At 43.3% G+C, this 65,159-nt stretch overlaps 2 protein-coding genes across 2 annotated transcripts; both read right to left on the bottom strand.

Moving 5' to 3' along the window:
* Positions 1 to 24,210: 24,210 nt before the first annotated feature.
* LOC132536457 (endogenous retrovirus group S71 member 1 Env polyprotein-like) lies at positions 24,211 to 25,799 on the bottom strand (the record flags this gene model as incomplete). The annotated part of the gene is made up of 1 exon (XM_060184358.1): positions 24,211 to 25,799. A coding segment is annotated over exon 1 (1,589 nt), but the record flags the coding sequence as incomplete, so codon positions are not given.
* A 481-nt stretch (positions 25,800 to 26,280) lies between these two features.
* Positions 26,281 to 29,280, bottom strand: LOC132536456 (uncharacterized). The gene has a single exon (XM_060184357.1). It carries the CDS (start codon positions 29,164 to 29,166, stop codon positions 26,728 to 26,730), a length of 2,439 nt encoding a protein of 812 aa, XP_060040340.1. The 5' UTR covers positions 29,167 to 29,280; the 3' UTR covers positions 26,281 to 26,727.
* Between the last annotated feature and the right edge of the window lie 35,879 nt (positions 29,281 to 65,159).

The raw sequence follows: 65,159 nt of genomic DNA on the forward strand, positions 1-65,159 counted from the left end.
GGGGTCTCTCTCTCTCTTGAAAAAAAAACAAAAAAACAAGCAAACAAAAACACTCTAGTGTATTGACCTATCCACCCCACAGAAATCTCTTTAGAACTTTGTCAAACAATAAGAAGGTGTCATCAAAAATAAAGAGGGGAGTGCCTCTGAAATTATCATTTCAGTTTGTGAACTCTCAATGATTAAAATAACTTATGAGAAGCGCATATACACTGTTCCTGGAGACCTCTTTCTTTCTTTCTTTCTTTCTTTCTTTCTTTCTTTCTTTCCTTCCTTCCCTCCTTCCTTCCTTCCTTTCTTCTTTCCTTTCCTTTTTTCTTTCCTTCCTCCCTTCCTCCCTTCCATTCTTCCTTCCTTCTTTCTTTTTTTTCTTTCTATTTTATGTGATAGGATGAGAGAAACTGAGAGAAGAGGGGAAGACAGAGAGGGAGAGAGAAAGATAGACACCTACAGACCTGCTTCACTGCTGGTGAAGCCTCCCCCTTGCAAGTGGGGAGCGGAGCTCAAACCTGGGTCCTTGCACTTAACCAGGTGTGCCACCACTGGCAGGGGGGTATTAATTCATTCTCAGAACACTGCTCAATGCTGGCTTAAAGTTGTGGGGAGTGGGGAGTGGGGAGAAGAGATTTAAGCTAGAAATCTCTCGGAGCCTCAGGCTTGAAAGTCTTTTGCATTACCACTGTCCTATCTCCCAGGCCCCATAACTAAATGAAGCCTTACCTAACTTAAGCCACCGATCTTCCCTGAATTGTGTTCCCCTAGATTCAAATGTGAAATCCTAAGCTGCAATGGAACTATATTTGGAGATGGCAGAGTCTATAAAAATTACTTTGGGTTAAATAACATGATAAGGGTGGTATCCTGATTTAATGGGATTGGTATCCTTGGCAGAAGAAACACCATAGTTACTTTCTCTCCCTTCTCTTCCTCCTCCTCAGTTTCTCCCCAGCTCCCTCTCATCCCTGCCCCCATGTCAGAGAACAAAAGTCACTTGAGAATAGTTGTTTGCAAGCAAAAAAGAGAGTTCTCGCCAGAGACTGACCACAGGGGCATTCTGATCTTGGCCATCTCAGGCTTCAGATCTGTGAGGAAGTTACTTGTCATTGCTTATGTCACTTAGTCTGTGGTATTTTGTTATAGCAGCTCAAACAGGCTTTTAGCTGCCAAGCTCATATCTAATAGCTGCCCTTAAAAGAAAGGGCCTTTCTTTTACTAGTTTCTCAATAAACGAGATCACAGCACTGAAGCTTCCTTCAATACAGTGGGGGTTGGGCTCAAACCTGGGTTGCACACATGGCAAAGCAGCACATTATCTAAGTGAGCTACTTTGCCAGCCAACAATAACAACAACAACAAAAAAACCCCAAGTTTTTGCTGGCTCCATAAGTATAATTTTCTTAAAGATAGAGACAGAGGGAGCCAGGCAGTGGTGTACCTGGTTAAGTGCACACACAAAGACCTGGGTTCAAGCCCCTGGTCCTGCATATAGGGGGAAAGCTTCACATGAGTGAAGCAGTGCTGCAGGTGTCTCCCTCTCTAAACCCTTCCTTCTAAATTTCTCTATGTCCTATCAAATAAAATAATTAAAGTTAATAATTAAAATAAAGTTAATAATTAAAGTTTTTTATATATATAACAGAGGTAGAGAGAGAGTGAAAGAAACCATATTACTGAAGCTTCCTTCAATTCTGGGTTGGGGGGGCAGGGTAGGGCTCAAACCTGGGTAGCACACAAGGCAAAGCAGCACATTATCCAAGTGAGCTACTTCACGGACCTCAGGAGTGTGATTTTAAAGAAAGGAGTAGGGAGTCAGGCAGTAGCACAGTGGGTTAAGCGCACATCGTACAAAGCGCCAAGATGGAGTAGGAAACTGGTTCGAGCCCCTGGCTCCCCACCTGCAGGGGAGTCGTTTCACAGGTGGTGAAGCAGGTCTGCACCCGCTTTCTCTCCCCCTCTCTGTCTTCCCCTTCTCTCTCCATTTCTCTCTGTCCTATCCAACAACGACGACAATAACAACAAGAATAAAACAACAAGGGCAACAAAAGGGAATAAATAAATATTTTTTAGAAACCTAAAAATTAAAGAAAGGAGTGTATTCGTCAACATTCCTCTACCCTATCTGCCTAGAATGCAGATAGGCTGGTGGGAACTAGAACAGCCACCCTAGACTGCAAGGTGAAAGTCACACGTTGGTCATGAAAAGCAGTAACATCAAACAAGCCATTTCCCTATTCCAATAGGGCTCTCCTAACTGCCCTGAAGTGTTTGTGCTCAAACCACTGGAATCACTGCTATTCTAGTCTTTGTTTTGCAAACAGCCTGTCTCTAACATACTCTACCAGAAATCTAACCAGAGCCAAAGGCAACACCCAGGGATGTGTGCTTATCAGAATGTAATCTAAACTGCCATAATAAAGAGTGATTTAAATAAAGCAGAAGTTCACTTGTCTCTCAGATTAAACCTAGAGAGCTGGGTGGTGGTTTATCCCACCACTTTAGTGTACATGTTACCATGTGCAAGGATCTGAGTTCAAGGTCCTGATCTACACCTGCAGGGAGGAAGCTTCATGACTAGTGAAGCAGTGCTGCAGGTGTCTCTACTTTGCTGTGTCACTCTTTCTCTCTGTATCTTACCCTCTATAAAAAATTAAATTATCAACAAGACAACAAATAACCCCATCCAAAAGTGGGGGGAGGACATGGACAGAATATTCACCACAGACAGAGATCCAAAAGGCCAAGAAACACATGAAAAAATGCTCCAGGTCTCTGATTGTCAGAGAAATGCAAATCAAGACAACAATGAGATATCACTTCACTCCTGTGAGAATGTCATACATCAGAAAAGGTAACAGCAGCAAATGCTGGAGAGGGTGTGGGATGAAAGGAACCCTCCTACACTGCTGGTGGGAATGTAAATTGGTCCAACTTCTGTGGAGAACAGTCTGGAGAACTCTCAGAAGGCTAGAAATGGACCTACCCTATGACCCTGCAATTCCTCTCCTGGGGATATATCCTAAGGAACCCAACACATCCATCCAAAAAGATCTGTGTACACATATGTTCTTGGCAGCACAATTTGTAATAGCCAAAACCTGGAAGCAACCCAGGTGTCCAACAACAGATGAGTGGCTGAGCAAGTTGTGGTATATATACACAATGGAATACTACTCAGCTGTAAAAAATGGTGACTTCACCATTTTCAGCCCATCTTGGATGGACCTTGAAAAATTCATGTTAAGTGAAATAAGTCAGAAACAGACAGATGAATATGGGATGATCTCACTCTCAGGCAGAAGTTGAAAAACAAGATCAGAAAAGAAAACACAAGTAGAACCTGAAATGTCATTGGCATATCACACCAAAGTAAAAGACTCTGAGGTGGGTGGGTGGGGAGAATACAGGTCCATGAAGAATGATAAATGACATAGTGGGGGTTGTATTGTTAAATGGGAAACTGGGGAATGTTATGCATGTACAAACTATTGTATTTACTGTTGAATGTAAAACATTAATTTTCCACTAAAGAAATCAATTAAAAAATAAATTAAAATAAAAAATTAAACCTAGGGGTTGACCACTTGCACACCAGCTGTGTTACCATGTCCAAGGACCTGGGTTCAAACCCCCAACTCTACCTGCAAGGTGGAAGCTTCACAAGTGGTGTAGCAGTGCTACTGGTGTCTCTCTCCTTTTCTCTCCCCCCTTCTATCTCAGTTCTCTCTGTCTCTATCCAATATATAAACACCTAAAAAAAATTTAGCATGCTTCTATTTTTTAAAAAAATTGATGGGAGGGTTGGTGGGCGGTAGTACATCAGGATAAGCGCACGTAATGTAACCATCTCAAGGATCCCAGGCTTGAGCCTCTGGCTCCCTACCTACAGGGTGGGGGGCGAGCTTCACAGGCGGTGAAGCAGGTCTGCAGGTGTCTATCTTTCTCTTGTCCTCCCTATCTTCCCTTCCTATCTGAATTTCTCTATCCTATCCAACAACAGCAGCAACAGCAACAACAACAATAATAACAGCAACAACACCAATAAGAATGGGGGGAACGGGGAGTCAGGTGGTAGAGCAGTGGGTTAAGCCGAGCGGGTTAAGCGCAGGTAGCGCCAAGCGCAAAGACGGGCACAAGGATCCCAGTTCGAGTCCCCGGCTCCCCACCTGCAGAGGCGTCGCTCCAGAAGCGGTGAAGCAGGTCTGCAGGTGTCTTTCTCTCCCCCTCTCTGTCTTCCCCTCCTCTCTCCATTTCTCTTTGTCCTGTCCAACAACAATGACATCGGTAACAACTACAACAATAAAACAAGGGCAACAAAAGGAAATATATATATTTTTTTAAATCTTAAAAAAAAAAAAAAGATGGCTGCCAAGAGCAGTGGATTCACAGTGCAGGCACTGAGCCCTAGCAATAACCCTGGAGACCAAAAAACAAACAAAAAAACAATAGGAGGTGCAGGTGATGCCGCATTATGTTGAGCACATATGTTATCATGTGCAAGGCTCTATGTTCAAATCCCTGATCCCCACCTGCAAGGGGAAGCTCCAAGAGTGGTAAAGCAGGCTTGCAAGAGTCTTTCTCTCTTCCTTTCTATCTTCCCCTCCCCTCTCAATTTCTCTCCTACTTAATAAAAGGAGAGATGAAGAAAGGAAGAAAGAAAGAAAAAAAGAGAGAGAGAGAGAAAGAAAGGAAAAAATTAAAAGAAGAAAAAAAGAGCAGCCAGAAATGGTACATCTGTCATGTAGGCACCAAGCCCCAGTGATGACCCTGGTGGGAAAAACATACATAAATCAACCTAGGTACTTAGATGTGGAGTAAAGAAGGTTGATGTAGCAAAGGGACCATGGCTGGTGGGGCAGAGTAGCACAGCAGCATGACCAGTTTTTGTTTTTTCTGGACTGAGGGGGGGCCTGTTTAATGGTTTATAGTCAACAGTAAAATACAGTCATTTATATACGTGTAACATTTCTCGGTTTTCCACATAACAATTTTTAGATGTTTTTATTATCTTTATTTATTGATTGATTAGAGACAGCCAGCAATGGAGAGGGAAGAGGGAGATAGAGAGGGGAAAAAGACAGAGAAACACCTGCAACACTGCTTCACCACTTGCAAAGCTTTCCTTCTGCAGGAGGGGAGCAGGGGCTTGAACCCAAGTCCCTGAGCACTGTAACATATGTGCTCAACCAGGTGCACCACCACCTGCCCCCTCCACATAGCAATTCAACCCCGTCTAGGTCCTCCTCTGCCATCATGTTCCAAGACCTGAACCACCCACCCCCACCACCACCCCAAAGTCTTTTACTTTGGTGCAATACACTAAACCCAGTCCAAGTTATGCTTTGTGTTTTCTTATTTTTCAACTTCTTTTTTTTATTATTAGTGATTTAATAATGATCAACAAGATTATGGGATAAGAGGGGTACAATTCACATAATTACTACCACCACAGTGCCATATTCCCTCCCCTCCATTGGAATATTCTTTATTCTTTATCCCTCTGGGAGTTTGGACCAACGATCTCTCTGGGGCACAGAAAGTCGGATATCTGACTTCCATAATTACTTCTATGCTGGACATAAGCATTGACAGGTCAATCCATACTCCCAGCCTGTCTCTGCCTTTCTCTAGTGGGGAAGGGCTCTGAGAAGGTGGAGTTCCAGGACACATGGTAAGGTAGTCTGCCCTGGGAAGGCAGGTTGGCATTATGGTAGTATTTTTCAACTTCTATGAGTGAGATCATCCCATATTCACCCTTCTCTTTCTGACTTATCTCACTTAACATGATTCCTTCATGCTCCATCCAAGATGAGATGAAGAAAGTGAAATCACCGTTTTTAATAGCTGAGTAATATATATATATATATATATATCACAACTTACTCAGCCACTAATTTTTTGTTGGACATCTGGGTTGCTTCCAGGTTTTGGCTATTACAAATTGTGCTGCTATGAACATAGGTATACACAAATCTTTTTGGTTGGTTGTTTTTGGTTCCTTAGGATATATCCCAGAAGAGGAATTGCAAGGTCATAGGGAAGGTTCAGGACCTCCATTTTATTTCATCCTGTGTTTCTGTCAAGTCATGAGAATTGTTTTGGGGCCGGGTGGTGCTGCACCTCTTTAAGCACTCACATTACAGTGTGCAAGGGTGCAGGTTCAAGCCCCTGGTCCCCACCTGTAGAGTAAAGCTTCTGGAGTGGTGAAGCAGGGATGCAGGTGTTTCTCTGTCTCTTTCCCTCTCTATCTTCTCTCTCCCTACTCAATTTCTCTCTGTCTCTATCCAATAATAAATAAATAAATAATATTTTTAAAATAATTGTCAGAAGTTGAGTGGTAGCACAGCGGATTAAGTGCACGTGGCACAAAGTGCAAGGACTGGAGTAAGGATCCTGGTTCGAGCCCCGGACTCCCCACCTACAGGGGAGTCGCTTCACAGGCAGTGAAGCAGGTCTGCAGGTGTCTGTCTTTCTCTCCCTCTCTCTGTCTTCCCCTCCTCTCTCCATTTCTCTCTGTCCTATCCAACAACAACAATAAAACAAGGGCAACAAAAATAAATAAATAAATAAATATTTTTTTAAAAAAGAATTGTCTTTATCTGCATGCATGAAAAAGGTCTCCGTTGAGTTGGCATTATAGTCCCAGGGGAGCAGAATTGAAGAATAAATAGGAGGTGCATAAGGAAGTGGAAATTCAGTGAACTCTTGACTCATATTCTGTCTACAAAAACCTGATTGGAGACTAGGAAATGTGGTCTGTACTCTGTCTACCATGTGCACAGCTAGAACTCTGATACTATACAAGAACAGGTGGACCTTGTGGTCCAGGAGGTGGTGCAGTGGTAAAGCTTTGGACTCTCAAGCATGAGGTTGTGAGTTCAATCCCCGGCAGCACATGTGCCAGAGTGATGTCTGGTTCTTTCTCACCTATCTTTCTCATAAATAAATAAAATCTTAAAAGAAAATAAGAAGAACAGGTGGACCTAGGGAAACAGCAAGCAGTGAGCAAAAGGTCAGCTTTGATGGGAAGCTGCCCACTAGTTTTCCACATTTGCTGCAAACCAAGGTGCACAGAGAAAGGGGTGGGTCAACAGAGTCAGTCCACTGTCACAGTTCTCATGAGGGCTAGCCTAGTGTGAAAAGACCATGACCTTAGAGGCTGGGGCTGAAGACCCTAGATCTATATCCTCCTCCACAGCACCCAGGTAGGATTTTTGGTAGACCCAGGTGACCCTGGCTTGTCTATCTTTTTGTATTATTAAAAAGTCTGGGGAAGGGGGCAGTAGTGCAGCAGGTTAAGCGCACATAGTACAAAGCACAAGGACACTTATTTGAGCCCCTGGCTCCCCACCTGCATGGAGATTCGCTTCACAGGTGGTGAAGTAGGTCTGCAGGTATCTTTCTCTCCACCTCTCTGTCTTCTCCTCAATTTCTCTCTGTCCTCTCAAACAATAACAATAGCAATAACAACAACAAGGGCAATAACAATGGGAAAAATGGCCTCCAGGAGCAGTGGATTCATAGTGCAGACACTGAGCCTCAATGATAACCCTGGAGGGAAAAAAAAGTCTGGGCTGGGTAGCATGGGATGTAGAGCAACGGGTACAGCATCAGGCGCAATACCCATCATCATGTGTGTCATTATGTTCTGGTTGTCTCTCCTCCACTTGTTAAGTAATAAAGTTTCTGGAAAAAGAACGTCAGGGGGTAGGTGGTAGCACACTGGGTTAAGTGCACATAGTATGAAGTGCAAGGACAGGCAAAGGGATCCCAGCTTGAGGCCCCAGCTCCCCACCTGCATGGGGATCACTTCACAAGCGGTGAAGCAGATCTGCAGGTGTCTTTCTCTCCCGCTCTCTATCGTCCCCTCCCCTCTCAATTTCTCTATGTCCTATTCAACAACAACAAAAAAGGGAAAAAATGTCCTGCAGGAGCAGTAGATTCAAAGTGCAAGCACCGAGCACCATCAATAATAACCATGGAGGCAAAAAAAAAAGTCTGGGTCAGCCACCAATGTGTCCTGGAGCCCTGATTCCCCAGACCCCCACCCCACCAGGGAAAGAGAGAGACAGGCTGTGAGTATGGATCGACCTGCCAATGCCCATGTTCAGTGGAGAAGCAATTACAGAAGCCAGACCTTCCACCTTCTGCAACCCACAATGACCCTGGCTCTATACTCCCAGAGAGATAAAGAATAGGAAAGCTATTAGGGGATGGCATGGGATATGGGGATATGGAGTTCTGGTGGTGGGAATTGTGTGGAGTTATACCCCTCTTATCCTATGTTTTTCATCAATGTTTCCTTTTTATAAATAAAAAAAAAGTCTGGGTCAGGAAGATAGCATAATAGTCATGCCTGAGGTTCCAAAACTAAAGAAATAGTCTGGAGGCCGGGTGGTGGCACACCTGGTTGAGCGCATGTGTTACAATGCCCAAGGAGCTGGCTGGGTTCAAGCCCCTGGCCCTCACTTGCAGGGACACAACCAAAGTTTCACAAGTGGTGAAGTACTGCAGGTCTCTTTCTCTCTCTCTCTCTCTCTCTCTCTCTCTCTCCTTCCTCTTCAATTTTTGGCTGTCTCTATCCAATAAATAAATAAATAAATATAATTTAAAAAATTAAAATAAAAAGAAAAAATAGTCTGACAGAATCAACAAAATAGCTCACTTGGATAGTATGTTTCTTTGCCATGTGTGCAATCCAAGTTCAGGCTGTGGTCTCCTTCACTTTTTCTACCTCTCTACCTTCTGTTAGTTTTTTTTAAAAAAATGTTGGGGAGTTCAAATTTTGTTTGTGCTCCAGGTGAAAGGAAGGTGATACACAATACCTAACAATACTCTGCTTCCTTTTGTCCAGATTTCTTCTCAATTAAGAGCTTTTTTAAATTTTAAATATTTATTTATTTGCCTTTGTTGTAGTAATTATTGTTGTCGTAGTTATTGATGTTGTCGTTGCTGGACAGGACAGAGAGAAATGGAGAGAGGAGGGGAAGACAGAGGGGGGAGAGAAAGAAAAACACCTGCAGACCTGCTTCACCACCTGTGAAGCGACTCCCCTGCAGGTGGGGAGCCGGGGGCTGGAACCGGCATCCTTAAGCGTGTCCTTGCGCTTTAAGAGCTTCTTTTAAAAATTTTTTTTGATATTTATTTATTTATTCATTCCCTTTTGTTGCCCTTGTTGTTTTATTGTTGTAGTTATTATTGTTGTTGTTATTGATGTAGTCATTGTTGGATAGGACAGAGAGAAATGGAGAGAGGAGGGGAAGACAGGGGGTGAGAGAAAGAGAGACACCTGCAGACCTGCTTCACCGCCTGTGAAATGACTCCCCTGTAGGTGGGGATCCGGGGGCTCAAACCGGAATCCTTACACCAGTCCTTGTGCTTTGCCCCACCTGTGCTTAACCCGCTGCGCTACCACCCAACTTCCAATTAAGAGCTTCTAATACCTATTTCCAGTAGCTTCCAACTCCAAAAAGAATAAATAAGTGACCTGAAAGGTTATGTAGTAGCTAGAGCACCAGACTTATAAGCATGGTGCCCCAAGTTCCATCCTCAGCATTGCATATGCCAGAGTGATTATTGTTATTATTATTATTACTATTTACTAGAGCACTGCTCAGCTCTGAATTATGATGGTGCTGGGGACTAAACTTAGGACCTCTGGTGCCTCAGGCAGGAAAACCTTTTTGCATAACCATTATACTGTCTCTCCAGCCCTCTCATTGTCATTTTTTTTTAAAGAATAAACCAGTATCCCACATTCCATAGCTCACTCTCTATTTACAGTCTTTTTTTAAAAAAATTTTTTTAATGTTTTTATTATATTTATTTTCCCTCTTGTTGCCCTTGTTTTTATTGTTGCTGTTGTTATTGATGTTGTCATTGTTGGATGGGACAGAGAGAAATGGAGAGAAGAGGGGAAGACAGAGAGGGGGAGAGAAAGACAGACACCTCCAGACCTGCTTCACCGCCTGTGAAGCAACAGCCCTGCAGGTGGGGAGCCAGGGGCTCGAACCAGGATCCTTTCACCCGGTAATTGCACTTTGCTGTTCTACCGCCTGACTCCCTACAGTAGAGAGAGATAATGCTCACAGTCAAGTTCAGAATCTCACAGCTAAAAGTGACTGGTAGGAGAGTGATGTGCAGAGAAGACAGGCAAGGCACAGCAGTGTACCCTCCATTTGACTCCTTGCCCTGCGTGGACACTTACACATGTATTTCATTAATATCTTGAGACTTGCCACACTCGACCCTCTATAGCAACTGTCAGGCTAAGTACAATTTTCAGCTCCCAGCTTTGGAAACTTGTGTGACCTGTCCTGGTTTACTGCCTACAGTGTGGTTTTAAATGAGGATTCAGTACTTACTATTCAACAAGATGGTGCCTATTTGGGCCTTATCATTGAGATCTATCACTGACTTCCACTAACAGCATCTTCATTTCTTTCTCTGAGGTTTGCTCTGATATCCTGCTTCACCTGTGCACAGACTCAGGCAATGCCAGGGAATTATAGTCCTGTGGGCTGGGGAGATAGCACAATGGTTATTTAAAGACTTGCATGCCTGAAACATCAAATGTACCAGGTTCAGTTCCCGGAACCACCATAAACCAGAGCTGAGCAGTGAAATAAAGTCCCTATAAATTACCCGCAACAGGTGACTGTGTGGAATGCATGTATAAATACCCTAGGTCCTTTCTCCACCCAGATGATAGCAGTACTGATCCTGGGCTCCTCAGTGAGGCAGATATCCAAAACATGGTTATGACACAGGTTCTACCTTACAGGTGATGAAGCTGGAAATATTTCTAATATCTCTGTTAGAGTAGTTCTCCAAACTTCAAACCAACCGCCCCCAAGTCCCAGGCCCACCCCTTTGCATTGTGCCTTCCCAAATCCTTTGTCCTCTGGTCACTTGCCTCTTGCTGGTCCCTCTCCTTCATCACCTTCCTCTCCATTCTTTTCAAAGTTCTTATCTTCCAGCAAGCTCTCTCAGCCCTTCAGGTACCTCCACGAATTTTCTACCTTCCCATAGAAAATTTCTTCTTTTTTCTCTTTCCTCTCTCTCTCTCTCTTTCTTTCCTAAGATTTATTTTTGGAAGGGGCCAGGTGGTGGCACACCGGGATAAGCGCAGCAGGTTAAGTGCACATAGTGCAAAGTGAAAGGACCCACACAAGGATCCCAGTTCAAGCCCCCAGCTCCCCACCTGCAGGGGGAGTCATTTCACAAGTGATGAAGCAGGTCTGCAGGTGTCTGTCTCTCTCTCTCTATCTCTCCCTCCTCTCTCAATTTCTCTCTGTCCTATCCAATAAAAAAAAAATGGTCACCAGGAGCAGTGTGGGAACCCTGGAGGCAAAAAACGATTTCTGGGGCCGGATAATGGATTATGGTTGAGTGCACACCTTAGAGTGCACAGGAACCCAGGTTTGAGCACCCAGTTCCCACCTACAGGGAGAAAGCTTTGCGAGTGGTAAAGAGTGCTGCAGGTGTCCCTCTGTCTCTCTTCCTCTCTATCTCTCCCCTTCCCTCTAGATTTCTACATTTCTGGCTGTCTCTATCCAATAAATAAATAAAGATTAAAAGAACTAAAAAAGAGGTATTTAAAAAAATAATTTTGTTAGTGATTATAAACTGATTCAACTGGTAGACTACTGGGTTTGGAAGCCTGAGGATTCCAGTTCAGTCTCCAGCACTATATGTACTACTAACAGAATGTGCTCTGGCTCCTCTTCTCTCTCTCTCTCTCTCTCTCTCTCTCTCTCTCTCGCTCTCTTTTCCACTCTCTCTCTCTCTCATACAATAAATAAAATAAATCGGTTTTTTAAAAAAAGATCACAACCTAACCAACGCAATGATTGCCACCTCAACATGCTTCACTTCAGACTGTGTCCAGAGACTTCACGTGTGGAATGACAACCCTTCAGCTTCATTACTCGGGTGAGACCTTTCCTTTTATAGTATACTCTAATTTCATCTCAGGTGGTTCACTTTCTAACAAAGTCCCAAAACCTAGATATACACCAGTTTTGTGAGAGAGAGCATATCTTCACACATATCTATAAACTACTGCAAAATATATACCTGAAAGCAGAAGTACACTAGAGTTTGCAGTGAGCACCTCCCTAACACTTCCTCTCCACTATTCCGAGCTTTGGGTCCATGATTGCTCAACAATTTGTTTGGCTTCATATGTTAACTCTCTTTTCAGTCACAAGGTTCCAGATGCCATCAGGATGCTGGCCAGGCTTCCCTGGATTGAAGACCCCACCAATGTGTCCTGGAGCTCAGCTTCCCCAGAGACACACCCTACTAGGGAAAGAGAGAGGAAGACTGGGAGTATGGACCGACCAGTCAACGCCCATGTTCAGCGGGGAAGCAATTACAGAAGCCAGACCTTCTACCTTCTGCAACCCACAATGACCCTGGGTCCATGCTCCCAGAGGGATGGAGAATGGGAAAGCTATCAGGGAAGGGGGTGGGATATGGAGATTGGGTGGTGGGAATTGTGTGGAGTTGTACCCCTCCTACCCTATGGTTTTGTTAATTAATCCTTTCTTAAATTAAAAAAAAAAAAAGATTTTAGGTGGTCAGGGAGGTGGCACAGTGGATAAAGCATCGAACTCTAAAGCATGAGGTCCTGAGTTCAATCCCCGGCAGCACATGTACCAGAGTCATGTCTGGCTCTTTCTCTCTCCTCCCATGTTTCTCATTAATAAATAAATAAAATCTTTTTTTAAAACAATGAACCCACCTTCTCTGACCCATCTTGGACAGAGCTAGAAGGAATTATGTTAAGTGAACTAAGTCAGAAAGATAAAGATGAGTATGGGATGATCCCACTCATCAACAGAAGCTGACTAAGAAGATCTGAAAGGGAAACTAAAAGCAGGACCTGATCAAATTGTAAGTAGGGCACCAAAGTAAAAACCCAGTGGTGAGGGGTAGGCATGTAGCTTCCTGGGCCAGTGGGGGGTGGGAATGGGCGGGAGGGATGGGTCACAGTCCTTTGGTGGTGGGAATGGTGTTTATGTACACTCCTAGCAAAATGTAGATATATAAATCAGTAGCTAATTAATATGAGAGGGGGAAATCAATTGTATGTCTCAAAGTTTCTCAAAAGACAAACTGAATCGTTTTAATATATAGGCTATGTATTTGATATGTGGACTCTCTCAAAAGCCTAGACCAAGTAGATTAGAAGCTTCCAATAGCACAGCTATATACAAGATACTGGGTACTGTCCAGCAAACCATAACAAAGGGACTTTTCAAAGTTAACACAATTAACAAATAATGTGATGATAATATTAACTATTGATTGTCTTTTTGAACCCTAAGACAGCAGGAACCTCACATCTTCACTATAGAGCCCCTACTTCCCCCAGTCCTGGAACCGTTGGATAGGGCCCACTTTCCCGTATGCATCTCCCAATCCAAACCAAATAACATTGCATCTGCCGATCACAACCTTACCAAAGCAACGATTGCTACCTCAACATGCTTCACCTCAGAATGTATCTAGAGACTTCACGTGTGGAATGACAACCCTTCAGCTTCATTACTCGGGTGAGACCTTTCCTTTAATAGTACACTCTAATTTCATCTCAGGTAGTTCACTTTCCAACAAAGTCCCATAACCTAGATATACACCAGTTTCTGTGAGAGAGAGCTTATGTGCACACGTATCCATAAACTACTGCAAAATATATACCTGAAAGCAGGACTACACTAGAGTTTGCAGTGAGTACCTCCCTAACACTTCCTCTCCACTATTCCAAGCTTGGGATCCATGATTGCTCAACAAATTGTTTGGCTTCATATGTTAACTCTCTTTTCAATCACCAGGTTCCAGATGCCACCAGGATGCTGGCTAGGCTTCCCTGGATTGAAGACCCCACCAATGTGTCCTGGAACTCAGCTTCCCCAAAGTCACACCCTACTAGGGAAAGAGAGAGGCAGACTGGGGGTATGGACCGACCAGTCAACGCCCATGTTCAGCGGGGAAGCAATTACAGAAGCCAGACCTTCTACCTTCTGCAACCCTCAACGACCCTGGGTCCATGCTCCCAGAGGGATAGAGAATGGGAAAGCTACCATGGGAGGGGGTGGGTTATGGGGATTGGGTGTTGAGAATTGTGTGGAGTTGTACCCCTCCTACCTTATGCTTTTGTTCACTAATCCTTTCTTAAATAAAAAATTAAAAAAAAAAAAAGATTTTAGGGGGGCCGGGTGGTGGCACACCTGGTTGAGTGCACATGTTATAACGTGCAAGGACTGGGTTTCAAGCCCCTAGTCCCCACCTGCAGGGGGAAAGCTTTGCGAGTGGTGAAGCTGTGCTGCAGATGTCCCTCTGTCTCTCTCCCTTTTTTATCACCCCCCTTCCCTCTTGATTTCCTGCTGTCTCTATCCAATAAATATAGATAATAATAAAAAAGTTTTTAAAAGATGACTTAAAAAAAAGAAGTACAAATTTTTAAAAATTAGGTACCAAACATCATTCTAGTACATGTACTGCCAAGGGTTGAACTCTGTATCTCACATACTTGAGAGTTCAATGCTTTATCCACTGCGCCACCTTCTGGATCACAATAAAATAAATCTTTAAACACACACACACACACACACACACACACACACACACACACGAGTGAACAAAATCGACAAACCTTTAGCCAGACTCACAAAACAAAAAAGGGAGAAGACCCAAATAAATCAATACTAAATGAAAGAGGCGATATCACAACAGACACTGAAGAAATTCAACATATCATGCAAGGCTTCTATGAAAAACTATATGCCACCAAGCTAGAGAACCTGGAAGAAATGAACAATTTCTTAGATACTTACAAACTTCCAAAATTAAATAAAGAGGAACTAGATAATATGATCAGGCCCATCATAGCTAATGAAATTGAAACAGTTATCAAAAACCTTCCCAAGAATAAAAGTCCTGAACCAGATGGTTTTACAAATGAATTCTATAAAACCTTCAAAAAAGAACTAATACCTGTAATTTTAAGTCTTCCAGAAGATTGAAGACACTGGAATACTCCCTTCCAGCTTCTATGAAGCCAACAACACCCTGATACCAAAAGCAGACAGGGTCACAACCAAAAAAGAAAACTAAAGGCCAATATCTCTGATGAACACAGATGATAAAATACTAAACAAAATTCTAGCCAACTGGTTACGGCAGTAAATTAAAAAGATTGTTCATAATGACCAAGTGGGGTTTATTCCGGGGATGTAAGGTTGGTTTAATATACATAAATCAATCAACGTGATCCACCACATCAATAAAAGCAAGACCAAAAACCACATGGTCATATCAATAGATGCAGAGAAAGCCTTTGACAAAATACAACATCCCTTTAGGATCAAAACACTACAAAAAATGGGAATAGATGGAAAATTCCTCAAGATAGTGGAGTCTATATATACCAAAACTACCGCCAACATCATACTCAATGGTGAAAATCTGGAAGCATTTCCACTCAGACCAGGTACTAGTCAGGGCTGCCCACTATCACCATTACTATTCAACATAGTGTTGGAAGTTCTTGCCATAGCAATCAGGCAGGAACAAGGAATTAAAGGGATACAGATTGGAAGAGAAGAAGTCAAACTCTCCCTATTTGCAGATGACATGATAGTATACATAGAAAAACCTAAGGAATCCAGCAAGAAGCTTTTAGAAATCATCAGGCAATACAGTAAGGTGTCAGGCTACAAAATTAACATTCAAAAGTCAGTAGCATTCCTCTATGCAAACACTAAGTTAGAAGGAGATGAAAACCAGAAATCAATTCCTTTTACTATAGCAACAAAACTAATAAAATATCTAGGAGTAAACATAACCAAAGAAGTGAAAGACTTGTATACTGAAAATTATGAGTCACCACTCAAGGAAATTGAAAAAGACACAAAGAAGTGGAAAGATATTCCATGTTCATGGGTTGGAAGAATTAACATCATCAAAATGAATATACTACCCAGAGCCATATACAATTTTAATGCTATCCCCATCAAGATTCCAACCACATTTTTAGGAGAATAGAGCAAATGCTACAAATGTTTCTCTGGAACCAGAAAAGACCTAGAATTGCCAAAACAATGTTGAGAAGAAATAACGAAACTGGAGGCATCACACTCCCAGATCTCAAATTGTATGATAGGGCCATTGTCATCAAAACTGCTTGGTACTGGAACATGAATAGACATACTGGCCAGTGGAATAGAATTGAGAGTCCAGAAGTGAACCCCCACACCTATGGACATCTAATATTTGACAAAGGTGCCCAGACTATTAAATGGGGAAAGCAGAGTCTCTTCAACAAATGATGTTGGAAACAATGGGTTAAAACATGCAGAATAGGGAGTTGGGCGGTGGGGCAGTGGGTTAAGCGCAAGTGGCGCAAAGCGCAGGGACCGGCGTAAGGATCCCGGTTGGAGCCCCCGGCTCCCCACCTGCAGGGGAGTCGCTTCACGGGTGGTGAAGCAGGTCTGCAGGTGTCTACCTTTCTCTCCCCTCTCTCTCTGTCTTCCCCTCCTCTCTCCATTTCTCTCTGTCCTATCCAACAACAAAGCAACGTCAACAATGGCAATAATAACCGCAACGAGGCTGCAACAACTAGGGCAACAAAAAGGGGGAAAAATGGCCTCCAGGAGCGGTGGATTCCTGGTGCAGGCACTGAGCCCAGCAATAACCCTGGAGGAAAAAAAAACAAAAACATGCAGAATAATGAAACTGAACCACTGTATTTCACCAAATACAAAAGTAAATTCCAAGTGGCTCAGGGACTTGAATGTTAGACCAGAAACTATCAGATACTTAGAGGAAAATATTGGCAGAACTCTTTTCCACATAAATTTTAAAGACATCTTCAATGAAATTAATCCAATTATAAAGAAGACTAAGGCAAGCATAAACCTATGGGACTACATCAAATTAAAAAGCTTCTGCACAGCAAAAGATACTACTACCCAAACCAAGAGACGCCTCACAGAATGGGAGATCTTTACATGCCATACATCAAGCAAGAGTTTAATAACCAAAATATATAAAGAGCTTGCCAAACTCAACAACAAGGAAACAAATAGCCCCATTCAAAAATGGGGAGAGGACATGGACAGAATATTCACCACAGAAGAGATCCAAAAGGCCAAGAAACACATGGAAAAATGCTCCAAGTCTTTGATTGGCAGAGAAATGCAAATAAAGACAACAATGAGATACCACTTCACTCCTGTGAGAATGTCATACATCAGAAAAGGTAACAGCAGCAAATGCTGGAGAGGGTGTGGGGTGAAAGGAACCCTCCTACACTCTGGTGGGAATGTCAATTGGTTCAACCTCTATGGAGAGCAGTCTGGAGAACTCTCAGAAGGCTAGAAATGAACCTACCCTATGATCCTGCAATTCCTCTCTTGGGGATATATCCTAAGGAACCCAACACACTCATCCAAAAAGATCTGTGTACACATATGTTCTTGGCAGCACAATTTGTAATAGCCAAAACCTGGAAGCAACCCAAGTGTCCAACAACAGATGAGTGGCTGAGCAAGTTGTGGTCTATATACACAATGGAATACTACTCAACTATTAAAAACGGTGACTTCAGGAGTCCAGTGATAACGCAGCAGGTTAAGTACACGTGTCCCAAAGCGCAAGGACCCGCTGAAGGATCCTAGTTGAGCCCCCGGCTCCCCATCTGCAGGGAAGTGTCTTCACAGGCTGTGAAGCAGGTCAGCAGGTGTCTATCTTTCTCTCTCCCTCTCTGTCTTCCCCTCCTCTCTCCATTTCTCTCTGTCCTATCTAACAATGAAGACATCAATAACAACAACAATAATAACTACAACAATAAAACAATAAGGGCAACAAAAGGGAAAATAAATAAATAAAATATTTTTTTAAATTTGAAAAAAAATGGTGACTTCACCATTTTCAGCCAATCTTGAATGGAGCTTGAAATCATCATGTTAAGTGAAATAAGTCAGAAACAGAAGGATGAATATGGGATGATCTCACTCTCAGGCAGAAGTTTAAAAACAAGATCGGAAGAGAAAACACAAGTAGAACCTGAAATGGAATTGGCATATTGCACCAAAGTAAAAGACTCTGGGGTGGGTGGGGGTGAGGAGAATACCAGTCTAAAAGGGATGACAGAGGACCTAGTGGGGGATGTATTGTTATATGGAAAACTGGGAAATGTTATGTATGTAGAAAACATTGTATTTACTGTCAAATGTAAAACAAATTCCCCAATAAAGAAATTAAACACATATACACGCGCGCGCACACACACACACATTTATTTATTTTTTTATTTCTTTATTGGGGAATTAATGATCTACATTCAACAGTAAATACAATAGTTTGTACATGCATAACATTCCCCAGTTTCCCATATAACAATACAGCCCCCACTATGTCATTTATCGTCCTTCATGGACCTGTAGTCTCCCCACCCACCCACTCCCACCCCAGAGTCTTTTACTTTGGTGCAATATGCCAATTACATTTCAGGTTCTACTTGACACACACACATTTATTTAGAAAGCAAGAGAGGGGAGAGAGTTAGAGCACCACTCTGGCATATGTTGTACCAAGGATTGAACTTGGAAACTTATTCATGGAAGTCCTGTGCTCTATCCACTATGCTGCCTATTTCTTTGCTTTGCTTTTCTTTCTTTCTATTCTTTTCTTTCTTCTTCTTCTTTTTTTTTTAAATAAAATAATCTTATCTACTCCCTCTGACACAGGTTACTGTTAGGGCACAAGTACATACACCACCCCCATCCTATCAGGTACTGACTTAATTACTTTGAATTGATTGCCCAATACTGACCTTAAAAGACCAGCCCTGGGAATTGGGTGGTGGCACAGCGGGTTAAGCGCAGGTGGCGCACCTGCAGGGGAGTCGCTTCACAAGCGGTGAAGCATGTCTGCAGGTGTCTGTCTTTCTCTCCCCCTCTCTGTATTACCCTCCTCTCTCCATTTCTTTCTGCCCTATCCAACAACGACATCAATAACCACAACAATGTTAAACAACAAGGGAAACAAAAGGGAAAATTAATTTTTAAAAAAATTAAAAAAGAAAACAGCCCTCTGCATTAATCACTCTTAGGAGACTCAGAAAAGGGTTATAAACACCCAGCTCCTGCCCTCCCTCTGCAGGCTCCTTCAGACCCCTGGTACCCAGAGGCCACTCCTCAGGTCAGACTCTGAGTCAGCATTGAGCCTCCTCTCCTCGCCCGTTCACTGCACAGTTTACAAGAATTTAGGAAAACATAAAGGCTAGAGATGTGGGTGGCCTGTCAAGAAGCAAACCACCTGGCAGTGACCTCTATAAGGGAGGGCCACATCTCCTGCAGATAGAAATTCAGCCCCTAGGCGCAGCCAGGCCAGGGGTATGCCGGTGTATCCATTGGCCCATGCGCGTCCCAGTGCCTGCCTCACTCCCTTCCATTCCTCTTTTTCTTTTTCTTTTTCTCCCTTTTTTGTTCTTCTCTCTTTTCCTTTCTTTTACCAGAGCAGTGTTCAGCTCCTGCTTATGCTGGTGCTGGGGATTGAATGTGGGAGCTCAGAGCCTTGAGCATAAAAGTCATTTTGCATAACCATTATACTGTTTCCTTATAGTCCATCCCCTTCCCCCTTTATCTTGCCTCCAGGGTTATTGCTGGGGCTCAGTGCCTGCACCACAAATCCACTCCTCCTGGAGGCTCCCCCCCAATTTTTGTTGCCCTTATTGTTTCATCATTGTTGTGGTTATTGTTGTTCTTATTAATATTGTTGTTGTTGGATAGGACAGAGAGAAATAGAGAGAGGAGGGAAAGACAAAGAGGGGAAAAGAAAGATGGACACCTGCAGACCTGCTTCACTGCCTGTGAAGCGACTCTCCTGCAGGAGGGGAGCTGGGGCTCGAACCAAGATCCTTATGCTGGTCCTTGCACTTTGAGCCATGTGCCCTTAACTCGCTGCGCTACCGCCTGACCCCCCCCCCCCGTTTTGTTAATTGTGGAGAAAAAGAGAGAGAGAGAGAGAGAGAGAGGAGCTGGCCACAACATGAAAGCTTCATTCAGTTCAGTGGGGGACAGGCTCTAACCTGCGTTGCTCACACAGCAAAGCAGCACACTGTCCAAGTGAGCTATTTTTGTCAGCTCTTCTATTCCAGTCTTCAGGTGTCTCTATAGTCTGGGGGTGGAGAGTGAGGGTTGGGGGGGGTTCATGCCAACCCCCCATTCTTGGCACCTATGGAGAGGTGGCCCTGTGTAACCCAAGCAAGTCAGTGAGGACCATGGTTCATGTGCTCAGGAGTCAGCTGGAAAAGGCAAAAGGAAGAGAGATGATCTCTGGCTGTAACCTCTCTGGTTCCCTCCCTTACCAGCTCCACTTCTGCAGCAGGACTTTAGTTTTGGTGGGAAGGAAACCCAACTACCATTCCCCTCTCCAGTCATTCATAATGCCTCCATTATAAAACCCTCCTTCCACAATTCTTTTTTTTTTCCAAAGCATTGCTCAGCTCTAATTTATAGAGGTGCTGAGGAGTGAACCTGGGTCCTGGGTGTCTCCGGCACCAGAGTCTTTTTCTTTTTCCTTTTGTTGCCCTTGTTGTTTCATTGTTGTTGTAGTTACTGTTGTTATTGATGATGTCGTTGTTGTTAAATAGGACAGAGAGAAATGGAGAGGGGGAAAGATAGACAGCATCAGACCTGCTTCATTGCCTGTGAAATGATTCTCCTGAGGTGGGGAGCCACGGGCTTGAACCTGGATCCTTAAGCTGGTCTTTGCACTTCGTGCCACATGTGCTTAACCTGCTGCACTACCTCCCAACCCCCACATAAGAGTCTTTTTACATAACCCTTATGTTATCTCACCAGCCCCCCTCCACAATTATCTCCTTACCCCCAGGAAATCTGAAAATGATCAGATTCCTTCCCTGTTCTGAGCACCATCTCCCTTCCAATCAGAGAACAGCCCTAGACTTTAATGAGGGGATAAACTCCTGCCTCCTCTCCCTTGCCCTGTACTGCTAAGGAGCAAATAGAAAGCCATATAATCATGTCTTGCTTTCCTGTCAGACTCAAACAAAAGATCATAATTCAACAGAATTCCGCCTGCACCAGTTTGATGCCAACCCTAGTGAGGTGGAAAGAATTCAAGCCTTGAGGGGAGACAGCCTGGAGACTCTGGCTCAACAAGGCAAATATTTTAGCTGTTTCATAACTTTACTCACCCTATTTCGTCACTTGTCACACATGGAGTCAACAGCAAAATATTCCCCTCAAAGTTGCCTTTGAGAGTTAGATTATCAGGATTGGGTGGTGGCAAGCCTGGCTAAGTGTGCATGTGACAACATGCAAGGACCTGGGTTCAATCTCTGAGTGGTCCCCACCTGCAGGAGGAAAGCTTTGCAAGTGCTGAAACAGTGCTGCTGGTGTCTCTCGGTCTCTCTCCCTCTCTACCTCCCCTTCCCTCTTGGTTTCTAGCTATGGCTATACAGTAAATAAATAGAGATAATAAACAAATTATTAAAAGAAAAAAAGAATTAAATGATTGTTGGGATCTGCCCATGTTATGGTAAACATAACAAAGTTTGCCATCTTTAGCCATGTTTCAGTGTATAAAGTCAAATTCACTTAATTAAATGAAAATTAAAGGATCTACTGCCTTATAGCTGTAAATGCGTTATGTACAAAGAGGTGCACTGCTGCATTCATTGCTACCAAGAGCAAATAAATATTAACTCATCTCTAAAAGCTTGAGACTTATCTGTAGGTATGAAGTGGAATGTTTCAAGATACTTCCACGATATTATGTATACTTTACATCAAGTAGACATTCAAAACTGTGTATGGGCTACCATAGTTTATGCAATAAATATTGAATACTATAATATATATATATATATATATATATATATTACCTGTCTGTGATTTCCCTTGATAGCAATACCAGAAACCAGACAAGAGAGTTGCCTCTGGGGAGACCTGGGGCTGGATAATGGGATGTAGGCAAGAAGAGAATTTTAAAAAATTTCTTTATTGGGGGATTAATGTTTTACAGTCAACAGTAAATACAACAGTCTGTACATTCATAACATTTCTCAGTTTTCCACACACAACAAAACAATCCCCACTAGGTCCTCTGTCATCCTTTTCCAGGACCTGTACTCTCCCCCCACGCACCCACCCACCCCAGAGTCTTTTACCTTGGTGCAATACACAAACTCCAGTCCAAGTTCTGCTTAGTGTTTTCTCTTCTGATCTTGTTTTTCAATTTCTGCCTGAGAGTGAGATCATCCCATAGCCATCCTTCTGTTTCTGACTTATTTCACTTAACATGCTTTCTTCAAGCTCCATCCAAGATGAGCTAAAAAATGATGAAATGACCATTTTAATAGCTGAGTAGTATTCCATTGTGTATATAGACCACAACCTGCTCAGCCACTCATCTGTTGTTGGACACCTGGGTTGCTTCCAGGTTTGGCTATTACACATTGTGCTGCCAAGAACATATGTGTACACAAATCTTTTTGGATGGGTGTGTTGGGTTCCTTAGGATATATTCCCAGGAGAGGAATTACAGGATCATAGGGTAGGTCCACTTCTAGCCTTCTGAGAGTTCTCCAGACTACTCTCCACAGAGGTTCAACCAATTTATGTTCCCACCAGAAGTGCAGGAGGGTTCCTTTGACTCCACAACCTCTCCAGCATTTGCTGCTGCTACCTTTTCTGATGTATGACATTCTTACAGGAGTGAGGTGGTATCTCATTGTTGTTTTTATTTGCATTTCTCTGCCAATCAAAGACTCGGAGCATTTTTCCATGTGTTTCTTGGCCTTTTGGATCTCTGTCTGTGGTGAATATTCTGTCCATGTCCTCTCCCCATTTTTGGATGGGGTTATTTGTTTCCTTGTTGTTGAGTTTGGCAAGCTCTTTATATATTTTGGTTATTAAACTCTTGCCTGATATATTGCCTGTAGAGATCTTCTCCCATTCTGTGAGGGGTCCAGAGAGTCTGGAGAACTCTCAGAAGGCTAGAAATGGACCTACCCTATGATCTTGCAATTCCTCTCCTGGGGATATATCCTAAGGAACCTAAGACACCCATTCAAATCATGTTAAGTGAAATAAGTCAGAAACAGAAGGATGAATATGGGATGATCTCACTCTCAGGCAGAAGTTGAAAAACAAGACCAGAAGAGAAAACACAAGTAGAACCTGAACTGGAGTTGGCGTTGCACCCAAGTAAAAGACTCTGGGGTGGGTGGTGGTGGGAGAGTACAGGTCCAAGAAGGATGACAGAGGATCTAGTGTGGGTTGTATTGTTATATGGAAAACTGGGGAATGTTATGTGTTAAAGAGCGAAATCAAACCACCATCCACTGCAAGGAAGCAAAATATGTTTATTCACGAATTGCAATCCGGGCCGAGATGGTGACTGGTGTCAGTCTACCAAGCTCGACCCTGAACAAAGCTCAAACCATACAATTTATAGGAATTCAGACTACACTCAGGGAGGGGGAACACATCACCTTATCTGCCTATATCCAATCATTTCAAACTTAGCAAAAGCCTGATCCATTCAGAGCAAAGCATGGGCTATTTCTAAACATCACACCAGACCAATAGGTCATTGCCAAAGTGGGGGTCACCACATTTTTTTGTTCTTTATTGGGACCACCGACCATCTGTTTGCAATCTATCAGGTCATCATTTGTCAGGCCATTTTTAACTGTCTGGTAACAGTATTCTGTTGCAGAGGTCATGATGAGTCCTGCTCGCTGCAGGGTCTGTCAAAATAATTGATGGCCTCTCAGGTTCTGTCGAGGGGAAAGGGGCAAGGAATTTTCCACCTCACTGGTCAGGAAGGCAAAAAGCAACTATATTTAAACTATTCTTAAAACTCAAACTTAAAAAGCAACTATAACTATTTTAGAGTTACTGCCTCTAACATTCCCCACTAGTCTTAGCTGGGAATCAAATCCTTGATTCATCTTCTTCTTCTTCTTCTTCTTCTTCTGAGCTATATTGCTCCTCGACATACTGAGACTCCAGGAGCATAACCTTCTCAGTTCTCCTTTTAATCAAGGAGATCAAAGACCTCCATAGACAAGGCCCCAGGGTAAGAAGTAGAAGTAGGGTGATCAGAGGCCCTGCCAGGGAACTAATTAGTGTTTTTAACCAAGAGGGCCAAGAAAATAGATTTGCGAACCAGCTGTCCTCGCTCAGGTCCCTTAGACGGTTATCTCTATCTTCTATTCTTTTCTTGACCTCACTTAAAGTTTTCTTCACCATTCCGGAGTGGTTGGCATAAAAGCAACAGGCCTCATTCAGGGCCACACATAACCCACCCTGTTTCATGAATAACAAATCAAGTCCCCTACGATTTTGCAGGACCACCTCGGCCAACGAAGATAGGGACCCTTCGAGAGATTCAATAGTGCCCTCTAGTGTGGCCATATCTTGATTGATCTGCTGATCTAACTGTACTAGAGTAGTCTCCTTAGCTAGGGCTGCAGCTCCCATTGCCGCTGTCCCTGCTATGGCTGTCCCCACGAGTATAGGAACTACTATCGGGACACGTTTCCGTCTTATTGGTCCGAGGTAGTCTGTTCCTTGCCGTTCAAGGTGAGCCCAACCTTCTTCGCCATGGGAATAGTATACATGGGGCAGGATATGGGCCAAAACACAGAGGTCCTCTTTGGTCATTCCGTAGGGGGTGATGCAGGGGGTCATGCCCGAAGTACAGGCCCACCAAGTCCCTTCAGGGGCTTTGAGGAGGGTCGCCCACTCTTGAGTCTTACTAACTTTAATGGTTAGGTTGCAATTTCCCCTGTACGGGGAGGATTCCAATTTATAGTTGGCTGTGATAATACAAGTTCCTGTTCCCTGGATATCTCCCAGTGTCATGTGGGGCTGTACTCCCCACTTACATTCTGGGCCCTTAGAGTTGCTAGAGGATGGAGCCAGCTTCCTTATGTCTCCCTTCTGGCTACCTATTCCTGCAGAGGCAGCCACACCTATGTAATAAGGAGGCTCAGGGTGTAAACACAGCCAGCAGTTTCTGGTTATGTTAGGGTCAGACTCATTCAAAAGGTAATACATTAATTCTACAGTTTTCACTAGTGGCTTCACCCTGGGATGCAAAGGTTCTGTGTCAGTCAGTTTAGTGCCACTTGGTGCCATGTCAGTCTGATCCCCATTAGTCTCATTCTCTTCACCCATCCGTAGAGAGGGGGAGAGAGTAGATCGGGGGTCTTCTCCTAAAATGATGGGTCTCAAGGGCCCAATAGGATTCTGAGTCCATGGCAGCATCCGCAGTTGAATAGTGAATAATGTCCCAAAGTCCTTTTCAGAAAAAGGAATCTTAATGCCCCACATTCTCCCTCTCATCCATGAATCAGTCTCATTCCAAGTTTTGACCGTCACCTCCACAGGGTTACAGTCTCCAATATAGCAAGTACCTGGTTCGGTCGGGCCACCTGGTCGAATCACTCTTGTGACTTTCAGGTGCTTATCACCATCCCTCCCTGGAGATGCTGTCAGACATTCCCCCCACAACCCACAGAAAAAATATGGTTCTCCTCTGCAGTTGGTGGGGCTGTCTTCTTTGGGACATACATAATAGGGTCTGTCCCAAAGGCGAGCCTCCAGGTCAATGGAGCCACACCCCCCATCTATAGTAGTCCCTCCGGTTGCAGTCTGGCCGGCATAGATTACCCTGGTCCAGTTGGCATCAAATAGATCACACAGATCAAGAGTGAATATAGGCTGCCCGGCAGTTAGTTGATTGGCGACCATCTTTCCCTCTTTGTTTTTCAGCTCCCATACATACAGAGAGGACACTCGGGGGTGGGAGGCATGTGAGCTTGGGCAGTGGCAGAGGTAAAACAGAAGTGCACCAGGCAAAACACACACACAAGTTAGCAGGAGACCAAGCGGACCTTCATTGGGTCTGGGGTGGCTACGGCACACCATTTCCTCAGATTCTCTATTTCCGGGGGGTCCGCCACAAATTTCTTCAGGCGAGTATGATGAATCCAGTGTCGTTTCCCGGCAACCTTAGCAGCAGTTGGCGTACTCAGAATCACGGTGTATGGTCCTTCCCACCGGGCTTCGAGATGGTCAGGATGCAGCTTCTTCACCAGTACGGAATCACCAGGCTCGAACAAGGGGACTTGGCCTCGGCTTTCCTCCCTCCGGGTCCCAGGCTTTTCGTCCCGGACGGCGGCTCTGGCTTTTCCTCGCACCACCTGCAATGCCTGTAGGGACTTAAGGAGTCTGCCCCGTGACACTTCGGCCAATTTTTCAGTCTCAACCCGGGGCACCAAGGTTGGCAGTTTACCATACACAATCTCAAATGGAGTAAATCCAGACACGTATGGGGTATTCCTGCTTTTAAGCAAAGCAAAGGGTAAAAGGGAAATCCAGTCCCCGCCAGTCTCTATTTTTAACTTGGTTAAGCTTTCCTTAATAGTCCTATTCATTCTTTCTACTTGCCCCGAACTCTGGGGGCGGTAAATGCAATGTAATTTCCATTTAATTTTTAAAATTTCTGCCAATTGTTGGGTGACCTTGGCAATGAATGCCGGGCCATTATCCGACCCCAGTGAATAAGGGAGCCCAAACCTGGGGATAATTTCAAAGACCAGTTGTTTCACTACTACCTGGGAAGTCTCTTTCTTAGTGGGGAAGGCTTCGGTCCACCCTGAAAAGGTATCTACCATGACTAAGAGATACTTATATCCTCCTTGAGCCACAGGCATCTCAGTGAAGTCCAATTCCCAGTGTTCTCCAGGTTCCCCCCCCGCCACCTGGTTCCTGGTCCTTTCACTTGTACTGGGTTAGCGTTGACTCTGGCACACGTTGCACAGCGACCTGCCACACTCTGGGAGATCCTGTGCAAACCAATTATCAAATAAAATTTACTGATCAGTTCAGCTAATTTGTTTCCCCCAAAATGGGTACCTTGGTGCGTTTGAGAGACCACCTGTCTTCCCAGTGGCTGGGGTAATAGAATCCTATCATCCGGGAGGACGATCCATCCTTCCTCATTTAATCTCCCCCCCAGTCTCCGGCTCATCTCCTCTTCCTGTTTCGAGTACACTGGTTTCTGTCCTTTTGTCACTTCTCCTGGTATAGGGGTAGCCACCACCAGTTGGGCCGTGGTCCCCACTAGTCTTTGGGCCGCTTCCCTAGCTGTCTGGTCTGCCAACCGATTGCCTCGCGAGACTTCTGAGTCATCCTTCTGGTGTCCCTTACAGTGGATGACAGCAACCCTCTCTGGCCCCCAAACAGCTGCTAGCAGGGCCAGTATCTCCTGAGCATGCTTGATAGCTTTTCCCCCAGCCGTCAGCAGTCCTCTCTCTTGATATAGTGCCCCATGGACATGGACGGTGGCAAAAGCATACCTGCTGTCGGTGTACACATTTATCTTTTTCCCTGCTCCCCACTTGAGTGCTTGAATGAGTGCTATCAGCTCCGCCTTTTGGGCTGATGTCCCTTGTGGCAAGGATGCAGCCCACAAGACCTCCCGGCTGGTGACCACCGCGGCACCTGCATACCGTACGCCGTCTTCCACAAAGCTGCTCCCATCCGTGTAGAGGGTTTCCTGTGCGTCTGGTAGCGGGACGTCCGTCAGGTCAGCTCTCAATGAGGTCAGGGCTTCCAAGATTTCTCCACAGTCATGGGTGGCGTCTTCCTCTGGGTTGGGGAGCAAGGTAGCTGGATTTAAGGCTGCAGTCTGTTTGAAAGTAATGCGGGGTGGGTCCAACAACAGTACCTGATAATGGGTGACCCGAGAATTGGTCATCCATCGGTCCGGAGGGGAGCGAAGTAAGCTGGCAAGATTGTGGGCTGTGGTGATTTCTAGGGTCTGCCCAAAAGTTAGTTTGGTAGTCTCTTTCACCAGTAGGGCGGCTGCTGCCACTGTCCTCAGACATCCAGGCCATCCGGCCGCTACTGGGTCCAGTCGTTTAGACAGGTAGGCGACAGGCTTCTTCCAGGGCCCCAGGGTTTGAGTGAGTACTCCCTTAGCCACACCAGCACTTTCTGCTACAAACAGCTGGAACGGTTTGTTCAGGTCTGGGAGACCTAGAGCTGGGGCACTTACCAGGGACTCCTTCAGTGCCTGGAAAGCCCTTTCCTCCATCTCAGTCCATTTCAAAGGAGTGTCGCCCCCTCCAGTGGCGGTGTAGAGGGGCTTTGCTAGTTCAGCGAACCCTGGGATCCATAGCCTACAGTAGCCTACCGCTCCCAGGAATTCCCGGACCTGTCTCTTGGTAGTGGGGGTCGGGATCTTTAGGATAGCCTGGACTCTTCCCTCAGACAGGGCCCTTCGTCCTTCTTTAATTTGGTAGCCCAGGTAGGTTACTTCTTGGGTACACAGCTGAACCTTTTTGGCCGATACCCGGTACCCCAAGTTCCCCAGTACCTCGAGTAGGTCTCTGGTTGCCATTTCGCAATCCTCTCGAGATAAGGCAGCGATCAGCAGATCGTCCACATATTGTAGGAGGCTGCACTCAGGGTGCTCACTTCGGAAGGTCAGTAGGTCCTTGCTTAGGGCTTCATCAAACAAGGTCGGAGAGTTTTTAAAACCTTGGGGAAGTCGGGTCCAAGTTAGTTGTCCTGACTCACCTTCCTCGGGGTCTGTCCATTCAAAGGCAAAGATAGGTTGGCTCTGTGGGGCCAAGGGGAGGCTGAAAAAGGCATCTTTCAAATCTAGGACGCTATACCAGGTTCGATCAGGCGACAGTAGACTGAGGAGAGTATAAGGGTTGGGAACTGTGGGATGAATGGTCTCTACCCTCTTATTTACCTCTCGCAGATCTTGCACTGGTCTGAAGTCGTTCGTTCCAGGCTTTCGGACCGGGAGAAGGGGTGTATTCCAGGCTGACTTGCAGGGCACCAAGATACCAGCCTCTTTTAGGCGTCTAATATGGTTCCTGATACCATGCTGGGCTTCCCGACTCATGGGATACTGCCGGACTCGGACTGGGGTGGCAGTGCTGACCAATTGGACTATTATGGGGGTCACATGTTTAGCCAACCCTGGGGGGTTGGTCTCGGCCCAAACTCTTGGAATCTCCCGCTTCCACCTTGTTAATAAGTCCGGGTTGCCTACATTCTGTGGTGCTTCATAGAGACGATATTCCTCCCTTACCGGCATGGTGAGCAAAATTCGGCCACCTGCTTGTACTATTGGTCCTTCATTTGTCTCAAAGGAAATGGTGGCCTGTAGCTTATGAAGGAGATCCCTACCTAATAGTGGCTCAGGGCACTCGGGTATCACCAGGAAAGAGTGAGTAATAGTCTTCAGGCCAGGGCCAGCGACTCTTCCTATGGACTTTGGATAACTCCTTGCTTCCCCAGTGGCTCCTATAATCTTAACCTTATCTCTTCCGGTGGGTCCAATTGGTTGTTGAAGTACTGAGTGGGTGGCCCCGGTATCCACCAAAAAATTAATTACTTTCCCCCCTACCGCGAGTTTTACCCTAGGCTCCCGGGGGCTGGAGGAGCCCTGACTTCCTCAATCTAAAACTAAGAGGGGGGCTTCCTTCCCCATTCTCTTTCCTTCCTCTTCTTTTCTTTTTGGACATTCTTTCCTCCAGTGCCCTTCTTCCTTGCATAGGGCACACTGAGTCTTTCTCAGTCCTCTCAGGGGTTTATCTTTTCCCTTCATCTGCCCTTTTTCTCTCACATACCTCCCTCTTTCCTCTCTATTTCCTATTTCCCTAGCCAAAAGGACCTGTGCCATCTTCTTATTCAGTTCCAGAGTGGCTTTCGCGGGGTCCTCTCTATTATCAAAAACCTTCTGTGCTACAGCCAACAGCTCCGAGAGAGATTTCCCCTCAAAACCCTCTAACTTCTGCAACTTCTTCCTAATATCTGGGGCGGATTGGGCCACAAACTGGAGGGCGACTGCCTGCACATTCTCAGGGGCTTTGGGATCTATGGGCGTCCAGGTTCGATATACCTGGTACAACCTCTCCAAGAAGGCAGTCGGACTCTCGTCTGCACCCTGCTTACACTCGGTCACCTTAGACAGATTGGTGGGTTTCCGACCCGCAGCCCGGATACCCCTTAATAGAGTCTGGCGGTACCTGGTGAGGGCCTCATACCCGGTGCTTGTGTTGGGGTCCCACTTAGGTCGGGATTGGGGGAACACCTCCTCCACCACGTCCTGGTCAGTGGGAGGCTCTCCCTTTTTATCCCGGACCTGCTTCTTTCCCTCGATTTTAATTCTCTCCCTTTCTTCTAGAGTGAATAGGGTACTCAGCAGCTGCTGACAATCATCCCAAGTAGGTTGATGAGTGTAAAAAACTGACTCAAGTAGAGTTGCCACCCCTTCTGGGTCTACAGAGAAAGGAGGGTTTTGATTCTTCCAATTATACAAGTCAGAAGTGCTAAACGGGACATAAGTTCGGAGGGGCCGTCCTGACATATCTAATTCCCCCACCTCCCGTAAAGGAAAAGTCCCGACTGGTGTGGACTCTGACCCAAACATAGTTCCTGCTCTGGTATGAGGTGGGCTCAGGACTCCTGATGGCAACCCAGAAGTGGAATCGGGTTCAGGAGTGGTAGCCCCTGAAGTGCCAGCATACGGTGGAGGGTTCTCATCCCTCCTCTTTTTCAGTCGTATGGGGGATTCGGGCTTAGTGGGGAGGACAGGAGGAGCTGTAGGCCTCCTAGGGAATCTATCCCCCTTCGTGCCCTTGATCACCAACACTCTCGACCTGCTTTTGACCTTCTTTTTTCCTTTGGAGTCGCCCTGACACTCCCGCAGATACCTTGGTTTATCATTAGCAATACTCATCCAGATCTCAATATATGGCATTTGGTCAGGGTGCCCGGGATTCCCAAAGATCACATCGTGCACTGCCGTGCACTTTCCCAGGTCGAGACTTCCCGTCTCAGGCCAGCCAACCTCAAAGGCTGGCCATTCCCTTTCACAGAACTTCCTCAGTGTGAAGGCGTCCACCTGGGCTCCAAACCCAGCAGCTCTCCTGGAAAAATCTGAAAAATTTTTAGTCAAGCATTCAAGGGGGGTTAGCGAGCTGGTTTTGGACTGACTCTGTCCCATCTCCTCGTCAAAGTGGAAAAGAAGGGAGACAAACACTGCAACAAGAATCACAGCAATTAGACCAAAGATTCCTCTCACTCTTCCTTGTACTTGCTGGCCAGCACACCATACACTCTCACACGTTCTCTCACTCTCAACCGTTTTTCCTGCTAACCCAAAGGGTGTCCACCTGGGACTTTCTCCCTTAACTAGACTGCGTGGAGCTTCTATAAATGAGGACTCCAGTTTTCCTACCCAAGAGTTCCTTATTATTATTATTTTTTGAAGCCTATTGGTGTCTGGACACAGAAAGACAGCTGACACAGAAAGAGACAAACAGTGGGTGTTGGAAAAAGAACTGACATCCGATGGATGCCAGACAATCAACTATGCTCGCCTGGCCGGGCCCCTCGCGGGACCTTAAGGAGTCTTAGCTTAGGAGTAGCCGTATAAACCCCGGCCTCGGTCTCAGCAGGCTGAGAATCTCCACTTAGCTGAAACGACTCCACGGACACGCAGGTTGGAGCCCAATCAAGCCCCGTAGTCTTTCGACCGTGAGGCATGCAACAGGCACACTAGCATTCACATCAAACCATTCATCCAGTCAAGGGAGGGCGATTACCTTTCCGGCCATCGCTACTAAGGCATCACAGGTTAGGCCTTCAGGAGTCACTGGAGAGTAGCTCCGGCCAGACCCGTCAGTTGCACTAACAAGGTCAACCTTTTCGCGAATCGCCAAAGAGGAGAGAAGACAGACACAACAAATGGCCACAAAAGACAGAACTAATATCCTGGGCTGTCGGACCCTATTTCAGATCCTTAGGGTGTGGACCCTGTTTCAGATCCAGTTATCACCCAACCCTGGGCTGTCGGACCCTGTTTCAGATCCTTAGGGTGCGGACCCTGTTTCAGATCCAGTTATCACCCAACCCAAGCAGCCTGGAAGTCGTCACTTCCCAGCGCTGCAGTCTGGGATTTCAATGCGGCGTCCCGCAATCCACAGACCCAGGCCCCGCGGGGACACACAAGCACACAAATGAAACGGTACCGTGCACAAAAATCAGGCCTGACTTACCGGCGCCGGGCAAAAGCTTCCAAGGTTTTTCCTAGGATCCGGACCCAGGATGGGGTGTCCTCAGGAGCCTCCGTCTGAGGATATCTCGCTGGAGCCTCCAAATGTTAAAGAGCGAAATCAAACCACCATCCACTGCAAGGAAGCAAAATATGTTTATTCACGAATTGCAATCCGGGCCGAGATGGTGACTGGTGTCAGTCTACCAAGCTCGACCCTGAACAAAGCTCAAACCATACAATTTATAGGAATTCAGACTACACTCAGGGAGGGGGAACACATCACCTTATCTGCCTATATCCAATCATTTCAAACTTAGCAAAAGCCTGATCCATTCAGAGCAAAGCATGGGCTATTTCTAAACATCACACCAGACCAATAGGTCATTGCCAAAGTGGGGGTCACCACATTTTTTTGTTCTTTATTGGGACCACCGACCATCTGTTTGCAATCTATCAGGTCATCATTTGTCAGGCCATTTTTAACTGTCTGGTAACAGTATTCTGTTGCAGAGGTCATGATGAGTCCTGCTCGCTGCAGGGTCTGTCAAAATAATTGATGGCCTCTCAGGTTCTGTCGAGGGGAAAGGGGCAAGGAATTTTCCACCTCACTGGTCAGGAAGGCAAAAAGCAACTATATTTAAACTATTCTTAAAACTCAAACTTAAAAAGCAACTATAACTATTTTAGAGTTACTGCCTCTAACATTATGCATGTACAAACTATTCTATTTACCGTCAAATGTAAAACATTAATTCCCCAATAAAGAAATTTTTAAAAATTAAAAAAAATAAAAAATATGGGAGTTGGGTGGTAGCGCACTGGGTTAAGCACAGGTGGCACCAAGTGCAAGTACCAGCTTAACTGGTTAGAGCTCCAGGCTCCCTATCTGCAGGGGGGTCACTTCACAAGCGGTAAAGCAGGTCTGCAGGTGTCTATCTTTCTCTCCCCCTTTCTGTCTTCCCCTCCTCTCTCCATTTCTCTCTGTCCTATCCAACAATGATGACATCAGTAACAATAATAACTACAACAATAACACAACAAGTGCAATAAAAGGGAAAATAAATATAAAAAATAAAATAAAAAAACATTAGCTTTCTCTGATCATTAACTGATTAGCGTAAACAAACAAAAAGACTAGACAAAGGCAAGGGAGATAGCATAATGATTATGCAAAAAGACTTTCATGGGAGCCAGGGCGGTGGCCAGTGAGTTAAGTGCGTGGAGTGAAGCACAATGACCAGCTTAAGGATCCCAATTAGAGTCCCTGGCTCCCCACCTACAGGGGAGTCGCTTCACAGGTGGTGAAGCAGGTCTGTAGGTGTCTATCTTTTGCTCCCCATCTTTGTCTTCCCCTCCTCTCTCGATTTCTCTCTGTTCTATCCAACAACAATGACAGCAATAACAACAACAATAATAACTACAACAACCACGATAAACTACAAGGCCAACAAAAAGGGGAAAACATCAAAATAAAAAGTCAAAGACTTTCATGACAGAGACACCAGAAATCCCAGTTTCAATCTCCATCACCACCATAAAAAATAAAGTAAAAAGTAAAAATAAGGGAGTCGGGCTGTAGTGCAGCGGGCTAAGCGCAAGTGGCGCAAAGCACAAGGATCTGCATAAGGATCCCAGTTCGAACCCCGGCTCCCCACCTGCAGGGGAGTCGCTTCACAGGCGGTGAAGCAGGTCTGCAGGTGTCTATCTTTCTCTCCTCCTCTCTGTCTTCCCCTCCCTCTCTCCATTTCTCTCTGTCCTATCCAACAACGACAACAACAATAATAACTACAACAATAAAACAACAAGGGCAACAAAAGGGAATAAATAAATAAAATAAATATTAAAAAACGTAAAAATAAAATAAATAAAATAAAATGACAAGATGGGACTGGGATCATACAAGGGACTGACCTCCCAGCTCCCATGGGAGCTTTAAGAGCTGTAGAACAGGGGGCTGGGCAGTGGCACAATGGGTTGAGCACATACAATACCAAGTGTAAGGACTGGGTTTGAGCCTCCACTCCTCACCTGCAGGGTATAAGCTTCATAACAATGAAGTAGTACTACAGGTGTCTCTTTTTCTCCCTCTCTATCTTCCCCTCTCCCTTCTCAATTTCTCTCTGTCATATCTAATTTTAAAAAAGGGGGCAGGACCAAGTGGTGGTGCACTTGATTGAGTGCACATTACAATGCACAAGGACACAGGTTCAAGCCCCCAGTCCCCACCTGCAATGGGAAAGCTTCACATGTGATGAAGCAGGTCTGCAGGTGTCTCTTTTTCTTTTTAAATATTTATTTATTCCCTTTTGTTGCTTTACTGTTGTAGTTATTGTTGTTATTGATGTCGTCATTGTTGGAGAGGAAGGGAAGACAGAGGAGGAGAGAAAAATAGACACCTGAAGACCTGCTTCACTGCTTGTGAAGTGACTCACCTGCAGGTGGGGAGCAGGGGACTAGAACTAGGATCCTTACGCCAGTCCTTGTGCTTTGTGCCATGTACGCTTAATCTGCTGTGCTACCGCCCGACTCCCAGGTGTCTCTTTTTCTATCTCCCTCTCTATCTCCCCCTACCTTCTTGGTTTCTGGCTGTCTCTATCCAATAAACAAAGACAACAGGGGCCAGGAGATGGCTCACCTAATTAAACGCACACACTGCCATGCACAAGGACCAGGTTCAAGCCCCTGGTCCCCACCTGCAGGGGGAGAGCTTCACAAGCAGTGAAGCAGGTCTTCGGGTGTCTATTTTTCTCTCCCCCTCTGTCTTCCCTTCCTCTCCAACAATGACGACATCAGGGCTGCATGCTGGGAAATTGTGCAGATGCAGTCACATCTGCCATGTTGTCCCCTCAGACTATTGCTAGTTTCCGCAAGAGTTGGGACATTCTTGAGCGCCTGTTCCACCATGTTGTGCCCTCAGGGCATTGTCTATTCCTCGCAATAGTTACAGTGCTATGGTTACTCCTCCCCCTTCCTATTCTCGTTTTAGAGCTACTCCCATAAAAGCCCTTTTTCTTCCGCACCTCTCCCTTGCCGGCCCTTCAGACCCTTCACTTCGGTGCTTAGACGCAGGAAAGGTTGCTGCGTGAGGCAGCCATTTTTGCTACCTCCACGTGGCCCAACCTGCTTCTCTCTCACCCAATTCTGAGGTGCCAGCGCAAATAAAGATTTGTGTTCCCTCTTCGCTCCAGATCTCCTTTCTCTCTTCTCCATGGCGCGGCTCAGCAGCTGCAAATGTCTTTTCCCCCCTCTCTTTTCTTTCTTTTTTTTTTTTTCATTATTTTTATTGGATAGAGAGAGACATCCAGAAATTGAGAGGAATAGGGAGATAGGGAGAGAGACAGATACCTGCAGCCCTGCTTCACCACTCATAAAGCTTTCCCTCCATAGGTGAGGACTGGTGACTCTAACCTAGGTCGTTGTGCACTATTTTCTTCTTCTAGCGTTTGCCCTTCTTCCATAGCCAGTCAACAGCATCAGGTTGAGCCTGATGTAAAGTTTCGAGACCTCCTTTGAATCTGGAGAGGTGGCAGTCGTTGACTATGTGGGTCATAGTCTGTCTGGAGCCGCAGGGGCAGTTCGAGTCGTCTCTGGCTCCCCAGCGATGGAACATAGCGGCGCACCGGCCATGGCCTGTTCGATAGCGATTGAGGAGGGCCCAATCATAACGTGCTAGGTCAAAGCCGGGTTGACGCTTGCAGGGGTCTGTGATGAGGTGTTTGTTCTTTACCTCAGCTGACTGCCAACTCTGTTTCCAAGAGTCTGGAACAGAGAAGTTCAGTGTAGGCGTAGGGGACCAGATTGGGTGACGAGACACAAGTGTTGGACAGGGTGGGCGAAGATATCCGCATATATTGGTAGGTCCGGTCGAGCATAGACGTGGGAAATGAACTTAGATGATGTCGCATCCCGACGAATATCTGGCGGGGCGATGTTGCTAAGAACTGGCGGCCATGGAACCGGGGTGGAACGGATGGTTCCAGAAATTATCCTCATGGAGGCACTATAATATGTGCACTCAATCAGGTGCGCTACCACCCGGCCCTATTTTTTCCCTTTCTTTCTTTCTTTCTTTCTTTCTTTCTTTCTTTCTTTCTTTCTTTCTTTCTTTCTTTCTTTCTTTCTTTTTTTACCAGAGCACTGCTCACCTGTGGCTGATGGTGGTGCAGGAGATTAAACCCAGGACTTTGCAGCCCCAATCATGAGAGTCTCTTTGCATTACCATTAAGCTATCAACACCTGCCCTCTCTTTCCCTCTCTATCTCCCTCTCCCCTCTCAATTTCTGTCTTTATCCAGTAATAAATAAAATTTGTTTAACAAGATATTTAACAATTAGAAAAATAAAGTGATAACTTATAAAAAAAAAAAGCAGTGGAGCAATGCTGTGTTCTCCCCCAACCACCTCCCCCCAAAAAATCTAGGGAAAGCCCATTGGGAATATTGGAATCACAAAGGCAAAAAGCCCCAGTGAAAGTATGACATGGAAAAAAAAAAAAAGACCAGACAAAAGCCAAGAACCTGGCACACAAGAGGAATAGTAAAAATAATAATAATAAAATAAAGATATATTTAATATATATTAAGTGCATTTTTATTTTATATATACTAATTATACATACATTCAGTGAATGAAGGGAAAAGCTCAGGGACATGTGTATTGAATCATATTGCAAGTTGCATATACCACTGGAATTAATAAATTACTCGTTTACCCATTCTGTGATTTTTTTAAATTTTTTTTATTTTATTTATTTTCCCTTTTGTTGCCCTTGCTTTTATTGTTGTAATTATTATTGTTGTTATTGATGTCATTGTTAGATAGGACAGAGACGAATGGATAGAGGAGGGGAAGACAGAGAGGGGGAGAGAAAGACACCTGCAGATCTGCTTCACTACCTGTGAAGCGACTCCCCTGCAGGTGGGGAGCCGGAGCTCGAACTATGATCCTTCCGCTGGTCCTTGGGCTTCGCACCACGTGCGCTTAACCCAGTGCGCTACCACCCGACTCCCTCTTCTGTGATTTTTTTTTTTTAGCATGAGTCAGTACTTTGCAGCCCAGTCATATCTGTATTTTTAAAATCTCATTTCTGAATTTATAAAATCAACAACGAGGCCATGTGTGTATGCGTGGGTGTGTGCATGTGTGTATATAAACCAGGTCCTCACCACTCCAGGCCACTTTTTTCATTCAGATAGAAAGAAAAAGGTGGGGAGCAGGAGGCACTGTAACACCAAAGCTGTGTTGCTTAGCACCTCCTCTGTGCGCCAATGTTCAAACTCGGGTTGTGCACATGGCAATACAGGCACTTCACTCAGTAAACTTTTCCTGGCCCAATAATAAAACCTTTTTTTTTAAGTGATCATATAGGACTAAGAAATAGCATAACTGTTATGCAAAAGCTTTTTTAAATATTTCTTTATTTATTCCCTTTTATTGCCTTATTGTTTTATTATTGTAGTTACTATTGTTATTGATGCCGTCGTTGTTGGATAGGACAGAGAAATGAAGAGAGATGGAGAAGACAGAGAGGGAGAGAGACAGATAGACACCTGCAGACCTGCTTCACCGCTTGTGAAGCGACTCCCCTGCAAGTGGGGAGCTGGGGACTGGAACCGGGATCCTTATGCCCGTCTGTGTGCGGGTCCTTGTGCCGGTCCTTGTGCCAGCCCTTGCGCTTAGCGCCACCCGCGCTTAACCCGCGGCGCTACCCCCCCGACTCCCTATGCAAAAGCGTTTATGCTCGAGTATTCACACACACACACACACACACACACGGTAAAACTATTTTTTTTCTTTTTCTTTTTTCTTTTTTTGAGAGAGATGGAGCGAAAGACACAGAGAGAAACACCAGAGCACTGCTCCGCTCTGGTTTCGGTAAAACTATTTTTTCAAAGCCGCTTGTTAATCCTTACCTAGAGGGTATGCTACCACTTTCCTATTAACTACCTCAAAACCTCCCTGAAACTGTTGCTCTACTCAGTGAGGTCAGGTACAGAAACTAGAACCTAACACGGTAGCTGGCAAAAACCAGAAATTCAATAAAGATTGGGTCCCTGTATCAGCTACTAGGTGAGCCCAAGATCAGCTCTGATTTCAGCTGCAGAAGAGGTTGACAGCTCTTTGTGAACTCAGGCTGTATGCTAAATCACCCTGATCTGGGCCGTCCCCAGTGATTCAGTGCCCAAAGCACAAGCAAGTCTAAGAGGAAAATGCAGCAAGCTAAGACCCCAGAGTCAGCCTGCAGTCAACTAGGGAGCAGACACTGATGACTAGATGCTTCTGCTCCTGTCCTCCAGATGGACAATTTCTGGATTTAGTTTCTTTCCTCAGAAGGTTCTGAGGAAATGAATTCTCATTGCACATAGAGTAACATATCTTTTTAATTTTATTTATTTATTTATTTTTATTTAAGAAAGGATTAATTAACAAAACCATAGGGTAGGAGGGGTACAACTCCACACAATTCCCACCGCCCAATCTCCATATCCCACCCCCTCCCCCAATAGCTTTCCCATTCTCTATCCCTCTGGGAGCATGGACCCAGTGTCATTGAGGGTTGCAGAAGGTAGAAGGTCTGGCTTCTGTAATTGCTTCCTCGCTGAACATGGGCGATGACTGGTCGGTCCATACTCCCAGTCTGCCTCTCTCTTCCCTAGTAGGATGGGTCTCTGGGGAAGCTGAGCTCCAGGACACATTGGTGGTGTCTTCAATCCAGGGAAGTCTGGCCGGCATCCTGATGATACCTGGAACCTGGTGACTGAAAAGAGAGTTAACATACAAAGCCAAACAAATTGTTGAGCAATCATGGACCCAAAGCTTGGAAAAGTGGAGAGGAAGTATTAGGGAGGTACTCACTGCAAACTCTAGTATACTTCTGCTTTCTTACTTTGGTGCCATACTCCAAACTCAGTCAATTTCTGCTTTGCGTTTCTACTTCTTTTTTTTTTTTTACATGCATAACATTCCCCAGATTCCCATTTAGCAATAAAACCCCCACTATTTCATTCATCATTTTTCATGGACCTGTATTCTCCCCACCCACCCACCCACCCCAGAGTCTTTTACTTTGGTGTAATACTCCAATTCCATTTCAGGTTCGACTTGTGTTTTCTTTTCTAATCTTGTTTTTCAACTTCGGCCTGAGAGTGAGATCATCCCATATTCATCCTTCTGTTTCTGACTTATTTCACTCAACATGATTTTTTCAAGGTCCATCAAGATCGGCTGAAAACGGTGAAGTCACCATTTTTTACAGCTGAGTAGTATTCCATTGTGTATATATACCACAACTTGCTCTGAATGACTCTGAAAATGTCCAATAGTTCTAGGTTATCTATCTCTTCATTTAGCTCCCTTATGTCTTTACTGATTTTCTTCCTGGATGATCTGTCAAGTTGAGATAGTGGGGTGTTGAAGTCCCCTACTATGATTGTGTTACTGTTAATATATTGCTGTAGCTCTTTCAGTAGAAGTTTGATGTATTTAGATGGCTTCTCATTGGGTGCATAGATATTAATAATTGTTAAGTCCTCTTGATTGACTGATCCTCTGAGCATTAAGTAGTGTCCATTCCTATCTTTTTTAATCTTATGTATTTTAAAGTCTATCAGTTGGGTTTAAAGTCTATCTAAAGTTGGGTTGTGTTTTCTGATCCATCTTCCTACTCTGTGTCTTTTAATAGGTGAATTCAGGCCATTGACATTTATTGATATCAAAGATTGAAGATATTTTAACGCCATTCTTGTAGAGTTTTAGAGTGTTTTGATATATGTCCTATTTGTGGTGGTCTGGTTGTTTATAGGAAACCTTTCAGAACTTCTTTCAAGGCAGGCTTGGTGATGGTTGCTTCCTTCAACTGTTGCTTGTCTGAGAAGGCTTTGATGCTTCCATCTAGTCTGAATGACAGTCTAGCAGGATATAGTATTCTTGGCTGAAAGCCTTTCTCATTGAGCACTCGATAGATATCTTGCCATTCTCTTCTGGCCTGTAGTGTTTGTATGGAGAAGTCTGCTGCTAATCTTATGGGTTTTCCTTTGTAGGTGACTCTTTGTTTTTCTCTTGCAGCCTTGAGGATCCTTTCTTTATCCTTATTCCTTTCCAATCTAAGTATGACATGTCTTGGTGTCTTTAGGTCTGGGTTAATTCTGTTTGGGACCCTCTGGGCTTCTTGAATCTTTATGTCTTTGGTGTTGTCTAGACTAGAGAAATTTTCAGCTATTATGGCCTGGAGAACGCTTTCTTCCTCCCCTTCTCTTTCTTCCTCTGGTAAGCCAATAATGCGTATATTGTTTCTTTTGAAGTCATCCCATAGGACTCTGTTGTTGTTTTCAGCATCTCTTAATCTCTTTTTGAGATCTCTTACTTCTTCTTTAGTTGTCTCTAATTCATCCTCAATCTTGCTAATTCTGTCTTCAGCCTCATTGATTCTATTCTCTCTGCCCTCTACTGCTTTCTGGAGTTCATCTATTTTGTTGCCCTGCTCTGATACTGTTTTAGCTTGTTCAGCTAGTTGCCTTCTTAGCTCAGCAATTTCAGCTTTCAGCTCTCTAATAACCATGAGATTATTAGAATTTTCTTCCATATTCTCATTTGTTGTTCCTGCAGTTCTGATTACAATTTTTTCAAATTCTTTACTCACTCCTGTTATTATTTCCTTAGCTAATGTTTGGATGTTGAACTCGTTGTTTTGTGCTTTGCTCTCTGGAGGACTTTTAGCTGGACTCTTGTCCTGGTTCGAGTCTCCATTATTTTTTCTTGTTGTTTTAACCATTTTATATAAGTTAAGAGGTTTTTCAATCCCTGAGTTGGAGTTCAGTGGTGTAAAAGCCTTTTTTTTTTTTCCCCCTGTAGGCTATGGTAGCCTGAGGGCTTTTAAACTATCAATAGGCTTCTTGGCTTAATCAATGACTCCTGACCAAGAGATAAAGCAGGGTGTGGCAGAGATAATGCAGTGGTTATGCAAAGAGACTTTCACAGCCCTTCAGCTATGCCACCGAGGTATAGGTCTTCTCCTGAGTTTCCCGGTTAGATCTCTGTGCCCTGGTGTCCCTCCCTGTTGCTGCTCCAGATTCTGAGGGTAGTAGCAATGGAGACTCAGAGTTGTACTTGGTGAGTCTCTGGGGAGTCCTTTCCTCCCTTCAGCTGTCCCCTTGTTGGTGGAGCAGACTGGAGGTGGTGTCTCCACTGACAAACTGTCGAACTGTTAGCAGTCACTTAATCTCTCCTTAGGCCCCTCTCTCCTCTCTGTCACCAGCCACGCGTGTTTGTACTCACGGGTGATTTACTGGGTTTCTGTGGTCATTCTAGTCCTGTCTTGTTTCGGTCCGGGTGGTCTCCTTTGGTATTCCTAGTTGATCCGGGAGAGGAGAGGAGAGGAGAGGAGAGAAAGCGATCTGCTGCTCGTAGCTCCGCCTCTGGAAGTCACTCTCATCTTTTTAATTTTTTAAATAATTTTTTTACAAATTTATTATTATTTATAATAATAAATATAAATAAAACTTATTTTTATTTTTTACCAAAGCACTGCTCAGCTCTAGTTTATGGTAGTACTGGGGAATGAACCTAGGACCTTTGGTGGTTCAGACATGAAAGCATTTTTGCATAATCACTCTGCTATCTCTCCAGACTGTTGACTTATTTGTTTATTGGATAGACAGAGAAATCAAGAGGGGAGCGGGAGATAGAGAGAGACAAAAAGATGCCTGCATCGCTGTTCACCACTCGTGAAGCTTTCAGGCCCTTGCCAACTTGTAGTGTAGTTTGGAGGCTACAGCACTTTACCAGGTGCACCACCCTCCAGATCCTAAGAATAACATAATTTTTTATTTTTTATTTATAAAAAGGAAACACTGACAAAACCATAAGATAAGAGAGGTACCACTTCGCACAATTCCCACCACCAGAACTCTGCATCCCATCCCCTCCCCTGATAGCTTTCCCACTCTCTAACCCTCTGGGAGTATGAAACCCAAGGTCGTTGTGGGATGCAGAAGGTGGAAGGTCTGACTTCTGTAATTGCTTCCCTGCTGAACATGGGCACTGACAGGTTGATCCATACTCCCAGAATGTCTCTCTCTTTCCCTAGTGGGGAAGGGCTCTGAGGAAGTGGAGCTCCAGGACACATTGGTGAGGTTGTCTGTCTAGGGAAGTCTGGTTGGCATCATGGTAGCATCTGGAACCTGGTGGTTGACAAGAGAGTTAACATACAAAGCCAAACAAATTGTTGACCAATCATGGACCTAAGGGCTGGAATAGTGCACATGAAGAGTTGGGGGGGGGTCCTCCATTTTGTAGATAGCTAGTAGGTATATTTTAGTTATATTTCAAAGGGTCTGTGGCTATACTAGTTTTTTTGTTGTTGTTGTTGTTTTTTCTTTTTCTTTGTTGCCCCTGAGCCTGAAATCTGATATGCCAGTGAATCCAAGTTATTGTCTGGGGAGATGATGTCATGGCTGGAATACGGACCAGAAAGCTGAATCAGGGAAGAGAGTAGCTCCCTAATATGGGAAAGGGGTATAAATATTGTTGACTGTAAACCCCATCAATTTAATGTGATCTGGGGCCCATAATTAGCTTAGGAGCCTGTGTGATCTCTGCTTCCCTCTAGATCTGAGCTCACATTCTGTGGTCATGAGTAGGACTGTTCCAAGCTGCCCCAATATGGACCCATCTTCCTCAGCATAGAGGAAGATGGGTCCATATTGGGGCAGCATGGAATATGTAGCATAGAGTATGTTATCCATTCTCCCTTCGGAGGATGGAACATTCTCTACCATTGTTGATCCAAGTTGAGGGCAAGGTCCTATGTGGGCCCACAAAGGGATCTATTTTGTTGTTCCTGATAGAAATGACTGGTAACAATGGAGAGAGGGATTTATTCGAGTTCTAGACCCATCAAGTCTGTTTGGGAATCTCAGGACTCTCCGATTAGGGCCCCAGCTGATGGAATGGCCAGACAGTGACTAAAGAGTCATCGTTAAAGTATGCCAGTCTCTTGCCCTTATCCAGCTTTTGCAGTCCTTTCCTTGATAAGATTAGCTTTGGAGTGAGAGAACTGTAATAGGAAGTAGGTGAGGAGGGTATCTAAGTCTAAGTAGACACTATTTCATTATGAACTTGATACTGACTCACTACAGTCTATTGTGTATTTTTGCTTTCAGGTATAAATTTTGCCCTAATTTATGGATACATGTGAACATATGCTCTATTTAAAAAAAATTTTTAATTAATTTATTTAAAAAAGGAGACATTAACAAAACTATAGAATAGGAGGGGTACAACTCCACACAATTCCCACCACCAGATCTCTATATCCCATCCCATCCCCTGATAGCTTTCCCATTCTTTACCCTCTGGGAGTATGGACCCAAGGTCATTTTGGGTTGCAGAAGGTAGAAAATTGCTTCCCCGCTGAACATGGGCATTGACTGGTCGGTCCATATTCCTAGTCTGCCTCTTTCTTTCCCTAGTAGAATGGGTCTCTCGGGAAGCAGAGATCCAGGACACATTGGTGGGGTCATCTGTCCAAGGAAGTCTGGTTGGCATCCTGCTGGCATCTGAAACCTGGTGACTGGAAAGAGAGTTAACATACAAAGCCAAACAAATTGTTGAACAATTATGGACCTAAAGGCTAGAATAGTGCAGATGAAGTGTTGTGGGGTACTCACTGCAGACTATTGTGTACTTTTGCTTTCAGGTATATATTTTGACCTAGTTTATGGATACGTGTGAACATATGCTCTATCTCAGGGGACCTGGTCTATATCTAGGTTTTTGGACTTTGTTAGGAAGTGAACCAGCTGGAATGGAATTAGAGAATATTATGTAAGGAAAGGTCTCACCCGAGTAATGAAGCTGAAGGGTTGTCATTCCACACCTGAAATCTCTGGACACAGTCTGAAGTGAAGCATGCTGAGGTGGCACTCATTACGTTGATTAGGTTGTGATTGGCGGATGCAATATTATTTGATATGAATTGAAAGAAGCATGCAGGAAAGTGCGCCCCACCCTAAGGTTCCAGGACTGGGGGAAATAATAGGCTCTATAGTGGAAATGTGAGGTTCCTGCTGTCTTAGGGTTCAAAAAGACAATGGATAGTTATTGTTATCATCACATTAGTTGGTAATTGGGTTAACTTTGAAAAGTCCCTTCATTAGGATTTGCTGTAGAATACCCAGCATCTTGTATATAAGTGTGCCACCGGTTGCTTCTGTTCTCCCTGGTCTAGGCTTTTGAGAGAGTCAACATATCAAAGACTCAGCCTATGTATTAAAAAGACTCAGTTTGTGCTTTAAGAAGTTCGAGACATACAATTTTTCCCCTCTCAACATATGCTCTATCTTACGGGACCTGGTCTATATCTAGGTTTTGGGATTTTGTTAGGAAGTGAACCTCCTGGAATGGAATTAGAAAATACCATGAAAGGAAAGGTCTCACCCAAGTGATGAGGGTAAAGGGTTGGCATTCCATGCCTGACATCTCTGCACACAGTCTGAAGTGAAGCATGCTGAGATGGTACTACTTGCATTGATTAGGTTGGGATCGGCGGATGCAATATCATTTGGTATGACTTGAGAGAAGCATACAGGAACTTTTTTTTTTTTTTGGTCTTTATCTCCAGGGACAGGGAGACAGCATAATGATTATGCAAAAGATTTCCTTGCTCTGAGTTCACAGGCTCAAGCCCCTATATACACTGAGCAATGTTCTGATCTCTATCACTAAAAGTTAACTAATTAATTAATTAATCAATCAATAAATTGCTTTTACCTCCTTCACAATCTCACACTACCTACAGTCTCATGTATGCTTTCTAGGATAGCCTCAATTAGCTGCTAATCCTTATTGTATATCTCAGGTTCTTTCTGTTCTGAGAGGACAAAAGCTCTGTTTCTCAAGGAACACTTAAATCAAGATAGCACATTTCCAATCCTCCTCTCCCATAACCCACTGTTCTTGCTTGGACCTCTCCCCACCCTCCAGCCCTAACCAAACCTGTCACATTAACACAGCGGGGCAGGGCAGTAGTGCAGCAGATTATGTGCACATGGCTGGAAGTGCAAGGACCAGCAGGATACCAGTTCGAGCCCCCTGCCCCCCACGTGCGGGGGGGGGGGGGTTGCTTCACAAGCTGTGAGGCAAGTCTGCAGGTGTCTATCTTTCTCTCCCCCTCTTTCTTCCCCTCTTCATCTTGATTTCTTTATGTTCTATCCAACAGCAATAACAACAACAACAAGGGCAACAAAATGGGGAAAATGGCCTCCAGGAGCCCCAGCAATAACCCTGGAGACAAAAAAAAACAACAACAAAAACAGAGGATTATAATGATTTACTGGTCTTGCAACATTCTTAAAGCACAAGCTACTCAAGGGCAAGGATCCTGTAACACATTCAAGGTTTCTCAGTCTCCACTGGAAGAAAGATATATAAGAGCTATGCCCAGAGTTGTGGAAGTTCAACAATTTCCCCAATTTCTGCTTCCAGGTACATGTTGGGGTTGGTTTTCTCAGTCCTTCTGAAATTAGGCATAACCTCTGGGAGATACTGTGACACCGCCTTTTAATGAAGCCTCCTTTAATCTAGATTCCTGAGTGACTAGGATGCTCAGAACACCCACCACTCCCCCATGCCCCTAGGTGCCCCAACACCACACCCCTACAGACCCAGCAGTAGCATTGGTGAAAAATAAAAGCTGAAAGCTGCTGTCTTCAGACACTGAAAGCAAGGGGCTGTTTGTTACTACAGCTTATTACTTAGTCACTTTGACACTAAGATAAGAGGCATACAAAGCTCACGGAGACACAACAATTGGATATCCAGTCTCTCCAAGGTTCCGAAAATCCTCACAGGGAAACTGAGATAAGCCCTAAAAAATGAATGTTTAACAACCTGATAGACAGGCAACCCATGGAGCAAAAGTTTAGAGGCTGGAAGCTCAAAGTACCTGGAGGGAAGCAAATAGTTGAGCAAGATGAAGGTTGGGAGTTGCTGATAGTCTGGAGGTGGTGCAGTGGCTAAGGCATTAGACTCTCAAGCATGAGGTCCTGAGTTCAATCCCTGGCAGCAGCATATGTACCAGAGTGATGTCCGGTTCTTTGCCTCCTATCTTTCTAATAAATAAATAAATAATCTTTTTTAAAAAGTTATCACTGTCAGTTTGTTATTGTGACAGAAGAGAGTGTAGTATATAAAAGTGCTCACTACTGAGTAATTTTGAAAAGTCTTAAATATCTTATTCCCTACTCTCATCTGTAACTTCATGTTCTAGTACAAGATCTTCGCAGAATCAGATGTCAATATTGGATATTTGTAATTTCTTTTTACTTGGCTTCTTCTTCCTTCCTTTCCTCCTGCTACTTCTCCTCCTCTTCCTCCTCCTCCTCTTTCTTCTTCTGTTTTTGAATGTTCTGCCTGTACTTGTTTTCTTTTTAACAGCAACCAATAATCTTTAAACTTCAGAGTAAGTTTTCAAAATGTAAATACTTTCTCTTCACCAATCCTTAGTCAGGGTTCACTAGTAATTTGGACACTGTTTACTTTGAATCATTCTGTCCTTCGTATTAATAGATCAAAATGTTCTATATATTATGTCTTTAAGGAATTAACTTTTAATTATATCCTAAGAAGTGTAGATAAGTGGTTATTATCTAGTTATGACATGTTATTTTCACCTTGTATTGTGATGTCATTCATTTTGTTGAAGAGCACAAGACTTAGCCTGGATCCTTAGAGGAGCAGACTGCTTTAGTTCAGTAGTATTTCCTAATTTGCAAAAAGTGAATTATAGTTAAGAGAAATCAAACTGTCAAAATCTAAACATAAATAAACAAACAATTTTAATGAGTATGGACCAGATAACTGAATAATAGGATGAATGGTGGAATTCACTACATGTGCCTATATAAGAGAGACAGATTTGAGGAGAAAGAACAGTCTGTCCAGTATGGATTGAATTTCAAATAGCTTTTTAATTTAATTTTATTTATTTATTTATTTTCCCTTTTGTTTCCCTTGTTTTTGTTGTTTTCAATTTCTTTATTGGTCAATTAATGTTTTACATTCAACAGTAAATACAATAGTTTGTACATGCAGAAAATTTCCCAGTTTTCCATATAACAATACAACCCCCACTAGGTCCTCTGTCATCCTTCTTGGATCTGTATTCTCCCCACCCCATCCACCCCAGAGTCTTTTACTTTGGTGCAATATGCCAATTCCATTTCAGGTTCTACTTCTGTTTTCTTTTCTGATCTTGTTTTTCCACTTCTGCCTGAGAGTGAGATCATCCCATAGTCATCCTTCTGTTTCTGACTTATTTCACTTAACATGAATTTTTCAAGGTCCATCCAAGATCCGCTGAAAATGGTGAAGTCACCATTTTTTATAGCTGAGTAGTATATATATATACTACTATATATATATATACCACAACTACTATATATATGCCACAAGTATATATATATATATACCACAACTTGCTCAGCCACTCATCTGTTGTTGGACACCTGGGTTACTTCCAGGTTTTGGCTATTACAAATTGTGCTGCCAAGAACATATGTGTACACAGATCTTTTTGGATGGGTGTGTTGGGTTCCTTAGGATATATCCCCAGGAGAGGAACTGCAGGATCATAGGGTAGATCCATTTCTAGCCTTCTGAGTGTTCTCCAGACTGTTCTCCACAGAGGCTGGACCAATTTACGTTCCCACCAGCAGTGTAGAAGGGTTCCTTTGACCCCACACCCTGTCCAGCATTTGTTGCTGTTACCTTTTCTGATGTATGACATTCTCACAGGAGTGAAGTGGTATCTCACTGTTGTCTTTATTTGCATTTCTCTGCCAATCAAAGACTTGGAGCATTTTTTCATGTGTTTCTTGGCCTTTTGGATCTCTTCTGTGGTGAATATTCTGTCCATGTCCTCCCCCCATTTTTGGATGGAGTTATTTATTGTCTTGTTGTTGACATTTGCAAGTTCTTTATATATTCTGGCTATTAGCCTCTTGCCTGATGTATTACATGTAAAGATATTCTCCGATTCTGTGAGGGGTCTCTTGGTTTGGGTAGTGGTTTCTTTTGCTGTGAAGAAGCTTTTTAATTTGATGTAGTCCCATAGGTTTATACTTGCCTTAGTCTTCTTTGTAATTGGATTCATTTCATTGAAGATGTCTTTAAAATGTATGCGGAAAAGAGTTTTGCCACTATTTTCCTCTAAGTATCTGATAGTTTGTGGTCTAACATCCAAGTCCTTGATCCACTTGGGATTTACTTTTATGTTTGGTGAAATATAGTGGTTCAGTTTCATTCTTCTGCATGTTTCAACCCATTGTTTCCAACACCATTTGTTGAAGAGACTCTTGCTTTCCCCATTTAATAGTCTGGGCACCTTTGTCAAAGATTAGATGTCCATAGGTGTGGGGGCTTACTTCTGGGCTCTCAATTCTATTCCACTGGTCAGTGTGTCTGTTCATGTTCCAATACCAAGCAGTTTTGATGACAATGGTCCTATAATACAATTTGAGATCTCGGAGTGTGATGCCTCCGGTTCTGTTCTTTTTTCTCAAGATTGTTTTGGCAAGTCTAAGTCTTTTCTGGTTCCAGAGAAACATTTGTAGCATTTGTTCTATTCTCCTAAAAAATGTGGTTGGGATCTTGATGGGGATAGCATTAATTTGTTACGGCTCTGGATAGTATATTCATTTTGATGATGTTAATTCTTCCAACCCATGAACATGGAATATCTTTCCACTTCTTTGTGTCTTTTTCAATTTCCTTGAGTAGTGACTCATAATTTTCAGTATACAAGTCTTTCACTTCTTTGGTTATGTTTACTCCTAGAGATTTTATTAGTTTTGTTGCTATAGTAAAAGGAATTGATTTCTGGCTTTCAATTTCTTCTAGCTTAGTGTTTGCATAGAGGAATGTCACTGACTTTTGAATCTTAATTTTGTAGCCTGATACCTTACTGTATTGCCTGATGATATCCAAAAGCTTCTTGCTGGATTCCTTAGGTTTTTCTTTTTTTTTAATATTTATTTATTCCCTTTTGTTGCCTTTATTGTTTTATTGTTGTAGTTATTATTGATGTTGTTGTTGGATAGGACAGAGAGAAATGGAGAGAGGTGGGGAAGACAGAGAGGGAGAGAGAAAGATAGACACCTGCAGACCTGCTTCACCACCTGTGAAGCGACTCCCTTGCAGGTGGGGAGCCGGGGGTTTGAACCAGGATCCTTACGCCGGTCCTTGCTTTGCACCTCCTGCGCTTAACCCGCTGCACTACCGCCTGACTCCCTCCTTAGGTTTTTCTATGTATACTATCATGTCATCTGCAAATAGGGAGAGTTTGACTTCTCTTCCAATCTGTATCCCTTTAATTCCTTGCTTCTGCCTGATTGCTATGGCAAGAACTTCCAACACTATGTTGAATAGTAATGGTGATAGTGGACAGCGGTATTTAGTACCTGGTCTGAGTGGAAATGCTTCCAGTTTTTCACCATTGAGTATGATGTTGGCTGTTGGTTTGGTATATATAGACTCCACTATCTTGAGGAATTTTCCATCTATTCCCTTTTTTTTTTTTTTAGTGTTTTGATTATAAAGGGATGTTGTTGTTTTTTTTTAATATTTATTTATTCCTTTTTATTGCCCTTGTTGTTTTATTGATGTCATTGTTGTTGGATAGGACAGAGAGAAATGGAGAGAAGAAGGGAAGACAGAGGGGAGAGAAAGATACACACTTGCAGACCTGCTTCACCACCTGTGAAGCAACTCCCCTGCAGTTGGGTATCCAGGGGCTCGAACCAGGATCCTTACACTGGTCCTTGCGCTTTGCGCCATGAGCACTTAACCTGCTGCACTACCACCCAACTCCCTGGGATGTTGTATTTTGTCAAAGGCTTTCTCTGCATCTATTGATATGACCATGTGGTTTTTGATCTTGCTTTCGTTGATGTGGTGGATCACACTGATTGATTTACGTATATTAAACTAACCTTGCATGCCTGGGATAAACCCCATTTGGTCATGATGAACAATCTTTTTAATATAATGCTGTATCCAGTTGGCTAGAATTTTGTTCAGTATTTCAGCATCTATGTTCATCAGAGATATTGGTCTGTAGTTTTCTTTTTTTTGTTGTGTCCCTGTCTGCTTATGTTAGCTTCATAGAAGCTGGAAGGGAGTATTCCAGTGTCTTCAATCTTCAGGAAGACTTTTAAAAGTAGAGGTATTATTTCTTCTTTGAAAGTTTTGTAGAATTCATTTGTAAAACCAGCTGGTCCAGGACTTTTATTTTTGGGGAGATTTTTGATAACTGTTTCAATTTCATTACCTGTGATGGGCCTGTTCATGTTATCTACTTCCTCTTTACTTAGTTTTGGAAGTTGATAGGTATCTAGGAAATCGTCCATTTCTTCCAGGTTCTCTGGCTTGGTGGCATATAATTGTTCATAGAAGCCTCATATGATATGCTGAATTTCTGCGGTGTCTGTTGTGATATCTCCTCATTCATTTAGTATCGATTTATTTGGGTCTTCTCCCTTTTTGTTTTGTGAGTCTGGCTAAAGGTTTGTTGATTTTGCTCACTCTTTCGAAGAACCAACATTTATTTTTGTTGATCTTTTGTATGGTTTTCTTATTCTCAGTGTTATTTATTTCTGCCCTAACTTTAGTGATTTCTGTCCTTCTGGCTGCTTTAGGATTCCTTTGTTCTTCTTCTTCTAGGTCTTTAAGATGTGCCATCAGGCTGTTTATTTGTGCTTTTTCTTGTTTCCTAATGTGTGCTTGTATGGCTATGAAATTCCCTCTCAGTACTGCCTTAGTTGTGTCCCAAATATTTTGATAGCTTGTGTCTTCATTTTCATTGAACTCACTAAAAATTTTGATTTCTTCCTTTATTTCCTCTTTGACCCAGAAGTTCTTAAGAAGTGTACTGTTGAGCTTCCACATTTTGGGACTATTCCTAATCTTTTGTTGATTGTTAAGTGTTAGTTTAATTCCACTGTTGTCTGAGAAGATGCTTGGGATGATTTCAATGCTCATGAATTTGCTGATGCTGTCTTTGTGGCCTAACATATGGTCTATCCTTGAAAATGACCCATGTGGATTTGAGTAAAATGTGTATTCCAGTTTCTTGGGATGAATGACTCTGAAAATGTCCAATAGTGCTAGTGTATCTATCTCTTCATTTAGCTCCCTTATGTCTTTATTGATTTTCTGCCTGGATGATCTGTCACGCACGTGGCACAAAGCGCAAGGACCAGCGTAAGGATCCCAGTTCGAGCCTCCGGCTCCTCACCTGCAAGGGGGTCATTTCACAGGCAGTGAAGCAGGTTTGCAGCTGTCTTTCTCTCCCCCTCTCTGCCACCCCTCCTCTCTCAATTTCTCTCTGTCCTATCCAACAACAACATCAATGGCAACAATAACGAAAACAACAAGGGCAACAAAAGGGAAAAGATATCCTCCAGGAGCAGTAGTTTCGTAGTACAGGACCTGAGCCCCAGCAATAACCCTGGAAACAAAAAACAAAAAAGAGAGAGTGAGAGAGAGATCTTGGCATAGGGTACATAGCATAATGGTTATTCAAACACACTCTCATGCCTGAAGCTCCAAAGTTCCAGTTTCAATCCCCTGCATCACCATAAGCCAGAGCTGAACAATATTCTGTTAAAAAAAGAGAGAGAGAGAGATATCTTGGGACAGGAGTAGATAACATAATGGTTATTCAAAGAGACTCTTATACTTGAGGCTCCAAAGTCCCAGGTTCAGCCTCTCACACTACTATAAACCAGAGCTGAGTAGTGCTCTGGTAAAACAAAATAAAATAAATAAATAAAAAATTTTTGGGAGTCGGGCAGTAGCGCAGTGGATTAAGTACACGTGGCTCAAAGTGCAAGGACCAGCGAAAGGATCCCGGTTCGAGCCCCGGCTCCCCACCTACAGGGGAGTCGCTTCAGAGGCAGTGACGCAGGTCTGCAGGTATCTGTCTTTCTCTCCCCCTCTGTCTTCCCCTCCCCTCTCCATTTCTCTCTGTCCTATCCAACAAGAACGACAACAATAATCACCACAACAATAAAGCATCAAGGGCAACAAAAGGGAATAAATAATTTTTTTAAAAACAAAAGAATGATTTCCTTTTAAAACAAGGGAGAGAGAGATATATCTCACTGGGTCACATAGATTTGAGCTCTGGCACCACAGACACTAGGGAAAGTGCCAGTGCTGTGGTACCACTCTAATTCTATCTTTTTATCTGAAAAAGCAGCCTGAGAGGTGTCAAATCATGCCTATTCAAGGCCCTAGTTTCATAAATAAATAAGCAGACTGGAAGGTGGTGTAGTGATTAGAGTTTTAGACTCTCAAGCATGAGGTCCCAATTGATTCCTGATATTGCATGTGCCAGAATGGTACTCTGGTTCTTGTTCTCTCTCTCTCTCCTCCCTCCCTCCTTCCTCTCTCTTTCATGTTAATATAAAATATTTTAAATAAATAAGAGCAAGAGAAGCAAAGTGTCTTCAGTAAATAGAAGTAGGGTTTTAGCTTCTAAAGAAATAGGTCCTTTTGTGGTCCGGGAGGTGGTGCAGTGATAAAACTCTGGACTCTCAAGCATGAGGTCCTGAGTTCGATCCCCAGCAGCACATGTGCCAGAGTGATGTCTGGTTCTTTCTCTCTCCTCCTATCTTTCTCATACATAAAAATAAAATCTTTTTTAAAAAATAGGTCCTTTATTAAGAGTTACAGTTGACAGGTAAACACAGACACGCACTCACATACCTGCCAAATGATCCAGCAATTTTACTTCTGGGGATACATCTGAAAAAAAACTGATTCTGAAGCCATGATCTCTAAGATATATATACACCCACATTTACTGTAGCATTATTCAGTCACAAAAATGTAAGAGTAGTGCAGAAGATAAAGTCTTGACTCTTAAGCATGAGGTCCCCAGTTTGATCCCTGGCATGACATGTGTTGGAGTGATGTTCTGATTCTTCTTTTTTTTTTTGAAGACTTTTTAAAAAATTTTACTGTTAATGAGAAAGATAGGAGGAGAGACAGAGAGAAAGAGCCAGACATCACTCTGGTACATGTGCTGCCAGGGATTGAACTCAGGACCTCATGCTTGAGAGTCTGGTACTTTATCCACTTCGCCACCTCCCAGACCACTGATTCTCTCTTCTTAATTGATAAATAAATAAAAATAAATTAAAAGAGAGAAACTGTCGTGCTGCACCACGGAGAAGAGAGAGAGGAGATCTGGAGCGAAGAGGGAACACAAATCTTTATTTGTGCTGGCACCTCAGAGTTGGGTGAGAGAAAGCAGGTTGGGCCACGTGGAGGTAGCAAAAATGGCCACCTCACGCAGTAACCTTTCCTGGGTCTAAACACCGAAGTGAAGGGCCGGCAAGAGAGAGAGGTGCGGAAGAAGAAGGGCTTTTATGGGAGTAGCTCTAACGAGAATGGGAAGGGGGAGGAGTAACCATAGCACTCCAGGGTAGCATAATAACTCTCGTGAGAATGGGAAGGGGGGGGAGTAACCATAGCACTGCAACTATTGCGAGGAATAGACAATGCCCTGAGGGCACAATATGGCAGAACAGGCGCTCCGAGAATGTCCCAACTCTCGAGGGAACTAGCAATAGCCTAAGGGGACAACATGGCAGATGTGACTGCATCTGCACAATTTCCTGCACAATTTCCCAGTAAGAAAGAGACAGAGAGGGAGAGAGAACAGAAGTTACAAAACTTCAGGACTCACTCAAACCTAGAATTTGTGTTAACACAAATATCCAAATGACTCATGTGCATAATAAATTTTGAGAAGCACTTAATTTTCAAGGTTTTTTTTGTTTTGTTTGTTTGGCTTATGTTAAAGGAAGTGTGCACATATTTATGTGACTATCTACAATCTTCCTCAGGAATCCAGGAAGATATCCCAGCATCAGAGAACAAAACTGATGTGTCTGAGGCCCCAGAGATCCCAGTCTCCAGTTTCACCAGACAACAGAGCAGTGCTCTAGTCTTTCTCTCTAATAAAAATGAAATAAACAGGAAAAAAAAATTTTTTCAGAATAATGTCAAGTCCCAAGTTCACTTTTTCATATAGAAAAACTAAGACAGAAAACAACAGCACCAAGGCCAGGTGGTGCACCTGATTAAGTGCACACATTACAGTGCTCAAAGACCCAAGTTCAAGCCCCCACCTGTAAGGGGGAAGCTTTGCAAGTAGTGAAGCAGGGCTGCAGGTGTGTCTCTGTCTATTTCCTTCTCTGTCTCCCTCCCCCTTCTCAATGTCTGTCTCTATCCAATAATGAAAAAAAATTTTAAGAAGGAAAAATAAAAAAATATACCAGAGCACCAAAGCTTCCCCAGTTCAGTGGGTGATAATTTACATAGCAAGGCAGGTACCCTCCCAAATGAACTATCTTACTGGCCTGTTCTTAAGAAGTACTTGTTAGGGGCCAGGAAGTGGCACATCCAGTTGAGTGCATATGTTACAATGCACAAGGACCCTGATTCAAGTCTCTGGTTAACACCTGCAAGGAGAAAAGTGGTAAAGCACTGCTACAGGTATCTCTCCTCTCTTTCCCTCCCTCTCTCTCACTCTCTCTCTTTTTAAACAATTTTCATTTTTCCCTGGAGACTACTCACGCTCCTATATTTTGTCTCCCCCCCCCATTTTCTTTATTTATTGAATAGAGAAAGTCAGAAATCAAGAGAATAGGAGGAGATAGAGAGGAAAAGAGACACACCTGCAGCACTGCTTCACCACTTGCAAAGCTTTCCTCCTGCAGGTGGGGTCTCAGGGCTCAAACCCTGGTCTTTGCACACAGTAATATGTACGCTCAACCAGTTATGGCACCACCCGGCCTCTCTCATCCTTTTCTACCTCCTCTTCCCCTTACAATTTCTCTCTGGCTCTATTGTATAAATAACAATAAATTTTTTTTAGTTTTTTAAAAATATTTTTTATTCATTTTCCCTTTTTGTTGCCCTTGTTGTTTTATTGTTGTAGTTATTATTGTTGTTGTCATTGTTGGATAGGACAGAGAGAAATGCAGAGAGGAGGGGAAGACAGAGGGGGGAGTCAAAGATAGACACCTGCAGACCTGCTTCACCACTTGTGAAGCGACTCCCCTGCAGGTGGAGAGCCAGGGGCTCAAACTGGGATCCTTACACTGGTCCTTGCGCTTTGTGCCACGTGCGTTTAACCGCTGCGCTACCGCCTGACTCCCAACAATAATATTTTTTAAAAGAAGTACTTATCAGCAGAGCCAGGGCAGTAGGCCAGTGGTAGAGATATTGCTTGGCAAGCTGGAGGTCCTAGGTTCAAACCCCTCAGGAGAGAAGAGAGACTTTTACCACTGAGTTTTAAGCATGTGTAGAAGTTATAGAGTGAATTTTAAAAAGCAAATTCACCATGGTGTATTATTGCACCAAAGCAAAGAACTTTGGGGAGGGAGAGCACAAAGTGAAACATGGACTGGATATAGTGTATTGTTTTAAAACAAAGGACTCTGGGGAGAGAAGATAGGAAGAAAACTTTGGGGACCTATTCCATAATGAAATTGTATGCATATGTCAATGATTACCTGTAAAGCATTAATCTCCTCAATAAAAAAAAGTAAATTCACAATGATATTGTGCATATTTTTAAGCCAAATCCCCATATAACTAAAGCAACCCCATATAATAGTGGTTTCACTTTCAAGAAATTTCTATCATCAATTGTACTGAGAGTCCATTTGAAGCACTACTTAACCAGTAAAAGTACAAATATAATTCAGTTAAAAGGGAAATGTTTCCCAAAAAGTATTTGAGTGTGTTAGGCAAGATAGCATCATTTTGTTTGTTTGTTTATTTGTTTTTTAGAGAGAAAGACTGAGAAAAAGAGAGTCAAAGGTAGACAATGAAAGAGACCACAGCACCAGAGCTTCCTTCAGTGAGGTGGCAACCAGGATCAAACCTGAGTTGTGCACACAGCAAAGCAGAGCACTATCCAAGTGAGTTATTTTTCTGGTTCAGGGTATCAAAGTTGACTAGTCAGTGTGTTATGAGTGTCTATGAATTACTGACACATTGACTTTCAGGAATTTAGATCCAGCTGTCTTTCAAAGATTGGTTAAGGGTAGTGAAAGGATGCACACCTTCACAGCTTTCTCTCATCTGTCAGAGAAAACAAGAGGAAGAGAAGAAGCAATTACCAGCAGAGTCAGGGCAGTGGCCCAATGGCAGACCATTAGGAAAACTGAGATTGCAGGTTCGAAAACCATCCTCTCCAGTGTGATGTAGCTCTAGATTGTGGGAGAGAAGAGCATATGATTATTTCATTCTTTTTATTTTTTTAATTATATTATTATTATTACTATTATTAATTGCCACCAGGGTTGTAGCTGGGGCTCGATGCAGGCACTATGAACCCACCGCTCCTGGTGGCCATTTCTTCCATTTTTTTCCCTACTTTTTTCTTTCTTAATTGGATAGGACAGAGAGAAATTGAGAAGGTAGGGAAGATAAAGAGAAGAAGAAAACGATAGACACCCACAGACCTGCTTCACCACTTGTGAAGCTTTCCCCCTGCAGGTAAGGAGTGGGGGCTCAAACCCAGGTCCTTGCACTTGGTAATATGTGTGCTTAACCAGGTGTGCTACCGCCTGGCCCTCTATTTTCATTTGCATGATACTACTCTAAAAGATAAAATATGACTTTGGCAGAGAATTTAAAACAAATTATGAATACTGAAAATCATCCACTTTATTATTTTCACAACTGGCTTTTATATACTAATTTAACATCTTTAGGGACCAAAAATTTATCATTCATTGCACTTTCTACCAAGCCACTGCTTCTTTCTTTTGATATTTGTCTTTTATGTCTTTTCTTGCTGTTTGCAATGATCTGAATTTCACTGTTAAACGGAAGTAGTGATAGTAATTTTCCATGGATTTTTTTTCTTTTTATGTTAGGGAAGAAATTATTCACCCTTCAAATGAATGCCCTTTGTCAGTTTGAGGAAAACTACTAATATTCTTTGTTTTACAAAATTTTTGGTCTCCCAATTAGGTAAAGAGAAAGGTAGCTAGCTCTCTTTGATTCTGCACCTATTATAGGCCATGCTCACTTAGACACAGTCCTTGGGGAATCCAGGTCTCCAACTCAATGATAAAGACCCTGCACACTCTGGGCATCCAATTCAAAGACAATGTGTGTGCTTAACCAGATGCCCCACAGCCTGGCTCCAGAAGAGCTGATTTTAAATGACATAAGGTAGTGGGTCTGGGAGATACCTCATACTTCTCCATTTGCAAGGACTCACTTTCTTTTTCTTTCTTTCTTTTTTTTTTATTTATAAAAAGGAAACACTGACAAAACCACAGGATAAGAGGGGTACAACTCCACACAATTCCCACCACAAGAACTCCGTATCCCATCCCCTTGCCTGATAGCTTTCCTATTCTTTATCCCTCTGGGAGTATGGACCCAAGGTCATTGTGGGATGCAGAAGGTGGAAGGTCTGGCTTCTATAATTGCTTCCCCACTGAACATGGGCATTGACAGGTCGATCCATACTCCCAGCATATCTCTCTCTTTCCCTAGTGGGGCAGGATTCTGGGGAATTGGAGCTCCAGGACATATTGGTGGGGTTGTCTGTCCAGGGAAGTCTGGTTGGCATCATGCTAGCATCTGGAACCTGGTGGCTGAAAAGAGAGTTAACATATAAAGCCGAACAAGCTGTTGACTAATTATGAACCCAAAGGCTGGAGTAGGCAGATGAAGAATTTGGGAGTCTCCCTTGTAGCTAGCTAGTGGGCATATTTTAGTTGTATTCCAAAGGCCCTGTGGCTATACTAGTTTTGTTGTTGTTGTTGTTGTTGTTTTTCCCTGAGCCTGAAATCTGATATGCAGGTGGATCCAAGTTATTGTCTGGGGAGATGATGTCATGGCTAGAAAAACAGGGACCCACTTTCAAGCCCGAGCCACACACACACAACACTGGAGCACCTGCACCAGGGGAAGCTTCATGACTGACAGAGCAACACTGTAGTGTCTCTCCTTCTCATTCTCTAGATCTGAGGCTCTCTCTCTCTCTCTCTTGCTCTCTCTCTCTCCTCCTCTCTCTCTCTCTCTCTGAAAGTTTAAAAAGAATAAAGAAGGGAGTCGGGCGGTGGTGCAGTGGGTTAAGCGCACGTGGCGCAAAGCGCAGGGACCGGCGTAAGGATCCCGGTTCGAGCCCCCGGCTCCCCACCTGCAGGGGAGTCGCTTCACAGGCGGTGAAGCAGGTCTGCAGGTGTCTATCTTTCTCTCCCCTTCTCTGTCTTCCCCTCCTCTCCATTTCTCTCTGTCCTATCCAACAACAAAAAGCAACGTCAACAATGGCAATAATAACCGCAGCGAGGCTGCAACAACTAGGGCAACAAAAAGGGGGGGAAAATGGCCTCCAGGAGCGGTGGATTCATGGTGCAGGCACCGAGCCCAGCAATAACCCTGGAGGAAAAAAAAAAAAAAGAATAAAGAAGGCTCCATAAGGAGCCACAAAGTAGAGCAAACATGAAACCAAGCAGGTGAAAAAAGAAAAAGCAGAGCAGATCTGTTTCTCTCCTCTCCTCTCCTCTCCTCTCCTCTCCTCTCCTCTCCTCTCCTCTCCTCTCCTGTCCTCTTCTCTCCTCTCCTCTCCTCTCCTCTCCTCTCCTCTCCCAGATCAACTAGGAATACCAAAGGAGACCATCTGGGACCGCAACAAGACAGGACTAGAATGACTACAGGAACCCACCAAATCACCAGTGAATGCAAACACACATGGCTGGTGACAGAGAGGAGCCTAGGGAGAGACTAAGTGGCTGGTAACAGTCCGGCAGTTAATCAGTTGAGACACCACCTCCAGTCTGCTCCACCAACAAGGGGACAGCTGAAGGGAGGAGAAGACTCCCTGGAGACTCACCAAGTGCAATTCTGAGTCTCCATTGCTACTGCCCTCAGAAACTAGAGCAGCGGCAGGGAGGGACATCGGGGGACAGTGATCTAACCAGGAAACTCAGGAGAAGACCTATAACTTGGTGGCATTGCTGTGGGGCTGTGAAAGTCTCTTTGCATAACCACTGGACTATCTCTGCCACACCCTGCTTTATCTCTTGATCAGGAGTCAGTGATTAAGCTAAGAAGCTTACTTATAGTTTAGAAGCCCTCAGGTTGCCATAGCCTACAGAGAAGAAAAAAAAAAAAGAGGCTTTTAAATCACTGAGCTCCAACTCAGGGATTAAAAGACTATTGAAACAACTGTTAACTTCCACCACTGTGAACCCTATAATTACCTTACTTAGACACAAGTCAATCCAGGCAATAGTGATCAGTAATTTGAAAAGTACTAAGAGAGGGAACTCATAACATAATATATAAAATGGGTAAACGAACAAGAAGAAATACTAGAGAAATGAACCAGGACAACAGTCCAGCTAAAAGCCCCCCAAAGGGTGAAGTACAAAATAACGAGTTCAACATCCAAACATCAGCTAAGGAAATAATCACAGGAGTGAGTAAAGAGTTTGAAAGAATTGTAATCAGAAATACAGGAGCAACAAATGAGACTCTGGAAGAAAACACTATCTCAAGGTTATTAGAGAGCTGAAAGCTGAAATAGCTGAGCTAAGAACACAACTAGCTGAACAAGCTAAAACAGTATCAGAACAGGGTAACAAAATAGATGAACTCCAGAAAACAGTAGAGGGCAGAGAGAATAGAATCAGTGAGGCTGAAGACAGACTTAGCAAGATCAAGGATGAATTAGAGACAACTAAAAAAGAAGTAAGAGATCTCACAAAGAGATTAAGAGATGCTAAAAACAACAACAGAGACCTATGGGATGACTTCAGAAGAAACAATATATGCATTATTGGCTTACCAGAGGAAGAAAGAGAGGGAGAGTGTTGTTAAAATTCGCATACGACAGGAGAGGAAGAAAGCATTCTTCAGGCCATAATAGCTGAAAACTTCTCTAGTCTAGACAACATCAAAGACATAAAGGTTCAAGGAGCCCAGAGGGTCCCAAACAAAATTAACCCAGACCTAAAGACACCAAGACATATCATACTTAGAATGGAAAGGAATAAGGATAAAGAAAGGATCCTGAAGGCTGCAAGAGAAAAACAAAGAGTCACCTACAAAGGAAAACCCATAAGATTAGCAGCAGACTTCTCCACACAAACACTACAGGCCAGAAGAGAATGGCAAGCTATCTATCGAGTGCTCAATGAGAAAGGCTTTCAACCAAGAATACTATATCCTGCTAGACTGTCATTCAGAATAGATGGAGGCATCAAAACCTTCTCAGACAAGCAACAGTTGAAAGAATCAACTATCAACAAGCCTGCCCTGAAAGAAGTTCTGAAAGGTCTTCTATAAACAGTCAGACCATCATAAATAGGACATATATCAGAACACTCTAAAACTCTACAAGAATAGTGTTAGGATATCTTCAATCTTTGATATCAATAAATGTCAATGGCCTGAATTCACCTATTAAAAGACACAGAGTAGGAAGATGGATCAGAAAATACAACCCAACAATATGCTGTCTACAGGAAACCCACCTAACTCAACAAGACAAACACAGACTTAAAGTGAAAGGATGGAAAACTATCATACAAGTCAATGGCCCGCAAAAAAAGGCAAGAACAGCTATTCTCATATCTGACACAATAGACTTTAAAATAGATAAGATTAAAAAAAAGACAGCAATGGACACTACTTAATGCTCAGAGGATCAGTCAATCAAGAGGACTTAACAATTATTAACATGTATGCACCCAATGAGAAGCCATCTAAATACATCAAATGTCTACTGAAAGAGCTACAGCAATATATTAACAGCAATACAGTCATAGTAGGGGCCTTCAACACCCACTCTCTCAATTTGACAGATCATCCAGGCAGAAAATCAATAAAGACATAAGGGAGCTAAATGAAGAGATAGATACACTAGCACTATTGGACATTTTCAGAGTCATTCATCTCAAGAAACTGAACTACACATTTTACTCAAATCCACATGGGTCATTTTCAAGGATGGACCATATGTTAGGCCACAAAGACAGCATCAGCAAATTCATGAGCATTGAAATCATCCCAAGCATCTTCTCAGACAACAGTGGAACTAAACTAACACTTAACAATCAACAAAAGATTAGGAATAGTCCTAAAATGTGGAAGCTCAACAGTACACTTCTTAAGAACTTCTGGGTCAAAGAGGAAATAAAGGAAGAAATCAAAATGTTTTGAGAGTTCAATGAAAATGAAGACACAAGCTATCAAAATATTTGAGACACAGGTAAAGCAGTCCTAAGAGGGAAGTTCATAGCTATTCAAGCACACATTAGGAAACAAGAAAGAGCACAAATAAACAGCCTGATTGCACATCTTAAAGACCTAGAAGAAGAAGAACAAAGGAACCCTAAAGCAACCAGAAAGACAGAAATCACTGAAGTTAGGGCAGAAATAAATAACATTGAGAATAAGAAAACCATACAAAAGATCAACGAAAGTAAATGTTGGTTCTTCGAAAGAGTGAACAAAATCAACAAACCTTTAGCCAGACTCACAAAACAAAAAGGGAGAAGACCCAAATAAATCGATACTAAATGAATGAGGAGATATCACAACAGACACCGCAGAAATTCAACATATCATGTGAGGCTTCTATGAACAACTATATGCCACCAAGTTAGAGAACCTGGAAGAAATGGATGATTTCCTAGATACCTACCAACTTCCAAAACTAAGTAAAGAGGAAGTAGATAACATGAACAGGCCCATCACAGCTAATGAAATTGAAACAGTTATCCAAAATCTTCCCCAAAATAAAAGTCCTGGACCAGATGGTATACAAATGAATTCTACAAAACCTTCAAAGAAGAAATAATACCTCTACTTTTAAAAGTCTTCCTGAAGATTGAAGACACTGGAATACTCCCTTCCAGATTCTATGAAGCTAACATCACTTTGATACCAAAAGCAGACAGGGACACAACCAAAAAAGAAAACTATAGACCAATATATCTGATGAACATAGATGCTGAAATACTGAACAAAATTCTAGCCAACTGGATACAGCATTATATTAAAAAGATTGTTCATCATGACCAAATGGGGTTTATCCCAGGCATGCAAGGTTGGTTTAATATACATAAATCAATCAATGTGATCCACCACATTAACGAAAGCAAGACCAAAAACCACATGGTCATATCAATAGATGCAGAGAAAGCCTTTGACAAAATACAACATCCCTTTAGGATCAAAACACTACAAAAAATGGGAATAGATAGAAAATTCCTCAAGACAGTGGAGTCTATATATACCAAACCAACAGCCAACATCATACTCAATGGTGAAAAACTGGAAGCATTTCCACTCAGACCAGGTACTAAACACCGCTGTCCACTATCACCATTACTATTCAACATAGTGTTGGAAGTTCTTGCCATAGCAATCAGGCAGGAGCAAGGAATTAAAGGGATACAGATTGGAAGAGAAGTCAAACTCTCCCTATTTGCAGATGACATGATAGTATACATAGAAAAACCTAAGGAATCCAGCAAGAAGCTTTTGGATATCATCAGGCAATACAGTAAGGTGTCAGGCTACAAAATTAAGATTCAAAAGTCAGTGGCATTCCTCTATGCAAACACTAAGCTAGAAGAAACTGAAAGCCAGAAATCAATTCCTTTTATTATAGCAACAAAACCAATAAAATATCTAGGAGTAAACATAACCAAAGAAGTGAAAGACTTGTATACTGAAAATTATGAGTCACCACTCAAGGAAATTGAAAAAGACACAAAGAAGTGGAAAGATATTCCATGTTCATGGGTTGGAAGAATTAACATCATCATCAAATGAATATACTACCCAGAGCCATATACAATTATAATGCTATCCCCATCAAGATCCCAACCACATTTTTTAGGAGAATAGAACAAATGCTACAAATGTTTCTCTGGAACAAGAAAAGACCTAGAATTGCCAAAACTATCTTGAGAAAAAAGAACAGTACCGGAGGCATCACACTCTCAGTCTCAAATTGTATTAGAGGGCCATTGTTATCAAAACTGCTTGGTACTGGAACATGAATAGACACACTGACCAGTGGAATAGAATTGAGAGCCCAGAAGTGAGCCCCCACACCTATGGACATCTAATCTTTGACAAAGGCTCTCAGACTATTAAATGGGGAAAGCAGAGTCTCTGCAACAAATGGTGTTGGAAACAATGGGTTGAAATATGCAGAAGAATGAAACTGAACCACTGTATTTCACCAAATACAAAAGTAAATTCCAAGTGAATCAAGGACTTGGATGTTAGACCACAAACTATCAGATACTTAGAGGAAAATAGTGGCAGGACTCTTTTCCACATACATTTTAAAGACATCTTCAATGAAATGAATCCAATTACAAAGAAGACTAAGGCAAGTATAAACCTATGGGACTACATCAAATTAAAAAGCTTCTTCACAGCAAAAGAAACCACTACCCAAACCAAGAGACCCCTCACAGAATGGGAGAAGATCTTTACATGCCATACACCAGACAAGAGTTTATATAATCAGGGAAGCAATTACAGAAGCCAGACCTTCTACCTTCTGCAACCCACAATGACCCTGGGTCCATGCTCCCAGAGGGATAGAGAATGGGAAAGCTATCGGGAGAGGGGTGGGATATGGAGATTGGGCGGTGGGAATTGTACCCCTCCTACCCTATGGTTTTGTTAATTAATCCTTTCTTAAATAAAAAAATAAAAATAAAAAAGAGTTTATATAATCAACATATATAAAGAGCTTGCCAAACTCAACAATAAGACAACAAAAACCCCATCCAAAAATGGGGGGAGGACATAAACAGAATATTCACCACAGACAGAGATCCAAAAGACCAAGAAATACATGAAAAAATGCTCCAAGTCTCTGATTGGCAGAGAAATGCAAATAAAGACAACAATGACATACCACTTCACTCCTGTGAGAATGTCATACATCAGAAGAGGTAACAGCAACAAATGCTGGACAGGGTGTGGGGTCAAAGGAACCCTCCTACACTGCTGGTGGGAATGTCAATTGGTCCAACCTCTGTGGAGAACAGTCTGGAGAACTCTCAGAAGGCTAGAAATGACCTACCCTATGATCTTGCAATTCCTCTCCTGGGGATATATCCTAAGGAACTCAACACACTCATCCAAAAAGATTTGTGTACACATATGTTCTTGGCAGCAACACTCATCCAAAAAGATCTGTGTGTTGGGAGTCGGGCTGTAGCGCAGCGGGTTAAGCGCAGGTGGCGCAAAGCACAAGGACCGGCATAAGGATCCCGGTTCGAACCTCGGCTCCCCACCTGCAGGGGAGTCGCTTCACAGGCAGTGAAGCAGGTCTGCAGGCGTCTGTCTTTCTCTCCTATTCTCTGTCTTCCCCTCCTCTCTCCATTTCTCTCTGTCCTATCCAACAATGACGACAGCAACAATAATAACTACAACAATAAGACAACAAGGGCAACAAAAGGGAATAAATAAATAAAATAAATATTAAAAAAAAAAGAATGAACCTTGCTTTATTCTTTAATAAAAAAAAAAAAAGATCTGTGTACACATATGTTCTTGGCAGCACAATTTGTAATAGCCAAAACCTGGAAGCAACCCAGGTGTCCAACAACAGATGAGTGGCTGAGCAACTTGTAGTATATATACACAATGGAATACTACTCAGCTATAAAAAATGGTGACTTCACCATTTTCAGCCCATCTTGGATGAACCTTGAAAAAATCATGTTGAGTGAAATAAGTCAGAAACAGAAGGATGACTATGGGATGATCTCACTCTCAGGCAGAAGTGGAAAAACAAGATCAGAAAAGAAAACAGAAGTAGAACCTGAAATGGAATTGGCATATCGCACCAAAGTAAAAGACTCTGGGATGGGTGGGTGGGGAGAATAAAGGTCCAAGGATTCAGAGGACCTAGTGGGGGTTGTACTGTTAAATGGGAAACTGGGGAAT

The sequence above is a fragment of the Erinaceus europaeus genome, unplaced genomic scaffold, assembly GCF_950295315.1.
Source record: "Erinaceus europaeus unplaced genomic scaffold, mEriEur2.1 scaffold_730, whole genome shotgun sequence".
In the NCBI taxonomy this organism is placed as follows: domain Eukaryota; kingdom Metazoa; phylum Chordata; class Mammalia; order Eulipotyphla; family Erinaceidae; genus Erinaceus; species Erinaceus europaeus.

Coding starts and splice junctions, on each gene's coding strand:
- LOC132536456 (XM_060184357.1), bottom strand. CDS start 29,166: ATGCCGGTAAGGGAGGAATATCGTCTCTATGAAGCACCACAGAATGTA.